Source organism: Strongylocentrotus purpuratus, unplaced genomic scaffold (assembly GCF_000002235.5).
Source record: "Strongylocentrotus purpuratus isolate Spur 01 unplaced genomic scaffold, Spur_5.0 spur5_scaffold_6, whole genome shotgun sequence".
NCBI lineage: Eukaryota > Metazoa > Echinodermata > Echinoidea > Camarodonta > Strongylocentrotidae > Strongylocentrotus > Strongylocentrotus purpuratus.
In genome coordinates, this window is record NW_022145612.1 from 13,120,165 (window position 1) to 13,177,139 (window position 56,975).

Consider the following 56,975-nt stretch of genomic DNA (forward strand, 5'->3'; position numbering starts at 1 on the left):
TGGCGGGGCTGGAGCAGACGCAAGTGCTGGCGATAGGGCTGCAGGTGGTGCCTACGCGCCTGGAGCCGGTGGAGCAGCTTACGCACCTGGAGCCGGTGGAGCAGCTTATGCACCTGGAGCTGGTGGAGCCGCAGCCGGTTTCGGGCATGGAGCAGCCTACGCTCCGGGTGGACCTGGCGCGGCTTACGCGCCTGGAGCCGGTGGAGCAGCTTATGCACCTGGTTGTGGACATGGAGACGCTTCCGGTTCTTGTGGGCATGGAGCCGCGTACGCTGGTGGACCTGGCGCGGCTTACGCGCCAGGTGGAGGAGCATCGGGTATGTGATTTATATTAATTCATTCATTAATTTATAAATTTATAATTTTGCATCCTTTTCATGAAATCGATTATTTTGTAAATGGATATCATTGTAGTTCTTACTAAATTAACAAAAATACTGATTTCACGTTATTGTAGTTGGAAGAAGAGTAATACTACTTCATACAACATCCATAGGCGTTTATTAATCAGTGGTTGAAAAAAATAATTGCTTTTGTTTATTTGATTAGGTAATGGAGGTGTTGCTGCTGGTTATGGTGGCGGATGTAATGACGGAGATTCTGGAGACTGTGATGGTAACTCTGGTGAGCATGGCACCGGATATGGGGTAGGAGCTGCAGCCCCTGCTCCAGGATATCCAGGTGCAGCTATGCCAGCGGCTGCTCCTCTACCCCCTGCAGCTGTACCTTCTCCTCCAGGATTCGCTCCACCCCCTGCCTTTGCTCCACACGCACCACTACCACCTGTGTACAGCCCATCAGTTCCAGCACCAAGGGCACCAGCACAAGCTCCAGCAGCACCAGCTCAAGCTCCAGCAGCACCAGCAGCACCAGCAGCACCAGCAGCACCAGCAGCACCTGCAACACCTGCAGCACCAGCACCAGCTCCAGCCCCAGCCCCGGCTCCAGCCCCTGCACCCGCACCCGCACCCGAAACCCCGACACCAGTGGAGAAAATGGTAACGGTGGTGACAATGGTGGTGATAACGGCGATAACGGTGATAACGGAGACAACGGTGATAACGGCGATAACGGCGATAACGGCGATAACGGTGATAATGGTGATAACGACAGCGGTGCTGATAACGGAAACGGGGGCGACAACGGTGGAGGATGTGATGCAAATGACAATGGCAATGGAAATGGGGCAAATACCTGCATCGCAGTTTAGGGTAGGTTGTAACTGTAATGACTCCCTTTGATCCACATGAAAACCCTTAAACAATACTGACTATACTATAAATTTCCTTTTTTTTTAAATAAAGAATTATCCTAAACCCTAAGGCACGTTTTTGTTAAGGGGAGAGGAGGGGGATGGCAATGACTTCCCGATATCTTCACAATGACATAATAAGGCAGAACAAAAATAATACCTCATTACTACTGAATACTGTGTAATGTTTGGAAACAAAAATATCATAAGTTTGATTTATTCTGATTATTCTAAAAAACCGACTCTTCAACTTTGTATGTTATTATTCGATCTTTTGACTTCTCTCGTACACTTCATAATGCATGAAGGTATTGTATGAACACGATTAGCATTTCCTTTCCGAAATGTTATCCTGCTGATCAGAGTCCCGCTCTCAATTGCAATTCATTTTTCATAGCATTGTGATTGTTCCTTTATTAAGAATCAAGATGATGGTCCAATTTATATAACTATTTTACATTCCAAAGAATTAACCTCTTTGTATTAATTATTTGTTTTGTTTCTTCTAATTTCCTCCTTTGTTTTATTTTTTCTTTGCATTTATACAGAGCTTCAAACTGGTTGTTCTGTGAGGAGGAACAAACAGGAATGATGATGGTATTTCTCACCCATTTAGCAGCGAAATGTGTATGTCAGTCTTGTTTAATATGTACTTATTTATTTTGTTATTTATTATAATCATATTTTAATGCCGTTCCATGGTCCGACGATGGAATGAAGAAACAGATGTTTCTGAGGTGGTAATTCACTTTAAAAAATGTTTTAAAATTATAACTTCTACTTTGTGTTTAATATTGTGGATTCAAAAATTCATCATGTATGAGAAGTTTTGTTTTGCCAATGGTAAACTTAACTCCAACACATGAATAAAACTATTTTGTTATTGCAAATATTCTTATCCAACATTAGTTCGCTTTACTTGAGTCATAATCTAATGGAGAGATGATATCATGGAAGTGTGAGGGTGAACACGCACGTTTATAGTGAAAAGTCAGACTTTTTGAGGATTCCGAAGTGGATATGAGTGATTGGCAGAGTAAGTGACAGAGAGAGACGGACTTAATGACGTACATGTAGTGGCATATTTGGTTGATGAAGTGAATATCAGTGCTAATGATCCAAAAGAGACCAATATCCTTTGTAAATAAATGATGACATGAAGTACGCTTTATGATACAAACAAAAGAAATCATTCAAACATTTTTTAGAAACATCAGATATTGTGAATGTTCACAATGGATAAAAATTATTATAAACTACATCGGATGGGTAGAAATAATGGACTGAGAGACAGACTATGGCGTAATAATTATGTGGGGGTTGAGCCTGTAACTATTGGGACCGAGGGATGAGAGAGAGAGAGAGAGAGAGGGGGGGGTAGTTATTCCAGCTAAACATATGAATAGACAGAGACAGAATGAGAAACAAATTTGTTTTTATATATCTGGACATTGTAGATTGGAGAGCGAGAAACAGCCATAGAGAGCCAGAGAGAGAGAGAGGGGGATACAAGGGTGCAAAGGAGAAGATACAAGGACATTAAAACATAAGTAATATAACATAGAAGCAAGATATACATAACAATATTTTCAATACTTTCATTTTTTATAAAATCTGAAAAATATGATTAACCGAATGGCGAAAATTGGAAATAAATCGGACCAATACTGAGAAAGTTATGAATGCTTCAAATTTGAGATCATTAAGTCTATGCCAATCTCAAATTTGCAGTTGGTCAATGGATTGTGACGTAGTCGCGGATAACTCCCGTTTGTCGTGTACAAAAATATAATACATTTCTGTTTTTCTTCAAAGTTCTTCCTCCCTTGGGACTCTACTAAAATGTATTATGAATATCATATTATTATAGCTCCTCTAAAGAGAATAGGCCCTCCGTAGTCATACATTTTGAAGGAAAACAAAGATTTTAGTCATTTTGTGGGTTGTAACAAGTAGAAAGTTGTCAACCATTACATTACAGAGACATAACCGATTCAGCCGATATGTCAAAAATTCATAACTTAAATTTGCTTGTCAGATTTTTCTGCTTTTCTCTAATAGAGACGTTTGCTGTCAAGTTTGGGTTTCCCTGTTATGACGTAGGTAAAACCTCTTGACCATACCCTACACAATATGAATGCGATAAGTTTAATATCTCTTTGTAAATTTACCATACACGCAACGTCCATAATTTTGCAGTTGACAAATGAGAAAACTCTTGATCTAAATGGCCATGACTCATTCTTGGATTAAAACAACAGTTCAAGTTAAATACAAGTAAATTGCCCACGATATTCGACCCTTGAAACACGTGTCTTCCCAGGCTATGCGAATAGCTGCTCAATGGGCGTGTTACATTTTGATTTACTCAAATAAGATAGCAGAGAAGGTCTTTATTTGCTATGAAAATGTATTGCTTTTCTTTTTGACCGCCGAACCGATCCCATGGTCATTTTGGAAATTTGCGTATAGATTAATCTCAATTTCTTGCATATGTCGTTTGATTGGAGCGAGATTGTACGGACTATCCACCCAAAATTCGTGTGATTAAGTGCAATCGAGTTTTTAAACCGAATTTTATTATAAATAGAGCAATACTCATGGAAGTTAGTATCATTCGCTCATTTGAGCTGTCTTGAAACACAGAAAAGTACGAGGAGAGGAACGCGATAATAAATTACTGGAATTGTATTGTTTAACAAGTAAGTATTTGTCAAAACGACATTCATTCTTATTCTCATACAGCAACGATGGACAGTATTTCTAACTTCAATAAAATTGTGGCATTTTGTGCGCCATTAATTGTGTGGATAGCGCTTCCTCAGGATGAACTAAAGTTTAATCCAAAATGCAATTCTTCAGAGTATTTGATCGAGATGGTGCCGACATTAAAAACCTGGAATAGAAAGGGATCTATGTTTGTTAAGCACCTTGATTTTCCAATGGAATAATTTTGTTATTTTGTTGTTGTTGTTGTTGTTGGGTTTCTTTTTATTTGTGTTATTTTATTTTTGTTTTCTGTTGTAGACACATACCAGCATGAAGCCGGTAACAGTGTTCGCTCTCCTGGCCTGTCTCGGGTTCATGATAAACACCGCCTTGGCATTTCCCACGATGACTAAGAGTAAGTATGGTCTCAAAAATGTGTATACCACAGGCGTTATATATAATTGGAATATTTATCAGCTTGACGTTCAGTGGCGTTCTTAGTGGTGACAATTTTTCTATTTCATGCCAATCGCAACCCGTTATATAGTTTTATTCTACTCTACATAAAGTCATCAAAACTTATGTTACCATATAAACTAATCAAAATTAACGTGCGCCTTTTCAGGAGACGGAGATTCGTGTGATGGGAGTATTGGAGACGGTTGTGATGGAGGAGATGGTGGAGGGGATGGTGGAGGAGACGGCGGAGGAGATGGGTGCGACGGTGGTACTGGGGGTGGATGTGATGGTGGTGACGGTGGCGGAGATGGTGGCGGAAACGGAGGAGGTGATGGTGATGGTGGAGGAGACGGTGGCGGAGACGGTGGCGGAGATGGAGGAGGAGATGGCGGAGGCGATGGCGGCGGCAATGGTGGCAGGGGTGGCGGAAATGGCGGCGGGGGTGGCAGAAATGGCGGCGGGGGTGGCGGAAATGGCGGCGGTGGTGGTAATGGAGGCGGAGGAGATGGAGGTGGAAGAGATGGAGGTGGTGGAGATGGAGGAGGTGGTGACGGTGGTGGTGGAGACGGAGGTGGAGACGGAGGTGGAGACGGAGGTGGAGATGGAGGTGGAGACGGAGGGGGAGACGGAGGTGGAGACGGTGGTGATGGCGGCGATGGCGGCGATGGTGGTGGTGGAGGTGGTAGCAGCAGCAGCAGCAGTGAGGAAGAAGGCGATGCTGAAGCAGACGCCGGTGATGGAGGAGGATGCGATGGTGGTGGTGGCGGAGATGGAGGATGCGACGGAGGAGGATGCGATGGTGGTGGCGGAGATGGGGGATGCGACGGAGGATGCGGCGGTGGAGACGGAGGATGTGATGGAGGAGGAGATGGGGGCAATGGTGGAGACGGAGGAGGAGATTGTAGCGGTAATAATTGTGATGGCGGAAATGGAGGTGATGGTGGTGGAGATTGTGGTGGCGGCGATTGCGGAGGCGATGGTGGTGATGCCGGCGGTGACTGTGGCGGCGGCGATTGTGGAGGAGGTGATGGTGGTGGAGATGGCGGATGTGGAGGTGATGGTGGCTGCGATGGAGGTGACGGTGGCGATGCTGGTGGAGTTTCAGGTAAGTTTTGAATGATTGATATATGGTGTGTTTAAAAAGAAATTAAAGTGCAGCTTTTATTCACAAATGAATATAGAATACACGTGGATTATGATATTTAATTTGGTTTTATGCGACATTAGAAGCAGTATACTGGTTTAATGAGAAAATATGATTGATATATATCTAACGTAATCATCTCACTTCTTTTCCTTTGTTATAGCTCCGGAAGTCGATGGCGGTTGCACAGGAGGAGGAAGTAGTAGCAGTAGTAGTGAAGAAGAGTGCGACGGGGGAGATGGAGGAGGCGACGGTGGTGGAGATGGTGGTGGAGATGGTGGTGGAGATGGTGGTGGAGACGGTGGTGGAGATGGTGGTGGAGACGGCGGTGGAGACGGCGGCGGTGGTTATGAAGAAAGCAGTGTGGATCCAGGTGGCAGTGTCAACAACGTGTTCCCTCCTTCCCGCCCGCAATACATCCCTATCTACGTTCCTAAATGGGTCGGTGGACAGAGTGGCGGAGACGGTGGAGACGGTGGTGGTGACGGAGGTGATGGTGGTGGTGATGGTGGAGACGGTGGTGGTGACGGTGGTGGTGGTGATGGGGGTGATGGTGGTTGCGATGGCAATGGAGGCGAAGGATGCGACGGTGGTGGCGGTGATGGAGGCGGTGGTGGTGGCGGCGATGGAGGCGATGGTGGGGATGGTGGTTGCAACCTTGCTGGTGGCGAACTATGTGAAACCGGTGGAAATGGAAATGGCGGAAACGGAGGAGGCAATGGCGGAGGAGGCAACGGTGGAGGAGGCAACGGTGGAGGTGGAAACGGTGGTAAGGAAGACACAGAGGTTATAAAAAAATTCTCAATATTACAAATACCAATGTCCGAAATCAATATGGTTTTAACCCAATGTTTAAAGGGACTGGTTGGTCCCCTTGTGGAGACTACCCTATGGCATAAGAGATTAATACCATCAAGTTGGAAATGCACTTCATGATAAAGCTTAAATAGATGGAATGCTTAATATAGGGTTGCATCCACATAATATCGCGACCCCCTCCCCCACTACTTCGTTGAACAAGGCGTGTTAGCCGTAGCTATGTATTATAATAATTTTAAAAAATCATACAAAATGCCATCTCATCGAAAATAATTGTAAATTATAAGCCTGTAATACACAATTTTATTTTCAATATTCACGCGTATGCTCTCGAAGAACAGCTGCCATAGAAATATATATATAATTTCTAAAGTGTGTTATCTTTTTGTCTGTTCATACAGGTTCAACCAAACGTGGATGCACAAAATGTCCAGCGAATATGGTGAAGCAATACAAGGTGTGTGGTTCAGACGGTAAAACGTATGCAAGCCCATGTCATCTAAGCTATGAAGCCTGTTCCAAAGAAAACAGGAAGCTTGCAATGATTAAAATTGGACGCTGTTAAAATACCGGTGAGTTGATATGTTAATTTGAAATAATTAGAATATATAGATTTGACTGTTTATTATGGTAAGTATGTAAATTTTACAATAATTATAAGAATTTAATATCATTAATATCATTAAAAAATATACAAATATATCCCATTAACGCTACGCTTTCATATGGGCAACAATTGAAGAAAGATGAATCGTGAATACGTAAACACCATTGTAATTCAATCGATTGTTATTTCGATTTAACTTAGATACTAGTCATACACGTGTCACGTACAAGGACTAACAATCGTTCGACAAAATAACTTCAGTTTCTTGGTAGAAATGTTTCGTTACCGATTTAAGAATTCAATGCGTTAATGTTTTGCATCAAATAATTGAATGGTGTTTGTTTCATTATCATTGTTTGATGTGTCACAGGTACATGTACTTTATGATAATCAAAATTTGTTCTACGATATAAATTGTCTATTCCGAGTGTTGGCTCAGTCACTAGAGCGTCCGCCTCACAACCGGGAGGTCGTGGGTTCGAACCCCGGCCGTGTCATACCAAAAGACGTTAAAAGATGGGAGTTTGTTGCTACTTTGTTTGGCGTTCATCAATAAGGGATAGAGCAACGTCGATCTGGCGCTGCTCAGTGGCTGCCGGGCTCACGATCAATTGGGCAAAATGAATTTCCGTTTCGGTTTAATACAATTTGGAGTGGACTATTAGGCTATTATTATTATTATTATATTTATTTTTCGCATTTTGTTTGTATCATTTCCTTCTGCAGGGAAATCGACGACATGCAACCAGTATTACACAAGCTGAAAGGGAGAATATACTGTTAAACTGTATGATGTACTAAGCCTCTTCAAAATGGAATCAGAATCATTTGTGAAACACATCATATTAAAAAACCCTAGATCTCATGAACATTCGTTTCAATCCTAAATTCAGTCTTTAAAACCTGATATCTGTGTAATTTGTATTGTTGATATATGTTTCATATATACACATTTATATAATTATTACGAAGACATTTTTTAGTTTGCCTTTATGTCATATGAGTTTCATTTTTTGTTTGTCCAACTTTGTACTCTGTTCTATTTCGCTTATTTTATTTTGTTTTGTTTTGTTTTGTTTTGTTGTATGATTTCATTACTAGTGTGTCTTATTTATTTGCATACATATGCATAGAAAATTAAAGTTGTTTGAAAATCATATGTCGTCTCATTCGATCATTCTAGTATACTTTGTACCTCGTTAGAAAGAAGAGAAGTTGATTGATGATGGAAGACGTATGTTTGTAAACTGTGAACTAGTTAGTCGTATGGCTACAGCCCAGAAGACCAACATCCACCAGATCTATCGTGCGGGCCTTATGGCAACTTTTCTGATATCCCAGTCACACGAACGAGACCGACACCAGACCGATAACATACCGAACAAAAGATTACATTACCACAAATGTCCAAAACTCAGTTGGTTTGGAGTGGGCTTGGCTGTGTGACTGGGGTATTAGGTTTCACAAGAGTAAAGATTGGTATTGTCGGTCTCGTGGGCTGTCGGTCTATTAAGCGAGTGATACAGGTATATGTGTTTATGATGATATTGTATTTAATGATGGTGTTAACTGTGATGATAAAGATGATGATGATGATGATGATGATGATGATGATGGTGGTGGTGGTGGTGGTGGTGGTGGTGTCGGTGGTAGTAGTGGTGGTGGTGGTGGTGGTGGTGGTGGTGGTGGTGATGATGACGCGGACACAAAGTTGTCTCGTGCAGTCATGGTATAACGAAAGTACACCAACAAAAATATACGACACTGTCAGATGAAAATCCCTGTCGTAAATATAGTCATTATTTATATAGTGTAAGCTGATATTTAAAAAAATATCATAATCCATCGAAATATTAACACAAATAGAGTATTTTTCATTTTCTAGTTGGTTTAATAATACTAAGAACATCTAAGCGCATAAGTAGAAGTATTTGGTTTCTTCTTCTTCCTCTTCTTCTTCATCTTGTTTTCCCCTTCCTTCCTTTTATATGTATATTTTTCTTGTTCTTCTTCCGTTTCTTCTTCTTCATATTGTTCTTGTTCTCCTTATTGTTGTTGTTGTTCTTCTTCTTTTTCTTCTTCTTCTTTTTCTTCTTCTTCTTCTTCTTCTTCTTCTTCTTCTTCTTCCTCTTCTTCTTCTTTATGTTTTTTTTAATTCTTCTTCCGTTTCTTATTCTTCATTTTGTTCTTCCTTTTCATCTTCTTCTGCTTCTTCTTCTTCTTCTCTTTCTTCTCCTTCTTGTTCGTCTTCCCCTTCTTCAAATTTTTCTTCTTGTTCTTGTTATTGTTGTTGTTCTTCTTCTCCCTCTTTTTTTCTTCTTCCTCTCCTTCTTCCTCTACTTTGTATTTTACTTCTTCTTCTTTTCGTTTCCTTCTTTGGTTGGCATAACAAACAAATCAAAATTCGAAAATGTTCTTAGTCTCAAATATAAAATCATTGTTTAACATACAATCATAAGAGAAAAAAAAAGGAAATGAAGATGATTTGGAACATATCATAGCATGTCCCAGTTCAACAAGAGACGTGATAACCAAAGAATTTTACATATCGATAAATAGGTCCCCCTCCCACTCTCCAAGCGAACAATTCGGTCTGTTCCGAATTAATCCAGTCACGTATCATCAAAGTCCTTCTAAAGTGCAAGCGGAATTTGCCAATCCAAGAAATGAGAATAAGAAATGTTTTCTCCCAAGGATATACTTCGCTTTGTCTCGGAGATCGATCTCCTAACAGTCATGCTCGCCCTTAAATGTCACATTTGATAATTATGAATCAATGCTGATATAGTGAAGAAAAGCTTCCAGTCATTTAACGTGAGACATCAGAGATTGGTAGATTGCGAAATTACGTAGAAACCGAAATCAATTTTTGAAACAGTATCATTGATATCTCACGGAGAGCTTCTTAATCGTAAAATTAAAAAAACAATATCGATACAAATAACTATAATATAATTTAATTAGATTGCAACATCATTCACAGTTACTATGGGTTCAGAGAGAGTTTTTTTTGTCACACATGATCTTAAATACAATTTCTGAAATCCTATAAATACAGAAAATATCAAGACGACATTAACCAGTTTCCCAGAGTTAGCAAGTCAACCAGGATAGGAGTCTCAGAAGGTCTAAGAAAACATATTTCGGGATCACAATAATCAGTTATTTCATTGTAAGTACAGTGTATATTTAAGTTCTTAACAGTAATTCATATAACACAACATCCACTACAAATTTTATATTGGTTTTTAATGCAAGTGAATTCTTCGAGAAGAACAATCCAAAAAGAGATTATCAAATTGCCTCCATTTGATTGTTTTGACCCTTCATGCCAATGCAACTACTAAAACTATAAAGGGATTGATTTGAGGCATCGAAAACATGCAATGAATTTGGTCGGAAGCTTCAACATGTTAAACGGGGACTATATTACATGAGATACAGGAGAGACTGTCTAACATTATGTTATTTTCATGTTATGTACAAACAGGAATAATTGTGAATTCGTCGAGATGAACTTTAAGACAGCTGTAGCTCTGCTGGCTTTGCTGGCAGTAGTAGCCGACCTCTCTGCCGCAGCACCGCGAGGTAAGAAAGGAAACATGGTTTTACTTCATTGAGACAGCAGATAAAAAGCGTTATAATAGTTAGGAAGTATCAACTGATGGCTGTATTCGTTTAGATGGTCAGACATGTAATTGCCGATATCATTAGATTAAATCGACAGTGTTACATGTATTTATAAGTCGACATTTGTGATTTCGCTTCTAGTGACCAATTTAACATTGTAGCATCTCGTTAACAATGTAAGAATGGTTTCATATACGAAATAAAGGGTGCTTTAAATTAATAGTAAGTGATACGCTGGAACAAAATTTACTTCATGACTAAAAGTTAATATCAACAGAAATTCATGTTTTTAAATCATCCAAAGGTCCTTCTTCGGATTAAAACAAAGAGAAAGCAAAACAATTTGTATGCAAACAAAATTATTCCAATCATATCGGTTTTATAAGAGAAATGATTATTCCAATAACATCATTTTTATTAGAAAAACGTGACGACAATGGGAACGGATGTGACAATGGTGGGTCTGATTGCGGTTCCTCAGATCCATGCTCAGCGGATCCTGGTGCTTGTGCCCCAGCAGCTCCTGCACCAGCCCCAGGCCCTGCCCCACGAGCCCCTGCTCCGCCAGCTCCTGTTCCACGAGCTCCAGCACCGCCTGCCCAAGCACCTCGTGCGCCGAGGCCACGCGCTCCAGCAGCTCCTAGAGCCCCCATGAGAGCCCCCTCAAGAGCTCCAGCAGCTCCTAGGGCCCCGATGAGAGCACCCGCAAGAGCTCCTGCTGCTCCCGCATTCGCTCCTTCAGCACCAGGAGAATATGCGGCGTATGGTGGAGCAGAGGGAGCTGACGGAGCTGATGGAGGTGATTACGAATATGGCTACGACTATGCGTATGGTGGAGACAGCAGCGGAGAAGGATACGGAGGTAGGTTAACATTTTAATTGAAAGAACTGCATAGTTCATTTTTAGTTCCAAATAATTATAATGTACACTGATACAACTGTATTATCTGTGTAATGATATACAAGCAACAATAGCTGGCATTACGTCCGTCTCAATTATGTGTTAAGGCACATCGACAATATAGGGATAGAAAAGAGAGATAATGGGGAGACTATAAACGATGGCACATGTCACAATTTGAAACTGATTGGCCGTTTCGCTCCCACTAGTGCCCCCCCCCCCTATGCCAATATGGTCCAACGCTACGTCATGCCAATTGTATACTTAATTAAGTTCAAGAGTTTACTAATGTCGTCAATCCATCAACATATTAAATATCTTACATTTATCAGGTGGTTGTGGTGACAGCAGTGAAGAATGTGGAGGATACGGAGACGGCGCCGGTGGTGCTTCAAGTGGAGGTGGTGGAGGTGGTGCTTCAGGTGGAGGCGCTGGAGGTGCTGATGGTGGTGATGGCGGAGATTATAGCGCAGCTGTAGGAGGTGGGGCAGCTGCAGCACCTGGAGGCTACCCTGCTGCTGCACCTGGAGGCTACCCTGCTGCAGCTCCTTCTCGTTACCCTGCTGCTGCCGCTCCACGTCCACGTGCTCCAGCTCGAGCACCCGCCCCTCAAGCTCCAGCTAGGGCACCCGCTCCTCAAGCCCCAGCACGTGCACCTGCGTATGTTCCCAGGGCGCCTGTCTATAGGGCCCCAGCACCATCAGTGCCACGGGCTCCAGCACCGTCAGCGCCAAGGGCTCCAGCACAAAGGCCAGTACCAAGGCCAGCAGCACCAGCACCTATACCTGCGCCAGCCCCGAGAGCTCCAGTTGCTCCACCCGCTCCTGCTCCTCCTGCTCCCCCTGCTCCTCCTGCTCCTCCTGCACCAGCTCCCGCACCAGAAGCCCCATCTGCACCCGAACCCGAGAGCCCTAGCGATGGAGATAATGGTGACAATGGATGCGGTGATAATGGAGATGGCGGCACCAGTAATGGTTGCGATACCACGACTGGCGACTATGGTATGACACTTTTGTTCATTTAATTGATTAGCACAAAACTCACGGTAATATTGGTGGTCTTCTTGAATACTGTTGCATAATGTTACATTATTTAAAAAATAAGTAGTTTTACAATAGTTTTGTGGGGGTTTCCATGAGGTAAACCATGAATCTCTATGGAGGAATATCAATCCTGATGCTTCCTTTACCATTATAGGGTGATATGTGACTAGTACATGCTGCATTAATACATGCGTGCGATTTTGAACTCTTACTAAATTTTCCTCAATTTAAGCGCGGTTACAGTGTTTGCTGTTTCGATTCCAATATATTCAAAACAAGTAGATACTCGATGCAATATGCGTTCTAATTCAAGGCACTCTGGATTTAGGAATTATGTTTATCTTTGTTCATTCTTTAATTTTTTTCTTAAAAGAGGAGACACATACAGTGTAATTATACCAGTTCAATTTAGTGGCAAAATGTGTGTCACAGTGTTGTGGAGTCCCAAACACATTATCTCGCCATTCCAGCGAATAGTTGATCACTATAATCCGACTTCCTTCCGAATCTCTAGAGGACCTGAGAAACCACTGCCTCCCTTGTCCCAACCACTTCGTGGGCCAAACCATGGGGGTGTGCGGTACAGACGGACAGACATACAGAAGTGCATGTGACCTCCGTTACTCAGCCTGCATCCGGGGTGATTTTCTACTGTCTAAGGCCAAAGATGGACCCTGTTAAAGGTAGGTTAGATCTTATAATGACATTACAAATGGTAACGGGTCAAGAAAGGGAAGCGGAAGGATTGATGTTCATTAGCAAACGTTTAGATTTTAAAGAAATGCTCCATAAACATACGACAGTTTTTGTAAGTTGACAAATGACGTTACAAAGGATGGTTTCCTTTGTATTTTCGAATGGTTATGCGTGTTGCTCTTTTAATATTTCTCTTCGCTAATCAATTGCATTTTGTGAATAGGCCCAAAGACATAGGCAAAAGTGTGTTCTTGATCATTTTCGAATGGCTCTTTATTACTACAGGTTGTTTTTCTTGTTTGTTTTATATATTTATTTTTATTTATTTCATATACACTGACAAACCCAGCGCACAACGTTCATGAATTATGAGCTGTGGTATTTTGTGTATCTTTATTTATTCACTAACTTTTGTATCTATTCATTCCATTTTTTTGTATTAACTTATCTATTCTTGTTCCTCTTCTTTTTCTTGACAGTTACCATCTTCAAGGATATGTACCTGAACAGACGGTCCTATATCCCTGCTTCATTATCGCGATACCCTACTTATTTATTTCCTTAAATTCATACTACTTAATGTACTTGTCATGTTGCATCACAATGTCTGAAACACGTTATGAGAATGAGCAGTAGACATTTAATGTTGATTGGATACGTGTAAATGGAGGATACTTCACTTTTTAAAGAGGGGCTTATACTGCATTGAATTTAAATTTGATTGACGATATAATCATGAGTGCTACATCAATATTACTGTATTAATTATTAATATTATAATGGAAGTAAGCGGTTACGAGAACAAATTACGTTTGTTCTTAATTTCATTCTTAAAGCACGCATATTTTGTCGCATGTTTTTACATTCCTTTATTGTATTATTTGTAATTTATTATTATTTATTTATCATTTATTGTAATGGTTATGCATAACAATTAAATGATCGAAAAATGAATGTTTAATGTTTGGATGCGTTTTTGTATGACAATGTTTCTTGAAGGGGGTTTGGACGAGGAGGTGCATTAAGCTAGGGTCTCATTTGCCCAGGGGAAAGAAAAACAAAAGTTAAAGAGGGAGAAAGCGAAACAAATGGTAAAAGACAAACAGCTTTCGAGATAAAGAAGTAGCGTGAAAACGCGGGGGAGAGAGAGAGAGAGAGAGAGAGAAGAAAACGAGAGAGAGAGAAGGCAATAGGGCGGAGATATAAAGTTAGAGAAGAGATTGATAAAGAGTAGAGGAGAAAAAGAGAGAGGAAAAAGAAAGAGAGAACGGGGATGGAAGGGGAATGAAATAGAGTGATAGAAACTGAAACTGAACTGCACTGAACTGAACGAGAGGATAGAAGGAGATTAAGATATATGATGAGAGAGAAAGACAGATACAGTATACAAATAATACGCAGCAATGAGGGCATTAGTAAGAACCCACACGAGGTACCTTTGTAACAGTCTAACTGTTTGGACTGTTTTGAAGGTACCAAGTGTGGGTAATTTTACTAATGCCCGAACAAAATGATGTGTATTATTTGTTTTATAAGATTATGTTTTATTTGTTTTATAAAATGATGTTTTATAACATGATTTTAAAATGACCGGCCATTACCATTGGATAATGACCAGTCATTTTCCAAATTACGCTTTAGGCAAAATAAATGCCTGGTCACGTGTACGTTTTCATCCAATCATTTGATTAGGATCCACGTGATCCTCTTATAAAGGGAGATATATAAGACAGGGGAGGATTGGAGTGGGGCAATGTATAGTCAGTTAGATCAGGGCTCTGTTATAGTCCTACGACAGAATGTCAATCCTTGATATATTTTTTTCGAGACTTATTCTGTTGGTGAAATATTCGTGTAGGTCTCTTGACAATATCAAACTTTATTATAATCAACAAAGCATTGAACCTGCAAGCTTAATACGAATGAAACAACCCATGCTTTGTTTAAATTTAAGTTCATATTTCAGTAAAGACTGCTGATATTTATATTATGTATTATGTCTATGAATTAAATCAAACTGTCCTTACATCACAGTGACGATTTACAATTATCTTAATGCTCAGTGATCTCGAATATTAAAGATGTTACCATTTCTCCATACCACCGTATAGGATATTTATAAAATTCTGTGTTTAAACAGAGGTGTCGACTTTTATTAATTTGCCAATTTAAACACTGTGAAAAAAAGATTTTTTTTAAATATATTGAACACATATTTCTATATATGCGTGGATACATAGTTATGAATTCAACAATGATTATAAAATCATTGGTTTATAAACGACATGCCCTTAGCGCATGCGCGTGTAGGTTGACTAATAATTTTGTTTTATTCGTCAAATTCTGAGAAAAGATAACATTATTCCATCAGCTATGACGTAAATCAATTCTTATATTCGTTACTACATGTATCTTCCCACATGTTGCAATTTAGTAACAGATGTGCCGTTATTTCATGTAATCATTCTGGAAAGGGTGCGGTCTTTTATAATCAAGCAGCGGTTCAGCCCTGCACTTGACCGTTGCTGTCATGTAAAATCACGGCCACAAGAGATGATCATATTGATGTGCTTTGGTTATAGGACATATACCTACTGGCAGTGCATTAGAGAGAAAAAACGATATGAGCTCATGGACATCGGAATTTTAATTTCCTCTTGTTTAAAGATTATCCTAAGATAATTGAAACATGTAGTTTCCGCCCAGTTTGGGTGAAGATGACCATTTATGAGCATCATCTTCCCTGGAGTTTGAAATCAAGTATATAAAGGGAAGAGTATTTGTCAAAGGCATCATTCACTCCCTCGAGCAGAGTAATCAAAGGAACAGGAAAGTAACAGAACAGTGGAACATTTTCTTTCCTGGTTATATGCCTTAAACCAGTAAGTATGATATAATTGTGGAGAGCCTCCAGACAGAATTTTTAAATTCTTTTAGGTGATCCTCAGGCATCAACTGGTGCTAAATATTATTATGTTTATGTTATATCATTTGTCAACCTTGTGATGTTTTGTATATTATAATCTTGTCTGGAAATAAAATAAATAAAATAAATAAATACAAATAAGTTGCCATTAGCTGCTTTAATTAGTTCCTATTATAATTGCTATTATAGTTGCTTTAATTATTTCAATTGTGTTCAATTCTTACTGACATGAATAAATAGTTTGGTGTGATTTGGACTGAATTATTTGAAATGCTGTTAAATTTGAAGAAAGTTACAGGTTTGTATATTGAAATTGTACTAACCAAGTAAATTGTATCTAATTTGGGATTACTTGAAAAAACTCTCCTGTAATCATTCATTGATGTTACATGTATTTTCTATTGATTTTTTTCTTTCTCCGTTTCCAGAAGCCATCATGATGAAGACTTTCACTGGGTTGGCTCTACTGACCTGCTTCTTCCTCTTATGTAGGGTAACTGAAGGAGCCCCAAGAGAAAAGAGTAAGTTTCCCATTTTGATATATCTGTTTTCATTTTTTAGTTCGATAACTGTATTTAACAATGATGCCAATCCATAACGAACTGTTACGTAGCCAACTGGAGGGTCACTTTGTTTTATGATAGTAATACATCCTTTGTACACAAAGATATGTACACGGAATGCTTTCTTGTACCATTTTAACCTGCTTTTGAATGTTATTCTAATTACTGCTTTTAAAATATGATAAACAACGAGTTCTACATTTGATTGAATAACATTGTTTAGGTCACCTTCCCCTTTCTTCGAATAAATACTTGAATGAACTTTTATATCCAGATTTTCAAATTGTGAATAAATATCTCCTGTGATGGGTACATTTTATTTGTTCAATATGTTAAAGGATATCTTTCATGGTCAGCTTTTTTAAGCCCCATTGCACTACATGTACTTGTAGCTTCTTGCTCCCTCTATATAGAAAACAATAGCTAAGCGGTGTCGGTTGGTCCTCCATGATCCTCTTTTTCTTATGTTAACTGAGAGTTGAGTTGATGAGATAACCACCTGTCAGTGACCACGATGGAAGGTCTAATCCCTTCTGGCCAAACTTGTGCAGACGGGCTTTAAGCCTAGTCACACTAGGCGTACGACCTAGCAGTGGTTATGGGGAGTCGGCGACCGGTCGTAGCTCTATTGTGATTTAGGCATTAATAACACGCATAATCGTAGTACGGTTTACATGTTGAGTACGTACTCTTTCATAACAGTTTCACACGAGCTGCAATTTGCTGGCGGTTGACTGCGTCAGCGACTGGCGCTGTCTTTGAAATCATAAAGGGACACCGTCTAAATTTGGGATAAAAAAGTACAGTTCAAAATTGCGTTGAATGTATTGGCTGGTGCACTAGTTTGCTTGATTAGCGGAGCTAAAAACGCAGTCGAAGTGACTCCTCGTGTCCAATGAGGAATAGTTCTCGGCAAAGTCAGATATATTCTCATTTAGTGTATTGTATAATGACATTTTTTTTTCTAATTAGGAGGAGGAGGTGGAGGCACGTGTGATGCCGGAACCGACGGATGTGGTGATGGAGGCGGTGACGGTGGTAGAGATGGCGGATGCGGCGGAGGCGGGTGCGGAGGAGGTGATGGAGGAGGTGACGGAGGCGGTGACGGTGGTGGAGATGGCGGATGCGGCGGAGGCGGGTGCGGAAGAGGTGATGGCAGTGCTGGCGGAGGTGGCGACGGAGGTGGTGACGGAGGATGTGGTGGTGGCGATGGAGGTGGTGACGGAGGCTGTGGTGGTGGAGACGCAAACGGAGGGGGTGCAGAGGGAGGTGTTAGTGGCGGTGGTGGTAGTAGCAGCAGCAGCTCCAGCAGTGAGGAGAGCACTGAAGGCGAGTCTGGAGGTGCGGAGGGATGTGAAGGTGGTGAGGGAGGAGAAGGAGGTGAAGGAGGAGGAGAAGGATGCGGTGGTGAAGGAGGAGACGGTGGGTGTGGTGAAGGTGGTTGCGAAGGTGGTGATGGTGGTGGAGATGCTGGTGGTAGTGGTGGAGATGCTGGTGGCACTTCAGGTGCCCGGTAATCTACATTCCTCACGATGGTCCTTAAAAACCTCCATATACATAAATTGATGATGAATCGCATTTTTTTAAACTGTGTAAAATGATAAGCAAAATCATGATGTATATAATGATGTATTAAATTATTTTAGAAATTCAAATGTAGCGGTAGTTCGCTTAAACGTTTTTTTCTCAATCCTTTTTCGATCAAAATAGGAATGTAGTTCTACTACTACTCTACTAGGCTATTTTGGGGTTGCATTTCATTTCCTTAATTAAAAAAAAATACTGTCTTTAGGATATCAAGACAAATATTTATCCGTAGTTATCCTCGTCTGCAAATCGCGGTTAGATTGTATGTATTTAAATATAGACTTCCACTTTCTGCTTTCAATCTGTTGTAGACAGTGTATGTTTTCAATGTTTGTCTATCTATTAAAAAAAAACACTTCCGATATGGATTTCATGGCTAGCTAGGGGAGACTTTTATTAGAAGAAGTCACTAATTTGAGTTTACATTTTTGTTGTACTTTTATTACTATTGAGTTGTTTGTACTTTATTTATTATTTATTTTGTTTTGAATATTTATGACATGAATAAAGTGAAGTGAATCACTAAATTCCTTTTTCGTTCGAATGTAATTTGTCTTTGTACTTCAATTAAAGGATTGTTTGGATGTGTGTTTTTGAACGATACTGCCTTCCGTGTTAAACGTTTAACACACCTGTATCACGACTTGTTCTCCCTCTCTGTAGGTGAGGGCACAGGTCATATGGGAGGCAGTACTCGAAAGAAAAGTGGAAATGCTGGCAGTCGGCCGAGAGGTCGGAGTAGGAGTGAAAAGAAGAACAACCATTCCGTCAAAGAAAGCGCAAACAAAGTTTCATCAGACAGTCATCGCCCAATTCTTCATTTTGTTCCCAAATTCGTTCCCGTTGTGGTCTTCCCTTCCAAATCTCCAAGCGGAGGGACCACTCTACAAGGCGGTGGTGGTGGTGGTGAGAAACCTGTTGCTGGTGGTAGTGAAGACAGTGGGAAGGGTGTTGCTGGTGGTAGTGAAGACAGTGGGAAGGGTGTTGCTGGTGGTAGCGAAGAAGGTGGGAAGGGTGTTGCTGGTGGTAGTGAAGATGTTGGGAAGGGTGTTGCTGGTGATAGTGAAGATGGTGGTGATGGTGGTAACGGTGCTGGTGGTGGAGACCGTGGTGATAAAGGTGGCGTTGGTGTTGGAGAGGGAGTATGTGAGGAAGGATGCGATACAACTGATGCATTCATATGTAAGCCTATACCATGTCCGGTTGAAATCTCACAGAATAGTGAAGTCTGTGGGTCAGATGGTAGAACTTACGCCAGTCTTTGTGATCTCAAGTATGCATCATGTATGAACGGCGGAATTAAACTCGAGGTTGTTAAATCTGGAAACTGTTAAAGTACTCATCTAATTTAAAGTAAAATTAGATCACCAATGATTGGGTAGTTTAATGATGTTTACGTCCTTGTCTTTATGCAACCTTATAAGGGAAAATCAATACTCTTAACATAATCCTAACACATTCGCATTGACTACAGGGTCATTAGCGTCTTAACATTAAGTTCGAATTTTCAGATGGGTTTTTAAATATCCAAGTCATTTTTATTAGTCCATTTGGAGGTTTCGTGGGCCCCGAGCCCCTTTTCTTCACAGGCTTATATCTTGTAAATAATATTGAGAAATCTGACTTGCTGCATTACAGTTTATATTTTTATGAAATTGCTTTGAAATCTGACATGACTTGTTTTGTTGTCGCTTTCACTATAATAAAAGGACATACCGATCCAATCAGAGCAAAATACAAATAATGTAACAAATGAGAAGAAAATGGGTTAATAAAGAAGAGAGAGAGAGAGAGAGAGAGAGAAAGAGATGGGTAAGAGAAGGAGAGAAAGGAGAAAGGGGATCGAGAAAGAGTGTGTGAAAAGGGAATGAGAGATGAAAAGAGAGAAAGGGGAGAAGGAGGGGAAGAAGAATGAGAGAAAAAGAGCTAAAGAGGGTTCACATAACATATAATAATATTAAGTGAGAATATTAATGACGTTTTTCTATAATAGGGAGCATTGCAATGAGGCACGATTTCCTGGCCCACAACATTAAAGTCAGAAGCAAACATTAGTTTACCAGTGTTCGCTGTGAAGGTCATCAGTGTCCCCATAGTTGAAAATCCTTTATATTATTATTAACATACCGAATTATCGTGGACCCTTAAATCAATTGTAGGATACACTTGCTTATTATTTGCATGGCATAATAGCAATGTTTGTTTTACGGAAAATATATATGAGTTTATAGCGGTTTCTCAGTAGAACACTTGATTTGTTTCCCAAATGTAAACAACACTAACATTGACATTTCAATATCATACTTGACTTTTTTATCCATCTTAGATTGACAGTGAGTCAGATATATTGTTTTTTGATCATACTCCTTCTTAAAAATGATAAAAACCAACATCTGTCATCAGTGACAATGAGGTAAAGGGCGTGACATTTACAACTAAATACAGCTTCTTATGTAATGTACTCCGTTATATCTTGCTTTCTGATAGCTTGTTGTCTCAGAGATACCGATTTTTATAATATTCAAAATGAATAGCCGTGACATAGTTTTTATATCCTGAATACAAGGTATCAGTGTTTATGAAGAATGGCAGAATGAAGGATGAATCACTACCTTTTTAAAGATTTCGATATGAGTGATAACAATAAGAAGAAGAATACTATAAGAAAAGAAGTGACCTCCTATTAAATACTGGTGACGTATTCTTAAATTGTGACTGTAAGAAGCAAAGTCGGAATGGCTGAAAAGGCTATTTCCAAAATGTGTATATAAAGGGGCATGAATTCATGATGTAGCATATATCTCAGAACTTGCGAAGGAATACATTACAATTTTAGAAGACATCTTTGAGGAGTTTGGATAGTAAACACAGCTTTCCAAAAATTAAGAAAAAACTTTGTTTCTGGAAACACTCGACTGTTGAACTAAAAGGTAAGTAGTAGAAAATAATATCAAATAAATGTTATGGGTATACCTTTAAAACTTTGATTCGTTAGACATCGCATTACAAATATACAGGAGTATCATTATAGAGACTAATTAATTAATGTATACATTATAAAGATCATTATTCATACAATATTCATCATTGTATTTCATTCTTTATGATGACTTTTAATTAATAAACTGTTCTCCTTCTCCTGTTGGCGTTTAATAAATAATCGGTCATTCTACTCATTTGTATCAACAGTAAAGACAGGATGCAGATATTGAACATATTGAAGGTTGGTGGCGTGCTAATGCTAGCATCGTTTGTATCTGCGGAACCAAGAGGTAGGAATTCCGGTGTCCATGATATTATTTACAATAAACATATCATTCTTAATGTTTTTGTCTCGAACAAAAAAAGTCAAATATTAATCAAATTTTAATAGATAAAAAGCTTATGATATAAATTGATAAGCTTTCATATGTGTAGTTTTATTGCTGCATCTTTATTAAACATTTTAGAGAACTTGCTGCAAAATATAGGTTGTTAATCTAACACAGTTTTAATCGTGTCTATACGTCGACACCACGAGGGTATCAAAACAGCACCATTATCGAACTTAGCTGTCTTAATAACACTGTTTTCGTTTTTACTTTGTTTAACTCTTTTGGTGTTTCAAACGATGGAATTATTTTTATAACTTCTGTGGTGCTGACAACCTCTTTGTTAGTGCTCGAAGTGGTGTTAAAATATTACTCCGGTTATTACAGTGTAGATGTGTGTACGATATTGTCATGTTCATTGTCTACAGTCAAACGAGATGACAACGGGGGTACCGGTGCTGAGTGTGGTTCCACTGGGTCATGTGGAGCGGACCCAACTCCCTGTTCCCCTGCAGCTCCTGCTCCTGCTCCTAAGCCACAAGCGCCTGCTCCGCCTGTTCCAGCTCCACGAGCACCTGTGTCATATCCTAAGGCCGCATCACCATCTCCTCGTGCCCCAAGACCTCGAGCCCCAGCCAGAGCACCCAAAGGTATGCCATTTTGTCTTATTCTGATTTCCAAAAGAAATGAATCTCTTATTTGTGAATTTATTGTCGGAATGTCAGGAACTACGTATACCATATTCTTCAGAAGAAAACAATCATTGTAATTAATATTATATTTTACTTCTTTTACTTTTCTCATTCAGCTTGATTATAGTTAATATTGTCGTACGAGTATTGTGCTTTTAAATGATTTTATGTGTTTTAGGGCTTGCTCATACACTTATTAACTACTTCGTTTGCAAAATTCTCTCTTCTTACTCCTGTCTGTGTCTTCCCACTATTCATCCCACACTCCTTGTGTGATTCCTTCCATGGGGTATCCAGCCCGTGCTCCTCCCGCGAGAGATCTCCCGGCCTTCGCTCCCTCGGCTCCAGCTTCCGTTCCCGCTCACGATGCCGTGGATGGGGTGGAAGGCACTGCCGACACAGCTGACTACGATGGAGGGTACGGTGGAGGTAGCATAGGAGAAGGATACGGAGGTTAGTTGTACACACTGTCGCTATTTAACTCTATCAGTGATGGATTTAATGGAAATAACCGGTCTGCTTTAGTTTTCATGAAATTTCTAACAGGCTCATGAAATGTGAATGAGTTTGATATCATGGAACAAAGTGAAAATGGAAAATGTTGAACCAGGTTTGATACATATTTGTGAACTTTTGTTATGATTTTAAAATAAACACATATGTAAAGTAGCAATTACATGTATCTGGATACTCCATGATAAGCGGAATTTAAAAGCGCCCTCTAAGTGCAGAAAAGCGCTGTAATTTAATATATATAAAACGTATCATATCACAATACTTAAAGTTTGAAAAATGTTATCACAACTGAATTAAAAATTGATTAAGACATTCCCTTTTGAATTAAAAAGAAAGAAATTCGGATTTGCGTCTTCGTACATAAAAAAATGAATACAAAGTTTATGAAATCATCACACAGGTTGTGGAAGCGATAGCAGCGAGGAATGTGACAGCTCTTCACCGGGAGGTGTGGAACAATCACAGGGTGGAAATGGCGGAGAAGTTGCCGAGGGAGGAATAGACTTTCACGTCGTGTCTGGTAGTAAACCCGCAGCAGCTCCAGCTGGATCCCCTGCGCAATCTCCACGTCATCGAGTCGCCAATGCTATTCCAAGAGCTCCGGCCCCTCCAGCTCCCCGTGCTCCAGCTCGTCGTCCAAAGATCCCATCACCTCCCCCACGCAGACCTGCTTCTTCACCTGCCGTCCCCAAAGCTCCTCAACCTAAAGCACCGGCTCCTCCGAAGCCATCAGCTCCAATGGCTCCAGCTCCTGAACCTAAAGCACCGGCTCCTCCAAAGCCATCAGCTCCTGAACCTGAGGCACCTAGTGGAGATAAAGGATGCGATGAAAATGGAGAGAACGGAGGAAGCAGTAACGGCTGCGATACTACAACTGGTGATAATGGTAAATTAGCCTAGGTAATAGAAACAATTTTGTATCATTTTTAACACCGTATATCAGATATTCTGTCACGTATTATCATAAATGTGCTGATTTTTTTACTAATGAATACCAGTAAACATTTAGTACATAATTATAATTACGCGAAAGGGTTGTCGAGAGAGATTATTTTCTTAATGAGGCCTACAATCAAGGGTGTCGATTATTTTGTATCCGTGGTTGGGGGGGGGGATGAAAGGTGCCAAAATATTTTCGGCAATGGATCAAAGCAATCAAGAGGTAGAAGCGTGTGGCAAGTTGCACCCCTCCCAAGCGCGTAGACAGGATTTCATTTTAGGGGGCGGTAGTGAGCACGCGAAGCGCGGTCCCTAGGGAGTTGCGTGCAGGGAGGGGGAGTTTCCACCCCGCGAAGCGCGGAAGCTTTGACGTTTCACTAAATTATTAGAGAAAGAAGACGATTCGTTGGACCGTTCTCGACTCTTAATCCTTGTTTGAATCAAGTTCCCCTTCCCCTTCTGACGTTTCATTAGATTATTAAAGAAAGAAGACGATCCTTTGTACCATTCTCGACTCTTAATCCTTGTCTGAATTTATTTTCGCCCATTCCTGAGCGAAGCGCGGAAGCTTTCACAATAGAGAAAGAAGACGATTTGTTGTATCGTGTCCTTCATGAATTCAGTTTCTCCCCTACCGCGCGAAGGAAGCTTTGACGTTTCACTAAATTATAAGAGAAAGAAGACGATTCGTTGGACCGTTCTCGACTCTTAATCCTTGTTTGAATCAAGTTCCCCTTCCTCCGCGCGTAGCGGGAAAGCTCCGACGTTTCATCAGATTATTAAAGAAAGAAGACGATTCGATGTACCATTCTCGACTCTTAATCCTTGTCTGAATTCATTTTCGCCCATTCCTGCGCGAAGCGCGGAAGCTTTCACATTAGTGAAAGAAGACGATTTGTTGTATCGTGTCCTTCATGAACTCAGTTTCCCCCCTACCGCGCGAAGCGCGGAAGCTTTAACGTTTTAATAAATTATTACTCTTAATCCTTGTCTGTATTCATTTTCGCCCATTCCGCGCTTAGCGCGGAAGCTTTCACGTTTCATTAAATTATTCGTTAAAGAAGACGCTTCGTTGTATCGTGTACTTTGACGTTTCATTTGATTATTACGCTCATCCATGTCTGAATTCAGTTGCCCCCTAACAGATTTGCCCTTTTCACTGAATTATTAGAGAAAGAAGACGATTCGTTGTACTGTTCTCTATTTTAATCCTTGTCTGAATTCAGTTTCCCCACTGAAAATAATTTTTGTTAGAAATAAGTTGTGACATAATAATCTTTCTCCAAAAATGAAAAATCTTTTAGGAAATATCAGGAAATAAAATGAGTGAAAAAAATATAGATATAATGACGTGAATTTTAAAAAGGGTGAACGGAAACAACATAACATCTAGAGAACTATTTTATAAGTCATACTAATGTCCGAAAATCTTTCTCCTTGTCTTCGATCTCATCACGAAATCGTCACAGAGTTCATCTATGTATTAACTGTCCAGGATTGTCTGATGTGCATTGCAGATTGCTACTTTTGCGCTTCGCGCTTAACATTTAGCTCGTTGCTTTTTGACGCTGCGTCATTTGGCGCACTGCATTTCTATGATTGAACAAATTGAATAAATTCATCAATTCCTGATGAAGCCGTATGAGCGAGAATTCAATTTATTCTTGTCTCATATACGGTTGTCTTATTTAATTCGTATATATGTATGTATTATGAAAATGAGATAGCAAAATGTGTTTATTGATGGTCATCCTGCGAGTAATAACCATTAACTACTCTCATAGGGCTCTCATCCTTAATTTTTCTCTTAATTTTTTTTATTTTTTGATGGTGAATTATTGGGGGGGGGGGGATGATTGTACAGGCCATCCCCCCCACCTGAAATATTGGGGGGGGATATATCCCCCCCCCCCCCATCCCCCCCGGGATCGACACCCATGCCTACAATAGCACTGCGGAAGAATAAACAATCAAGTAGATCTGCAATTGACTAAGCTCCAGCTTTTTTTTTAATGATAGTGCATTTTCCTTGTCTGTAGGCAATCAAGTTTACAGTGCCGCTGCGTAACATCCGTTGAAGTACAACATGTGTTAAATGAACATAAAAGAAATTAACATTATTTAAAATCCTCTTTTTACAACCATAATATGCAACTTACTTATTTGTTTATCTGAACTTGGTTCGTTGTCCATGCAGGAGACATCAATGGGCAGCCCTGCGAAATCTGTCCACGTTTGTTCATCGCTCAGCCTATGCAAGTGTGTGGGACAGACGGACAAACATACAGAAGTTCTTGTGACCTACGTTATTCTGCATGTACCAGGAGAGATAATCGTCTTAAACAACTTAAAAACGGACCTTGTTAGGAAGATTTGATAATTATTTCAAAGATAACACTTTTTATTTATTTATTATATATGAACTGATGCCTTTCAAAAGACAAGAAGTAATAATCAGAATTCGATGTTAGCAATTATGTGGTGTACGCTCATTTATTACGGCAAACAGTTTGAATGTAGTACATTTGTATTTCATTAGTTTTCTACAAACTATATAAGCTGGAATGTTGCTATTCGGCAAGAAACAAAAGCAAGAAAGACGAAATTCTGTCTGTACGCCTTTGCCTACATATTCATGCAGTCAACGTGAATGAATATTTGTGAAAAATTTGTGAATGAATCTTTAGGGTAACTTGGGTTAGCATATCGGCAAGTTGCCAGCAAAGTTACACGTATTTATTGTCTAAGAAGGGGATTTCGCCCCCCCCCCCCCCTCTTCCTCTATCACGGTTAGAATATTAGAGAAAGTGCGCAATTATCTATATCCCTTACCGTATCATCGACCTTTTATGTTTGAACAGCATGTTTTATTTATAGTCCAAATGTATGAGCTACCTCTGAATATTTTCGTTAAAATTTCTCAGGAATAATGTGTTCTTAAGCCTACCTCATAGAAAGAAAAACAAATCGTTAATTTCCATTTACATTTATGTTTGATGAGAGAAAGTATATACATAATATATGTAGCGTGAATGTATAAGTTATTTCTTTTTTTATTGGTTAATAAATATGTAAATAACTATGCAAATAATTAATCGAAGAGTGTCATTTATAGAGCATTTGAAAATGTGAAAATAAATTTCAGTAGGTAAAGTGAAGAAAAATTAAAAAGACAAAGGGCAAGGGCAAATACTAGAAAGAGAGTGAGAGAGAGAGAGATAGAAAGAAAGAAACAGACAAGCACGAAGAGACTGAAAGGGGAGGAGACAGAAACAGATGCGAGAGAGTATAATGAAAACGGGAATGAAATGAATAAGTATAATCATACAAATGATAATAATAATGATAATAATGATAATGATAATATTAATAATAATAATCATAATTATAATAATAATGATAAGATAATAAGAAATCTGTATTTATTCAGCGCAAAGTATGGAATTTGAATATGGGGGTAAGAAATCAAAACGAATTTTCTGTCAAAGGGTGTGTAAATGAATGAGAATTTCGAACGCACTGGGTCGAAAAGTGGATTACGTCACGTCACAAGAGACCAATGAAAACGGTGATTCAAAGTAGCATATGTTGACATAAGAATTAGGTCATGGGCTTTTGCTACTGTACGGATAAGTGATCGTCATGTATAGATGTAATACGTAGCAATGAACTATATTACAGTACTTAAAAATCTCTAGATCGTATAAGCCTTTCGAAAATTGTTTTTCTTCCTTTTAATCTGTGACTCATGCTCTGACTCCGATTATCCGTTCATATTTTTTATTTTTCATGTTATAATCGGTCATAATAGAGATGCTATCAAAAAGGGGGAAATAACAAAAAGTGGAGCAAAGACAAGAATTCTCTATTGTATGACTATAATATATTCAAATCATATTGATCTTTTTCTGCGACATTCAACAGAGTATCCTGGATAATGGTTATCTTTTCAGCTCTGATGTGACCATGGATTATGATTTAACAGCGGATGTTGCTACTGTCCGATATAGAGCAAGTTCGATTATTCCATGCAATATCCGTAGAGTATCTTTCTGAATTAATCCTGTTTTGTTTTTCTTTTTGTATTGTTTGTACAAAGTTTCACATCAGTGTGTCATCTCTGGTAGGCCTATGTTTTATGCCCTACTTAACCAAATCTCAAAACTGTATAAATAGAGGGTGCTGAGAGTGATGCAGCATCAATTGGATCTTCAGACATTTCAGCAGAGATAGAGGATTTACAAACTGACACTGTTTACTTGGTAAGTTTTTAACTATTCATTTTATGTAGAAATATATTGCTTTGAAAGAGAAATGTCGCAAATTAGTTTGTCGCAGTATTGGGTATTTTCAACTTAATTAACATAGCAATAATATCTTCTTCTTTTTAATGAAATAGTTTTAATCATAAATTAGTCTAGGTCTATTAACTGTGTTTAATTATTTATCATTAAAATGAATTTCTAATCAAGAACAATATTTTTTCTTTCATTTGTAAACTCTATCTGAAATCACTGAAAGAGAAGGAAACATTTTTTAAAGCACAATCTTCATCATATTTGATCGTTTGTAAATAATTGGCTACAAATGAGTTTTCTTTATTAAAGATTTTGTAAAATTACATATTTATTCAGATGAGATTTTTCTTTCTTTTTCTCCAGGTAAAACTAAAACGATGAATATTCTAAGGAGCGCGGTTATTTTAATGTTGGTGTTCTCGGCGTCCCTAGCAGCACCTAGATGTAAGTATTTAAGTACTACAATTCTTCTGTAGTATTTTCATTCACTATTGACCAGTGAGCCTATGTTTTTTTTTCTGGGTATAAACTACATTTGCGAAAACAAAATTATAAAATAGAGTTTTTGATATTCACAGGCCACAGTCCTCTTGCTTTAAAACCATTGGAGATATGTGCAAATCAATTACCAACTTTCCCTGATAAAAAGCATATATTTAAAGCTAATTTCTAGGCCAAATTTGACTGCAAACATGACAGACCCTATTTCACAGATGTCGATTCTTGCATACGCACACTTGCTCTCGCATGTCACGAACATTTCCACTTCGATGCTTGTACCAAACACATACTCTATACAAATCGACATCTATTTATCTAAACTAAAGGCGGCAATGAAATGGATGATTATGTTGGATGAAGTAGATTTGTCTTGGTTCCCATCTATTCAGATTGATTTATCTTTCAAATAGTCAGGGTTTGCTTTCGATCAAAAGAACAATGTATTGATCGACATGTAAAGAATGTGTTATTCACGAATTTGTGAACTCTAACTTTTCATCTTTCTTCCATTCTCTCATTTGTAGCACCAAGGGACTCATGTGACAGGGGTGTCTCGGGACCTGTTTGTGGCTCAAATGGCAAATTGTACAACGATAAATGTGACTTAGAAGAAGAAGATGCTTATACTCAACAGAATATAAGGGTTACCAACTACGAGTACTGCCGCTCGTCTGGTCGTGCCCCTCAAGCACCGAGTCGACCAGGCTACAACCCTCCCGCCAGAGCTCCCGCACCTTATCCTCCAGCGAGAGGTCCAGTTCCGCGACCGGCTCCTAGGGCCCCTGCTGCACCACCCCGGGCGCCAGGATTTGCACCAGCTCCAAATGCTCCTACACCACACAACCCGGATCAAAGATACGCTGGAGGATCGTCAGGTTCTGAGCACAATATCCCTGGCTATGCACCATCACCTGGAGCACCCGGAGCACCTGGTTACGCACCTCCACCACCAGCACCTAGGGCTCCTGGGTATGCCCCATTACCCCCACGACGTGCGGCTCCCGGATTTGCACCCCCAGGATTTGCACCACCAGCTCCTCGACAATTTGCTCCATCTGCGCCAGGAGTTGGATACGCTCCAAGCGCTCCAGCAGCTGGTGCCTTCGGTGTTTTCGCTGACGGTGGAGACGGTGCTGGCGGTGAAGGTGCAGAAGCTAGTACAGATGTCTCTGGTAGTGATGGAGATGACAGCGAGAGCAGCGAGGAGGGCTACGATTACGACGGTAGTGACGGAATAGATGGTGAAGAGGAAACAGAAGGTGCCGATGGTGTTAATGGTGCTGATGCAGGGACTGGCACTACTGGTGGAGTATCTGGTGCTCCAAGTGGGCCCGGTGTTGCCGGTGCCCCAAACGGACCAGGTGTTTTCCAGCGTGGTCCTAATGTACCTGGTGTTTCTCGTCCAGGTGGACCTCCTCGAGCACCTTCTGGCCCATATGTTCCCAATACGCCACGTCGCCCTTACACTCCTACATTCGGTCGTGCTGCTCCAGCTTTACCAAGAGCCCCTGGTGTAGCCCAGGCAGCCCCCCGTGCTCCAGGTGGCAGCTATGGTACAACTGGCTGCACTCAGAATGCCCCTGGCAATACGTGTACATCTTATGGTGCCAATGACAATGGTTAGTTTTTTTGGGCCTATATATTATTATTAAGAAAATTACTCACCCAAAATCTATCATTGAAGAAAGAATAAGGATGCTTAATCTGAATCATTTAACCAGACGACCGCTTACGATCCATTGTTATTATTATCATTTTCATCATTCATATTATTATCATCATTATATATATTATCATTATAATAATCATTCTTATTATTGATATAACTATCCTCTTTTCCTTTTTTTTGTTGGGGGGGGGGATAACTTCAACAAAAAAAATCATATTTTAGAAATTTCCAAAGTTTAGTACTTTTCTCTCTCCCCCTTATATCCCCCCCACCACCCCTTTCTCTCTCTCTCTCTCTCTCTCTCTCTCTCTCTCTATCCATCTCTCTCTCTCTCTCTATCCCTCTCTCTCTCCCTTCTATTTCTCTCACTCTCTTTTTGTGCTCGACACATTTTTGTCATTTACATGTATCTAGACCCTTTTTAATCAGAGCCCACAATTTTAATACAATGCTTCCAAGACAATATTATGTATATATTTCTAATTTTCTTTTTTATGCATTTTTTTTTATGCAGATGACTAGGCGATTCCAACACTGTATTAGAACAAAGGAAAACACTTTATTTATGAGTAAGTAAACACTTCATAGCATATTTCGTCTATCATCAATAAGTTGAACCCGCAAAACAAATATTTATTGTATTTTATTACGTATTTGACTAATTTAGAGACGTCGGAAATCGATTTACAGCAAAAAAAGCTACATACAAATAGGCAATTGTCGTAATGCAACCAAATGTATTGCACAAATCTTTGTCAAGTGCCTCGCTACAAACTGTTTCATTCACCTGTTACAAATAATTGTACTTCAATAGTCAGGATGCAGATTGCATATACATGCATTATGTGTTGCTAGGTAGGACAATCCATATTCTTTGTCCTACCCAACAAAAATTAATGTATGCAATTCGCATTCTGACTATAGAAATACAGTTATTCATAACAGGTGCATGAAATAATTTGTATCATGGCAGTTAAGAAAGATTGATGCATTACGTTTGATTACATTAAAACAATATTATATTGCGGAAGTGGAAATTGGTCCCTGTTCTATTTTCTTGTAATGGATTGTGTCAATACTGATTATATATAGAATCGGCGCGTAAATAAAATCACTTACAAATAGACAAGTATGATAATACAGTTAATTATTCCTTTCATTTAAACGAATAAGAAAAAATATGTTAAAGCATGAAAAAGTCAACTCTTAGATTTGACCACTTTATTAGTTATGCTTTGTTGTCCAGATCCTATTTCAAGATGTAATTATTTTGTTTTTATTTTATTTTCCAGGCTGCCCTCCGAATGATGGGATTGTTACTGCTGATATGATTGTGACATTTGTCTTTAATATACTATTTAATACTTTTATCTTCATTTTCATTTTTCGTATTTAGTCATTTGTTTTGTTTTGTTTAATTATCTCAGGTAACAATATTTTAGGCCAAATAACGCTGTAATTGATATATTTTCGTGGAATACAGAAACGAATATGATTCCTATATAAATTATTTATCGACATGTATAATTTGTTTACCTCCTGATTCTGTTTTAATAAATTAAAAGAAATGTGTTGTCTTAAAAAGGAAATACATATACACAATTATACATATATAGTCAACTGAATTTAAAGAGAGGTTCCCTTTTATCAGTTCCATGTATGTTTTAGGTTTACTAATGTTGGATTAACGTCTCTGAAGTCATGATCGATTATGACATATCATGAAGACTCGTAATCGGCATTTGGGCTTAATACAGTATGGATTTGGAAGAAGAAAACTGTGTTCAAATATTAGTTTTGCATAGTAAGCTCAATATTTTCTCAATATGTCTAGTTTTGGTTACATCATTTAATATATTTAACATTTATCCTTTGTTAGTACTTTTGTTTGTATTTATTTATTTATTTCAATTGATGGCTATGCTTCATCCCCATTAAATAGCTAATTTTTCTTCTGAATTTAACTGTTTTCCTCTTGTGTTTTTACTGTATATATTTGCAATGGTCCACAAATTAAGTGAAATGCGTGTGTTCTGCTTTTGGCCATTTACCGCAATTTGAAAGGGCATCATCATAAAGAAATAACTTAAAAATACTACACGGGCAATGGAAAGAGAGGAATGTATATAAACAGCGAGAATGAGGGGCGTTGGACAGAAGGGATTGAACATAGAGAGCGGTAGAGGCAAAGAAGTTGAAGAGAGTGAGATGTGAAAATAAACAATGGGAAAGGAGGGAAGTGAAAAGAAAAAGAAGGATGGAAAAAATATAAGGGTGTAAGAGCATGTCCATGGTAAGAGTGAGTAAAGAGAGAGAGAGCTTGTGTATGAGGTCACGGGTTCGACTCCCGGACAAGCACCCAATATGTTGGGTCGGGGCATTTAGCTTACATTATCCCCTACAAAAACTTATAATTAAATTAATACATTCAACAATCAAAACGAAATCGGACGATTTGTTACCTTTGATTCGTGGTTCATTAGCTCGATTATCTGACAACACGTCATCCCTTAAAATTAACATATTCCAATCCAATAATTTGCATATTCATTAAATATGTCATCATATCATTAACTAGCCAAACGCCGCAATTCCTTTAAAAAAAACATTGCTCTCTCTCTCTCTCTCTCTCTCTCTCTCTTCCCTCCCTTTCTAACTTCGAGCGGTGTCATTAGCAATGAAATCACAAATGTCATCATTATTAAAGAGGAGAAATTTCCAAAGAATTGTATTCTATAATCTGAATTTTATTTCATATTGGATAGATAGTTTTATATGTCTTTACAAAATTCAGTTGAGTGGTTTCATGGTGGGAATCATTAATCGTTATTTAATCATATTTGTTATTGTCCAGTCAGATATGCATTTAACAAAACTATGGTGAAAGGCTGGAAAACGAAATAGTTTAGAACCCGGAACCTATCGAAAACTAAAACCGTAATTCTCCCTCTTTTTCACAAGACAGATAAGATATTTTTCTAAATATTTATGTAATATAAACACTATTGGTGATAAGGGTGGAATAGTTTTTTTTTTTACCCCAATTTATGGAATGATTTTGACAATGACTTATTCCTAATAGATCGAAATGAAAGTATACATTCTCAGGTTTTATTGAATAATAATTGGCGAGTGTTTGTTTTGCGTGACTGCTGAGGCATGTGTATGCTACTATGATCATCAACTAGGGGACCTACGTCCTTACGTCATAACTGACAGTAATGAGAATTAATGCCTCACAAAAGGGCACTAATATAACACATCGACACAGTTTTGATCTTAAAGTTATGGGCTATTGCTTTGCCACAGAATCATGATTGAACACAGCGGGGGCTAGGGTAAAAAAATCCTCTGTGTGGCCATGCCTTAAACCATAATGCTTGGCAGTATACAGAATTTTCTCCTGTTGGGGACCGGGGGAAAATGCAATGAACTATTTAAAGATTATTGTATTTTCTTTGTTTTGTGTTAGTTGTAGGGGCTGCCCCCTACCCTAGCCCCCGCTATATACGTACATTCATGATCCAGTAGCAAAGCAATGTCCTCGTAACTGTGAGGCCCTAGGATCAAAACCGTATCGATCAGCTATACTGTATAAGTGCCCTTTTGTGAGGCATTAATCCTCATTACTGTCAGTTATGACTTAAGGAAGAAGGTCCCCTAGTTGATGAGCATAGTAGCATACACATGCTTTAGCAGTCACTCAAAACAAACACTCGCCAATTATTACCAACAGTGTATTATGTATCATTTAACTATGCACTCGCGACTATAGTTCATACACGCTGTTCAGAAAGAGAGATGTTTTTTTAATTTTACAATATTGAGATTTAAATTCTGTTTTCAACACCAAAAAACGGATTAGATTTTTGAAAAATGGTTTATCTTTATAAGTTAATACAAAACCATACATGACATCTTATCTCAGCATGTAGAAGCAGAGACAAAACACCCAGGATATAGGTCGTTTTGAAAGGATCGAGGATTAGTGGACTTCATTAACTTCCACCTTATTGTCTTTGTATCAATTCAAGTGAAAGTAAGTAGCCCTACTGAAAAAGGGTAATCCCCGTCGTAACACGGTTAAGCCACATACGGATTAACCCCAAGCACTTCGCACATTCTTTACATTATCATAAAAGCCAGGATAATGCCATTGATATACATGTATTGAAGCGTAGACTGGTTCGCCATGAAGTGAAACAGTCGACAACGAATATCTATCGACAGATTAATGATGTATGATGTGTCCGATATGAACTATTTAGTTCATTATGTGTAGAAGTTTTATAGAGAACTCAACAATAAAGACCTAATTTTTACTTACTGTAGGTACCTTTTTTAATCAAACAAAATGTTGTCGTACGCAGCTTGTACGTCATCAATGTTTATCGGACACACAAAAAGAAGTCATAAAAATTCATTCGAATAGATACATTCGAATAGGTACATTCGAATTCAAATTCACATTAGAGGGATTTTCGATTGTGAAAATCTGATAATTTCCATATTGGAGATACAGCTTCTTGCCATTGATAATGCTGTTTATCATATGCTGATTATGACAGATTTAGCGACCTCGATTTATGAATTGCTACTGTGACAAAAGGATTAAAATCTCTGAACATGTTGAAGAATATAGGGTACTGATATTCGCCGGCAAGCTATAGGGAGAAGGATAGGGGTAACCCCTCATATAACCTCGAAATTCCCCTTCAAAGAAATATATAGGGGAGAAAGTAATTTACCGTATTTCTGTTTTTAAAAATTGTTGTGAAGCAAAATAAATCTAAAAGTAAGTAAAAGCACAGAAACCATGTTTCTCACAACGGACAAAGCCAAGTTATAATACAGTCTGGGCAATAAAAAAATACATCGTTCATCAAAAGAAAGACTTATGTAAAAAGAAGCAACAAGACATAACATCAATCAGTCATTCGTATGACATGTTGAAGATAGGCCTAATGCATTAGAACTAGCATTTACCAGGGATGCACCAGTATTGGATCAATAGCAGACAACAAGAATATTACTCGCTCGAAGATGGCTATAAATTCATTGTGTAATAAGCACTGCTATATCTGACATTATGAATAGCAATTGTGATCTAAAAATAGAGGGTTATACCTTAAATTCGGTCAAGTTTTCGAGTGATTTATTGCATTGTCCCTTTTAGTGAACACCTCATTCACAAACTGAAAAGGATTAACGCCCCTTGCCCCTTTGCCCATTTAACATGATTCGTAAAGTGTGACTTCTTGTCTGAAAAAGAAACGGATCTTCAGCAAACCAGCTCTTCAGTTTACTCCCTCTCCCCTAAGGTCCTAGCTATGCCACTGTCTAAATCTGACGACAAGAATTGATAATCGTAAAACTCTACATAGACACTTTCAAGATTTGACAGATATCGCGAGAGAAATTCCGTCGCTCTATGACAAACTTATGACTCATGGATGAGCTAGGCCTTTTATATTTCACTGCTCTGTAACTTGCACAATACAGCTGCTGCCATTGAACATCCCAGCCATCCCCTCCGAAAAAAGACATTTTCTTCGAAGGAAGCTATGCATCATCACCGATAACATTTCTGTCTTTGTTGCCGAAAATGTTCCCTTTATCTTTGGAAGTACGACATTCTGGGGATCATCTGGGATAAAAATCACAGAATGTGCTTACAGAAATTCTTAATATTAATCATTGTCTCTACTTTGAGGTTGCTACTGTGGAGATATTAACAAAGACCGATTAACATTAGGATTAACTCAAGTACAAACATTCTTTCCTTGATGTGGTTGAGAAATTCATTAATGTTGGTTGATTAATTCCATGAATTCATGCAGGGTTAGAAAATGTATAAATATTGGAGGCAATCAGTGCTTCTGTACCATTTCTCTCTCAGCAAGCTCACAAAGAAGGAGTAACTTGAGCAAAAATCATATTTTAGTATTTGTAATATCTAAATATCGGTTCATCATGGAAATGTTAAAGCATCAAGCTTGTCTGGTTTTTCTCCTCTCATTCATCGCCGTCTCATTGAGTGCACCCAGACGTAAGTATACCATGCAAACTTTGTTTTCTCATTTACTAAAAGGGAGTGAAAGATGCACAAATGGAACTGCCTTTTTCGTAGTGGGCACGTACATGTATTTAAACTTGCAGGCCTAATGATTCGGAATAAAATTAACAAGATATATGTTTGTATTGTTATAATAACTCTCATGTCATTCTTGGTATGCATTGTCAATTTTACAATAAAAAAATGATGGAATCATTTTGACGTTTAGAAATACAAACAAAACAATTTAGTTTTTAATCACCCTGTTTAGTACTTTTACGTTAAAAATGATATTCAACGAAGTGTACTAAGTACATTTATATTTTTCAGTTCCTAGGGACTCTTGTGACGGAAGTGACACGAGAAACGTCTGTGGCTCTAATGGAAAATCATACAACAACGAATGTGAGCTAGAGGAAGAAGCCTCTCAAACTGGACAAGACGTATCAGTCTCTCACTACGGATCTTGCCAATCATCATCGGGGGGTACACAGTCTGCACCCTACGCTCCCGGTGGAGGTGGAGGCCAAATTCCAGCTAGAGCTCCTGGTGGAGGTGGAGGCCAAATTCCAGCTAGAGCTCCTGGTGGAGGTGGAGGCCAAATTCCAGCTAGAGCTCCTAGTGTCCCTGCTGTTCCACGTCCAAGAGCTCCAGCTCAAGGCCCCGTAGCCCCTGCCCCGCCTGCACACGCTCCTATTCCAGGACCAGCGGTTCCTGGATATCAACCTGGTGCTGCAGCCCCATCCGCTCCTCAATACGACCAAGCTGGAGGATCGTCCGGATCCCATGATTCAACATCACAATATGCACCTGCGCCAGCAGCTCCCTCAGCTCCGGGGTATGCTCCTTCTCCTGCCGCTCCGACTAGACCTGCCAGTGCACCAAGACCTGCCGCACCAAGACCTGCTGCACCGAGACCGGCTGCACCAAGACCTGCAGCACCAAGACCCGGACCTGCTGCTGCACCAAGACCTGCCGGTCCGTCATTTGCACCTAGTGCTCCGATTCCAGGTGTCGGTTTTGCCCCAGGCGCACCTGCTACCGGTGGCTTCGTCGCTGGGGATGCTGCTGGTGCGGCTGCTGGTGCGGCTGGTGCTGCTGGTGATGGAGCCGCCGGGGCTGCTGGCGCTGGAAGTGGAAGCGGTGAAGGAGATGGTAGCGACAGTAGTGAGGAGGCCTATGACTACGATGGATCTGATGGTGCAGAGGGTGCTGATGGCACGGAAGGAGCTGACGGTGCTGATGGTGTTGAAGGTGTTGATGGTGCTGATGGTGCTGGCGAAGGTGGTGGTACATCAGCTGCTGGTGTTCCTGGTACAGCGTCCGGTGTTCCCTCTACACGTGGTGGCGTAGGTGTTGCACGTGCTCCAGGCGGCGCTCGTGCTCCAGGTGGCGCTCGAGCTCCAAGCAGACCACGTGCTCCCTCTCCACCCTCTGGTGCCGCTGGTGCCTCTCGTCCCCGTGCTCCACCTCCTGCAGCTGCTCCTGGGTCTTTTGCTCCAAGTCCTGGATACTCTGCTCCTGCTGGTGGCCGTCGGCCCAGTGCTCCAAGTGTACCATATGCCCCTAGCGGTGGTCGTGCTTTGCCGAGAGCACCTGGAGGAACACCAGGAGGAGCGCCTGGATATGCCCCCGCCGGAGCGCCTGGATATGCCCCCGTTGGAGCCCCTGTAGCCCCTGGAGTAGCCACTGGCACTGGGACATGCAGTGAAGGCGTTTCTGCCGATTACGGTTGCACAGAAGAGGCTTTGTACGATCCAAACAATTCTGGTGATCAAGGTGAGGTCGCGATTCGTATACAAACAACTTAATTAATCAATACATTGCATTAACCCTAAAAAGGCCGGGGGCCATCATGCCCCCCCCCCCTCCACGATTTTTCTGATTGTTCGGGAACACATATGGATGGCGCCCCGCCTCTCGTTGACTTTTCTTTCGAGTCTTGCGCAACTTTTAAAATAATTTTTTTGAACATCGGACCTACGGTTACAAGGTCACGTCACCTTTTGTCTTTGCATGTCAGCCCGAAAATCGCTCATTTTCGTGATTTGTTTACAAAACATATGGAAAAGTCATTTTTCCTGAAAACAGATCAAACATGGGTTATTGGGTCTTGTTTAAAGTTTAGGTGGTTGTTTTGGGAGTCAAAGTAGTTGAATTGTAGTTAGAAATGAAATAAAACAACAAAAACAATGAAATACATAAGAAATTATCAAAACAAGGGATAACATAAGGAATAAGCTGGCTCTTTTTTTGTTCGTATTATTATTTAGAATGGTCTAATGAATATATGTAGTGAAAAAGAATGCTTAAATATGAATAATATATGATTATGGGTAAAAATGTGATTTGTATGACCTTATTTGCATAAATTACCATAAACATGCAAATAAGTGAATTTTTCAAAAAATTGAAATGATCATAGTATTCTATACACTTCACTTAACATGCGTGCAAATTTTCGCGGAGATCGGCCGCTTCGCGGCCGTGATCTTATGGGGGGGGGGGCATAATGGCCCCCCGGCCGTACTAAGACCTCAAATAGCCCGGCCTTTTTAGGGTTAAGAGATATGTGTTTATTGCTCAGGTGTTTCAATAGATTGCCCATCTGTATTAATGGCACCTATTTGAATACAAGCACATTTCGGTTTGCGAAGTTTACTTAAATACACCAAAATTATGATGCAGACAGAAATAGGAGTCATAGCACAGTATAATCCAACACGACCATTCTAATTTAAAAAGAAACACTTTGGCCATTAAGATGGAGGACAAATTATTTTCCGATAAATTCTTAGAATTATGTCAATCAAAAGTGATACATATGTATCAGTTTGAAATATGCATACTTATCCATGTAATTTAACACAGTTTGAAGTAAGTAGTTACTAGAAACTGTAGATCCCTCTATATTGAGAAGTTCAGAATCTATATCCCTGTAGGCGGAAAATCAAAGTTAAGCTTCATAGTTTGTACCGAAACTAAGAAATGTAATAACTACTAGTCGACCTTCTTTTTTGGCAAATATTACTTATTATTTTTAAAATTTACTTTTCTTTTAGTAGGTCATGGTAGTTTTCAAATAATATTCTTGAAATGCTGTATTTATCATTTACATTGCCTTTATTTCAGATGACTAGAGATTCGGTGAACAATCGAGATAATCAATGAGCAGAGACTTGAAGTGGTAAGCTATCATGCTGAAAGTCAGAAGGGCGTAACTCTTTTAAAAAAATTAACGTCGTTCTGACTTTCATCAGACGATATTTTGAAATAAAAATATTGTATCCAACACTATATTCTCATTGCATGCACATAAGATAACATGGAGAGCTTTTGCAGTAATGCGTCAACTACGTTTCGAATAGAATTTAATCTGGTATGTTTCTGCCAAAAATACACATTCGTTTTAGGAAAAACTAGGTTAAGTTGTACAACATTCTTTAAAAATGTATGAATAGCTCAAGTATTCTTTGGAGCAAATATGACATGTTTTACAACTTCAATGAAATAGGGTGACTATGTATATCGTATTGTTGTGGATCGGGTGAATTAGTTTTGTTACATATTGAAAAGAAGAAAACATATCCGTTTTCTTTAAACACAGTTTGCCACTCAACAGAGTACATGTTTACAGGAACGCTCTTTTAACGGGTCGAAACTGTTTATCGATTGGAGTTATACGCTATAACCATCTTCGTATTTCTTTTATTTTTCTTATCAGGTTAACCTAGCCCCTTATCAGCGAATTATGGGACCTCACCGACTATAAGAGTGTGTCTTATTATTACTGTGCATGAAAATAATGCACATTTGATTGATAAAGTAACTCATTAACATAGGGTAACTCATTAAATGTAGAAGAACTAAGCACTGAAAATTTAACTCGGTAAGTTGACATAGCGTTATATTCTTTTAATGTTCACCGTCAATACATTTTCTTAATATCAAAATTAAAATATGACAGAGATTCCCTGCACTATAGATAATATATCATTCCCCTTAGTGAAAAAAGTAGACTACGGTGGGATTATGGTTGGATTTTTACAAATTGAAGATTGAAAAGGACTTGACGGCATCGGTAAATATTTTTAAAAAAGATATGCATCTTTTCTAATCAATCTGATGGATTTTGTAAATTTAGACTTGGTAAATTAATATATTTATTTCCTTTTACGTGATTTTAACTCTCCTACCATGATCTCAGTGGTTATAATTATAATATTGGCAAATTCTCATACTTGATATATTTAATCCTTTTCAATAATGTTTGTCTTAATATATACATTTGTTATTTATCTTCTCATAATTATCTTGTCGGGCGCCATTGGGATGCATATGTGCGCATTATATGTTTACTATTATAATTTATTGTATGTTATTTTGAGTTCATATTTTGTTTGCATATTATTTATATTTGTTTATCTATCTCATTTATGTTGCATTAATTTGTTGTTTTAGTACTTTTATTTATGTGCATTTGTTTTCTTTCTTTTTTTATGTTGATTGTGTGAAATTAAATCGTTATTTCAATCTGACTTAAAATGTGCTGTAATCCATCTTTTGTCTCCCAAACGTCTGTTTAGAGAGGGTGAAGGATTTAACGGCTAAAACGAGAGCATGAATTGCATCTGTTAAAACTATATTTTAATGATTACTTTAACAAGATCAGGAGAGTTTATTGGAATCTTTGATACAAAAAAAATCAATAACTTGCATTATTAAATTAAACAATACACAAAAAGAATGATGGGGAGTAATAGGCCAAGAGAGAGAGAGAGAGAGATAGAACTAGAAAGAGAAGTGAGAGAGAGAGAGAGGGAGGGAGAGAGTGAGAGCTAACAAGAGAGAGGGAGAAGAGAGAGAGAGAGGTAGAAAGCTTAAAAAGAGAGACGGAGTGAGAGCTAGAGAGAGAGAGAGAGAGAGAGGGAGGAAGAGAGAGAGGGAGAGAGAGAGAGAGAGAGAAAGTTTATGTAGTTGTGTAAGGGTTAAAAATGGATAAGATACACATATTAAAAAGTGCCTTAAAGCTGATTGAGGCCTAATATAGCCATTTAGAACCCTAATTAAAAATGTGGCGATGCTCTAATTAGCTCTGCAAATCACAGTGATATCATACCAGTTGTTCGACCGGCCCCCGTAGATGATTTGGTAGCTGAGTTGCCCCTCTTTCTTTAAAACTGGAAGGCCTGAAATGCGATGCAGTTTTTAAAACATCTCAGTTCATCGAGCAGAGTCAAACAAGCAAAGGCTTTACTATCCAAATAAACATGATAGTGTTAGTCATATAAATGGTAACGTAAAAAAGGAATACTTTATGTCTGATCTGCATGTCTCTGATCGGACCATCTCAATGCCTCATTATCCAAAGTACACATATTTCACTGCCAAATCAAGTCATAATGGTGTAGAACGCGAATGAAAATAAGTACCGCACACACAAGAATAAATTGTGACTTTAATAAAGTGATCTTTTTATAGCGTTGCAATATGAAGAGTGGAAAACTCAGTAATCAAAATACATACGCTGCGGAAGAGAAGGGTCACATGATATCACACATACACGTATAGCCTATGATGTGGACGCCTGACAACATTAACCAATCAAGATGCAGTATCGCCACTCAGTCATTTGACTGGTTGTCTAGTAATTCTGGGTATGACAAACGACGATTATATTTACATCCTCGGGATCCCATCCTAAGCGCTTTCACCCTCGTAATGAACTGCAGTTGGCGTAAGACCTAGCGAAAAGATTAAAGTTTCCTACATTTTGCTTGCCATGTACGAAGACGCTTTACTCTTCAACCCAGCTCCTCAAAATGATCATATCGTATTTCTCAACTTACCAAAGCTTTCTTGTTCTGTTTTTCACATTTCTAGATCAGCTGCTTGAACGTGTTGTTGACTGATTTCAGTAATGTTCGGGTGAAAGATATTTATACTGAAATTTGAGAGAGCAGATGATGAAAAAACATCGAAGTTGGAGGAAGAGCAAATATTTTGTAGATAGAGAAAGAATGAGAGGGAAATAAAAATGGGTAGGAAGTGTTAGAGAAAGAGAAAGGGTTCAGCCATTTCCCTAGACATTGTTATAGTACGTAAGTAAGTTAATGACAATTTAATAAAACAATTTGTAATGAATTGAAGTAAAACGATCGGTGTGTGTATGTTTTTTTCCGGCATATGCTTTATTATAAAATTAAATACGTCATTATTACCTCTGAAGTTTGAGGATTCAATAATCATGCTAGAAAAATTTTATGAATTCTTGGGGTACATATATATTTTGTAAACATTTCTATCCATGTCTTTGATCCTCTACGCATTACGTTGCGGCCGATAATAAATTATTTACACTAACAAAAAATGAAATCAATTATCGGCTTTAAGTCCTGGTTCATCGAAAGAGGCATATTTCGGAAAACATGGTTCTTTACTACCTAATCATGTTCATAGACGACGATATAAAAACTGTTATTATGTATATTTTCAAAAATAATCCCAGCCTATACATATTCATTTAAACTTGTAATATTCAAGTTTATGTGCTGTAATCATTGGTAATAATGAAATACATATCGATAGGCAACAGATGAGCAAATGAAATATGATTTTTGATAATATCTGTACCATGAATATCAAGATGAATAATAATTTATAAAGATCAAGTGAGAAGCGTAATGCTATTATATAATTAACTATTCAAATTGAATGTGTTTATGACAGTATGCCTCTTGCTTTTAGGATAAGACGAATAAAATTGTTTGATTTATGTACATCAACACGATATAATGCTGAACAGGCCCATTGTGACTTTGCTCACCAAAGAAGCGCATCTGTTCCTTGCGCGATGATGATCTAAAAGGAAAAAACTTTAGATCATTAATTAGTAGATCATACGTGCATTGTAAAAATATCTTGCTATTTTCATGATTTTCACGGCATTGAAAAGATAAAGTCACTCAAGATGTCCACAAGATGTTAAAAATAAGTTGCAGGAAGCTGTTGCGATATTGACCGTGGACCTGCCAGCGAGGTTGCTTCTGTTCAGAGCTCAACATAGATTATCATAACAGTCCGCTTCTGCTTCAACACAGTTGTCTTCTTTCTCGATCTTGTTTTATTTTTCCTTTTTTCAAAATTCATTGCATCTTCTTTGTATATCTAAGTTTACTAATTAGCTTGTGTTCATTTCATGCAGTAATTGGCATTTCTGAGGGTATAAATACATTGGACTAGAATGGGAAAGACATCATTCCAAACTTCGAATTTCGGGAGGAACGAAGAAAAGAATAAGCAAGAGGGAAATTCGTTTCTTTTATCTTTAAAGTACGTCTAGTTTTCACAGTGTCATTTTTAAGTGCATGTCACTAAAATAATGTATAATGTTTTTCTAGTCTATGAAGAGGTGCTTACACAAGGCACGGAAACAATGTAGTATTTATCAAGAAAAAATGATATTAACTGTCTAACGTCTTCGGTGCCTTATTCGTCGGTCCATTGAAGAAAAAGAGTGTTTTGGGTAGTTATCTTAAAATATTCTCTTCCATAAGCTTCATTTACTTCAAAAAGTAGAATAAAGATTTGGTTTATCTCACTTATAATATTTGTTATTATGTTTTTTTTTTCTTTAGGCATTCATCAATTCACCATGGGGATTTCGACGACGAATACCGCTGTCTTTGTGTGTATATTATCACTGACTGTTTGCTCATTGGCGTCTCCTAGATGTAAGTTCTCGCAAAATCTCTAAGCAATTTTTTTGTTTTGTTGTTGTTTTGTTTGTGTTTTCTGTTTAGTTTAGTTCTGTATTTGTTCGTATCATTTGCTTGTCCATCAATGAGCGTTCAGACTTTAGTTTGTTGAAATGGGAACGCATTCTTTACCATGAAAGAATATGTACTTTGATTTCCATGACAGTACACAACTTATTTATGCTTTATTTTAGCGAATTTGGAGTTACAGACGAATACATTTCATTAGCAATGTATTTGTGGTTTGTCTTACAGATACAAGAGATTCATGCGACTTGGGAACACCAGGTGCCGCCTGTGGTTCCGATGGTCAATCATGGGGAGCAGGAGGGACTCCCGCTCGGGCTCCAGCTCCAGGACACTCACCGGGTTATCCTCCAGCTAGAGCTCCTACACCAGGACATCCAGGTTATCAACCACCAAGAGCTCCTGCTCCAGGACCTTATCCTGCTGCCCCTCATGCTCCTGGACCTCAACAGCCTTATGCTCCAATTGCACCTGCAAATGCACCCGGTGTACCTTACGCTCCTGGCAATCCACCTAATGCGCCTCCTCCATACTATCCACAGGCTCCCCAGGCGCCACCCCCATATCAACCAAATGCTCCGTCCCCTCCTAGCTATGCTCCAAATGCCCCAAGTATGCCTGGATTCGCACCTGGTCCTCCTGGAGCCGGTGTTCCATTTGGTCCTGACGGGAATGATGCTGGTGGTAGTTCTGATCAGCAATCAGCTGATCCAGCTCCAGCTCCTCGGGCACCCGCTCCCCCAATGCCACGTGCTCCGACTTTTGTCCCCGCTGCACCCAGACCAGCAGCTCCCAGACCTCCCGTGTATGCGCCAGCTGCTCCAAGGCCCGCCGCACCTGCACCAGCTGCACCAGCTGCACCAGCAGTTCCTGGAACGAGATTCGCACCGGCTGCCCCAGGTGAAGGTGGTGATGGTGGAGATGGAGTAGATGTCGGTGAATATGATGGTGAAGCTGGTGCTGACTACGGACATTACGAAAGTGAAGGTTCAAGCGGCAGTGACGAAAGCAGTGGAAGCAGTGAAGAATATTACGATTACGGTTCTGGTGGTATTGATGGTGGAGATGGTGCTGATGGTGCTGATGGAGGTGACGGCGCCGGTGGGGCTGGTGGGGGTGATGGGGGTGATGGAGCTGATGGAGTTGGTGGAGTCGGTGCTGGAACAGGGGCTGCTGGTGGTCGTGGAGGACTTCCACGCGCTCCTTCTCGTCCTGGCACTCCTAGAGCTCAAGGTGGTCCACGTGCTCCAGGCAGCCCTCGTGCACCAGGCGGCCCTCGTGCACCAGGCAATCCACGTGCTCCAGGTATTCCACGTGCACCAGGTATTCCACGTGCTCCAACCAGACCCGGTGTCCCTGTTCGACCTTATGCCCCAGGACCACGTCAGTCTGCTCCAAGAGCTCCAGGAGGTCCAGGAGCACCAGGAGCGCCAGGAGCGCCAGGAGCGCCAGGAGTGCCAGGAGCGCCAGGAGCGCCAGGAGGAGGGCCGGCCCATGCCCCAAGTGGAGGAAGCTGCAACAACAATGGTCCATCTGGTCAAGCTTGTTCCGGGGGAGTGTCTGGAAAACGTTAAATATTAATGGAATGCCTTACATGAATATAGATACAGATTTCTACAGAGACCATATATTTTTCAGATAATCTTAACCCAATCGGCCAGTATTGCTAAGTTTAGTTACTTAAATTTAATTATATGGTAGATTCGATCAATTTCCAAAATTTTCATTGAATTTCAGTGAGTAACTCATATTGTGACGGGGCCCTTTTTACACGGAGCAGTTGATGACATTCCAAGATTATCTTGGATATGTCTTTGTCCAACCTCTCTTCGAATACAAATGTTCTGTTTACAAAATGGCATTTAGGACGGACTAATCTGCTAAATGATATTTGTTGTGATAAATAATGTCAAGAATGTGATATTGATGTACAATCTCAGATACTTTATCTTGCTATTCCTATTTGTATAGAGGAAGTGAAAGGCTTGCCCCATTATCTTATTCTCTTATTTATTTATTTTTTAGAGACCTAAACAGAATTAATATCCGTCTTTACACCGCTAAAACTAAAGCTCATAATGATAACTTACATGTAACTTATAATTTAGTAAATAACGTTCTTCGAATCAGGCCCCTCCTACATAACCAATCGATTGGTTCTTCTAAAATTCATATGTTCGGAATCATATAGCGTTATCTGCCTCATATTGTGAACTGCACTATTTGCATCCCAAATTGTTATGTTTTCGAAAAATTAATTTCGTCTAACACTACGGTCTTATTTTATTTCTTTCAACATATCAAATCATTTTCCTGCTCATGTTCTTGATTATTTATATTTATTTGTATGATTTTGCTGTGTTTGTTTTGTACCTCATTTTGTTTTCTTTGATTTCAAATAAATGTGTTTTTTAACTTGACATTCATTGTATTGTATGGCTTATCTTTTATTGATTTCAGTATTTTTTATTCAAAGCATAAAAACAATCTAAACCGAATTTTAAGCACGATAAATAGAAAGAAAGACAAGAAATCAAGCACGTGGTTCGTATCGCGTGTCACATGGTGACATATGTTAAAATGAATTTAACAATTACCAAGTTTTCGTCAGTTTCTTGGATTTTGCTTGCCCACACAGTCAATCCACTGCACGACCATTTTTTTCTTCAAAATTAGGTCAAGCCAGATCTAAGATTCTTATATAAAAGGAGGGGCATAAGGAATATTATTCAAAACATGAGAGACTGAAGAATATTAATCGTACATAACTCATTATGTGGGATAGATGATTTTTAAAGAGAATATTTCTTACGGTTATGCAATTAGGCAACATAAGAGGTGGAGAAATTAAAAGTGTATTGATATGACGATTGACAATGAAATAGAGAGAGAGAGAGAGAGAGAAGGGGAGGAGGAAGGAGCAAGAGGAGGAGAGAGAGAAAGGGGAGAGCGGAAAGAGAGGAAGGATGAAGTAGGAGGAGGAGGAGGAGGAGAGAGAGAGAGAGAGAGAAAGAGAGCTTCTGATATTGGAAGAGAGATAGTGGAAAAGAAGGAGAAGAACAAGATTCAGATATTGAGAGAAAAGAGGAGTTGAGAAAGAAAGAGAAGATAAAGTAAAAGAAAAAATCCCGGAAAAAAACCTATATTTTTCTCTTGAATGGCATGAATGTGATAAATATAATGCGCCGTCATCTTAAGTTATTAATCTAAATAGCTTTGTAGTATGCGACTATGTCAAACCTAAAACATCGATGTGTTATCACAGCCTTAGGAGCTCATCACACATGCACATGCATGCCCTGTTCGCGTTTATTTTGCCAACCAATTTAAGGATACCCAAATGCGTCCGATTCCAACAAGCCTAAAGTACATATTAAAACAACAAACATCAAAATAATTATCTTGCATTTTTTGTTTGTGTCTAACGTCTTCGGTGCCTAGTTTGTCAGGCCCTATTGAAGAGAAAGAGTGATTTTTTGCAAAAAGTGTCATCAACATAACGTCTTGTTTGAGGAATAAACACATGGAGTATAAGATGTTGAGCTTTTCTACGCCAAAAAATGGTTACTGAAGATGTAAATTAATAAATGTTCTCACTGAGTCGTTATAGTTTAATGGTCGATTCCCTAAATCGATCCTTTTCGTTTTGGATAGTTAAAGATTATTGAAACTGCAATCGCACAGCGAATTTTAAGTCAACATTTGAACGTGCATATCTCATCAATCAACGTCTAGAAATCTATAGCATTAACGATCAATCCTTGAAGTACGATATCTATCCTAGTAGATCCCATCGGCTTAAGCTAACGGCAAAGCTCTAAGGATACACAAAATACGAGGGCCTCGCTACTGTTCGAACAAATCAGATAACAGGAATACACTGTCACCACGATGCTATGAATGCTATGAATATGTACAATACCCCCCCCCCTCCCGCGCCTCCGATACTTTTCGCTGTCCACTCTAACATACCGATGAGTTTATATTTATTCCTTTTTATATCCCTTCTCTCTTTTTCTTCTTCTTCATTTATGATCACACTCTCGTCCTTTTGTAGTTGTTTAAAAATAACGAAACAAAAACATAACGTGTATCACACCTTATTATAAGCCGAACCTTTTTAGCTCATTATTTGTATTGTGATGCGCAGGTTATTGCTTAAAACACATTTCATAACTGAAGCATTGTCGTAATAATCATAATCATAGTCTGTAATCATTCATATCACATATGTTTGGGGGGATACAGACTTCAACAGTGCAAGAAACCTCGAGAATTCGAGACTGGTGTGATCTTATCAACGTATTGTAGCCAGTCTTCCTTCCAACAATCTTGAAGTAAACCAATATTTGTGTTTACTCATGCTCAATGAGATTAATGTGTCTATCCGTTCAGCAGGCTTGCTCAATAATACTTATCCGATGCCTATCAATAAGGGCCAATGAAAGACCTGTATTAGTCATTCGGGGTAAGGGGATAAACAGGGTACAACAATTTTTACACAGAAAAAAAAAACATATAATGAAACTGACCATGATCGTCAGGAAATATTTTAGCAATTGAGGCGAGAGATGTCTCTATCTTCGCTAGATTAACAAAACAAAGCTAATCGCAACATCCGTAATATTGGCGCTAGTGAAGTCATTCAGGGTTACGATATCATCCGATCACGAGCTTTACTTTGAATTTAATCGAAAGAAATATGTCTTTCACCCTGACTCTGCACATTTTTTGAAGATAATAATACGGCTTCACAATAAGTATAAATATTGGACTTGTTCGAGGGATAGCATCATTCGAGAGCTTCTGCATCTCAAGAAAGCATTCAACATTTTCAAGATACTGAAATTACTTCGCCAGATTGGAACTGAAGTCTCTTTTTATATTGGATTTTAAACAAAGGTACGTAAAACATAACTTCCAGCTTATAACATAAGACCTTAATTATTTTGAAATTTAGTTTGTAGCCTACCAGACAGTTATTATATATTCCTTTCTCATATCGTCGTTATTTTGCTCGTAATGTAAAATGATGAAAATCAAAGATAACAAATAGATTTCTGATTTAATTTTTCATTCAATAACAAATGTTAGAAGATTTATTTATTATACCCTATTATACCATTGATGTCGTATAATGCAACATGCATGGTCTGCACTAGATGCAGTTTGCTATCACTCTTTTTAGGACGGAATTTTCTTCATGGAGAACACACCTTCAAACACCAATGTTACATAAACTCTTTATAACAGGTCTTGTATATCGCCATGAAGCTGATAACATCAGCAATATGTCTCCTGTCACTGGCTATCCTCACACAGGCAATGCCAAGGGGTAAGTGATCAACAGTCTACTAGTATAATGTTACTTCTTTCTTATGCCTGTATCTTGAAAGTTGTGGCAAAAGTGACAGCATTACTCGCAGGAATTTGTATGATAGAAATACTCATATTTACCAACGCTTTGAAGAATTTTAATCATGCTAATCTTAACCAGAAAACAAAGGCATAACATTACGTTATTTGTTATATCTATGAAAAGATTGCTCTTAAAATTGTTTCACTCTTCTTTCTTTTTTTATTTGATTGATTCTGAATTTATAAATCTTTGTCAAATATAACATCTTTCTAAAGTCACTTTGAAGTTTTGAAACATGTAATTTGGTATTATCTATACAATGTAATAAGCTAATTAAAGCATATTTCACTATCGAAATACAGTTCAACCCGCTATTTACAGTTTGATAATTCGTCTTTAATATAATAATGAATTACTCAATTTTTTTTCTTCTTCACAGCTCGAAGGGATTCTTGTGACAGCAGTTCCGGAACGGTTTGTGGTTCGAATGGACGAACGTACCACAACGAATGCGATGTCGAGGACGATTCTTCGAGGTCAGGAGTTTCCATCTCCGTGAATCATAAGGGATCATGTCATAAAACTACTTTCCAAGTACCACGAGCTCCCAGTCGTCCCGCACCAAGAGCACCATATGCTCCACGTGTTCCTGTAGCACCAAGAGCACCTTATGCTCCGCCTGTTCCTGCTGCACCCAGAGCGCCATATGCTCCAAGGGTTCCTGTCGTACCACGTGCTCCCCTTCCCCCTGCCCGAGCTCCCGTTGTACCTCCACGTGCTCCTCTTCCCCCTGCCCGAGCTCCTGTTGTACCACCACGTGCTCCGCTTCCTCGGGCCCCTGGATTTGCACCTGCTGCCCCTGTACCAGGTGTCGACGCTGATGTCGATGTAACGGTCACCGAATACGATCTGGATAACTCAGCAGATGGAGGCAATAGCGACAGTGGCAGCAGCGAGGAGTACGAATATGAAAGTACCGGCGGTGACACTACCGACGGAACCGATGGTACAGATGGAACAGATGGAGTCACGAATGGATTAAATGTCGTATTTCCTGTTGCCCCCGCCAATGCACCCGTTCCGGATGTGGATGTTACCACTACTGAATATGAAAACGCAGCTGATGGAGAATACGAATATGGTAGTGATGAGGACAGCAGTGAGGAGGAATATGGCACTAGTATAGTTGTTGGTGGTACTGACGGGACAGATGGGAACACAGAAAGTGAAGCATCAACTGGTGGTGTCGTTGTACCAGGCACTTCTGCTGGTATACCAGGCTTTCCAGGAGTTTCTTCCCCATCACGTCCACGTGCTCCAACATTTGGCTCACCTGCCGTTCCCCGTGTTCCGTTCCCTGCTCCAAGAGCTCCTGTTGTAGCGCCTCCACTTATTCCTCGGGCACCAGCTCCTCCTACCGCTCCTGGTGCCCCGTATGCTCCGAGCGCCCCACTACCCCCACAAACACCATACGCCCCACCTGCCCCCCGTGTCCCGCAGGCCCCACAAACGCCATATACACCTCAGGCTCCACGTGCCCCACAAACGCCATATGCACCCCAGGCTCCACGTGCCCCACAAACGCCATATGCACCACAGGCTCCTAGTGCCCCACAAACGCCATATGCACCCCAGGCTCCTAGTGCCCCACAAACGCCATATGCACCCCAGGCTCCTAGTGCCCCACAAACGCCATATGCACCACAGGCTCCATATGCCCCACAGACGCCATATGCACCACAGGTTCCTGAGGTTCCATATTCCCCACATGCCCCTTACACCCCAAATGCTCCGCCATCCGGACCTTACGCTCCATCTTCTCCAGGGTATGGCAATGATGACTCTTACCACCAAGGCTCTCCATATGCTCCAGCAGCCCCTGCATACCCACGTGCCCCGGGAGTCTATCCAACTGATGAGGGAACCTGCTCTCAACGCGATGCCAGTGGCCGTTGTGCCCAGTATGCTCCAACAGGTGGATGTGCCCAGCGTGATGCTAGCGGACGTTGTGTCCAAAATGCACCTACAGGTGGATGTGCCCAGCGTGATGCTAGCGGACGATGTGTCCAAAACGCACCTACAGGAGGGTGTACCCAGCGTGATGCTAGCGGACGTTGTGTCCAAAATGCACCTACAGGAGGGTGTACCCAGCGTGATGCCAGCGGACGTTGTACTCAGCATGGTACCAGTGGTTCTCAAACGTCTACCGGATGCGTGCAGCGTGACGCCGCTGGACGATGCACACAGTATGGTGCTGCAAGGGGCTGCACTGGCTTTGGATGCAACGAAGGAGTTTATAACGGTATGTAGCGTTTTCAAATAATTTTCTCCTACTATTCTTTATAAACGTTGTTGAAATGATGTAGATGATTCATGTTAGGACTGGGAGAAAGGGGGAAGTGGTATATGAGACAGGGTAATATTCTGGGGGAAAAGGGTTACAGAGTATTGCATACACTTTGCCGTTTTTTTTTTTTTACCTTGTAAGTAATAATACTTTTTTTTTCTCCTTTCTTCTGCACAGACGATTTGACACTCGGTGCGTTCGCCTAACTTTGTATTCTCTTTACCAGCGTGAGGATGTGAGCATATTTGAGTAGGCCATGGATCATGCATCGGTAACCAGATGATTAGGTCTTGATATTCGATCTATTTATATATTTATTGTTTGTTTTTATGTAATTGAACATGTTTTTCCAATTCGAGTGTGTAAATAATACATAATAACCATATGAGATTCAATTAAAATTGACCACATTTTAATTGAATAAAACATGTACCACCCCATTCACTTACTAGCTGTTTGAGAATATTATTATCAATAATAATGTTGAGCTTGCTTATTTCAATTTTTTGCCATAGAATGATATTAAATAAAAGTATTCTATTTCAGAAAGCTTTCCGTTATTGCAATAGAAACATGTGAACAAACAAAGAATCCTGTATACCTCACTTTGAAAGTTGGCAAAATGTGTTTGTAACTCATGTTTTTATTTAAATGAATAAAGTTAATACGATAACTCGACATTCCTGTAAATGAATGCATATCTTTTGTTCAGTTTAGCGGTAAATCTATTTTGGAGAGATGAAGAAAAAATAATATAATGTGAATTTATATTTTCTGATGACAAAAAAGGAGGTTTGTTCGATTGAGTGCAATTATATAGATCAATATATTTATGTATTGATTGATTGATTGATTGAATGAATGAATGACTGATTGAATGATTGAGTGATTAATTGATGGGTCGATCGATTGAATGATTGATTGATTTTGTAATTAACTGTGTTTGAAGATTTCGAGAGAACTGTGTCGCATCAATTTATGCAAAACGCTAATGAGCAGAAAGGCAAATGAGTTTATGCCCCAATTTAAAACATTCAAACATCCTCAGGAAGTTTTGGGAACGTCCCCAGAACGATCTTTGTTTGATGCAATATATTCCATTGTTTCAAAGCTCTTATTTCAAATGGGTCAAGCTCGCTATCCGTAAGGACCGCTATTCATAATGACCGCTATCCATAACGCGTGACAAAATGAATAGCGATCCTTATAAATAGCGATCCTTATAAATAGCGAGCAGACCCCTTTCAAATGTACCATAATAGGCTTCAATCCTCTTTTGGCAAAGAAGGAGGGAGATAGATAGAGAGAGAGAGAGAGACAGAGACAGAGACAGAGAGAGACAGAGACAGAGAGAGAGAGAGAGAGACAGACAGAGAGAGAGACAAGAGACGAGATAGAGGGAGAAAAAGAGTACCGTTCAAATCCTTCCGATTGAGATAATTGTGATCAATCAATCAGTTAGCATGTTCTCTTTCTATTACGAACAATAAAACAATCAAACTCGATATACCCACCTGTAATACATGACTGTATGAAGATACTATTGGTCTACCTACTAAAATTCAAATTAAACATTATTACTTTACAAAAGAAGATTAACATATTCAAATACAAAACGCCATTATCCGTGTATATAGCCCATAGCTACTATTGCCATCCAAATATGAAATTAAAAAGTGATATTGAAAGCGTAGGACAATTACCCCGATATAATACACCGAACAGCCCCACCCCCACCATCCACAAAAAAAAGAATCCTTAAAGATAAGGTTCATTGATTTAAAAAAAACTAACTTTAATGTCATTATTGCAAAGGTGACACTTTGATTGGCCAAGATTATCAAACGCAAATGCTTGGAAACATTCGAAGTAATGATTATTAACATTTACAAAACACTTAGATACAGTCCCGACATAGCACCTGAAAAGGCTCCCCGGTCGCTGCTGAGATATGACGTCACATGTTGAACATGATGTGAACAAGCAGACGATGTTCCATGACATCTCACACAATTTCAGTGCCTGTTTTGTCATCTTTTCTTCAGTTATTTCTGTTACTTCAATACCCTCAGACGAAATGTGTAATCTATTGCCTCACTCTAAACCCCGTACTTGGTATTATTTTGATGAAAAATGAAATGATAAAAGAAAGGAAATCCGTCGCTTGTAAACAAAATAAGACGCCATTGTATTTGCAGCTGCATACACCGCCGCATGTTCGGCGTTTCAAGAGGAAACAAATGACGTTCATGCTAAATCAAATGTGGTTTCTTTGATTGTTCATTAACCCCTATCCTGAGTATTTTCAAACAAAAGAATTTAGTTATCAGAATGGGGGTCATATCCCTTTTTGAATGGTGTAAAATTCCATCACATTTATATACACTAAACTCATTATAATTTAAGAAATAAAAGCATTGCAATTATGTTCATTCTTTATGGGATGTCGTCTGCTTGGGCAGGGTTGGTTCATATTGTGACGGCATTAAAACATCGTTATTTTTTCGGCGAATCTCTCGCATATCCCAGATGCTATGGAGGTTGTTTTATTTGTAAATTTTATTAATCACCCGATATGTAGTTGACCTAAAACTTGCATGATGGTCATCTGTTAGCTTACCAGTTTCTAGTAATATTTGCCATATTTGTGATTTTCTATAAACCCGCACTTTAATTTCCCCTCAGCCCATTTACCAATGGGATATTTGACTATGGAAATAACTATTCGAGATATACCTTTCCAAGGTAGCAATTTTCGGGGTGGGGGCATTATACCTTGCTGGGTAATAGTTATAGGCCGAGATCGTGTCTCGAAATAGTTAATTCAATTAGATTTAATTGATCAAAAGTCCACCCATTATATTGGCAGGCGACTTTAGTCATTCACAAAGTCGGCAGGCTGAGCACCTGCGTCGGACGGTTTCACCCACATGACCCAAACTGTGGCAAAAGTTCGCAAAAATACGAAATATGGAAGAAAGGTCCATTGCGAAATATAAGTCTTTTCCATTTGATTCCGTTGATTACATTTTTTCAGAAGGAAGAGGTTATACTTTACGCAAAAATACTAATAATGATCTGAGTATTTTAAAGGAAAAATGTTTTTTTTTTAATAATTCAATTCATTCAATTCAATTCAATGTATTTATTTTGTCCAATGTCATTCACCATGGATATTTGTATCGCTCACAAGTCATGTACAATAAAGGCTGAGACAAGGTTTACCAAGAACAGAAGTGTGATACAGAACATGGATACAATGTTTGTAAATCTAGTACTTTACTAACACCAAGGTGTTTAACCTGTTTAATCTAATATAGGTTTTTAATGTATTCATTTTTTGTCGGTTGTTATACGGGGCCAAAAATGATTTATAATCATCATATGCAGTATGCTTTTTTTTGTATATTGCATTTATTTGTATCAATCGTGTTTTCTATTTTGAAAGTATTGTGGAAGCGAAATCCGCAATGTCTTAATTGTCATCATATCGATGTTTTGATTTGCTTGTTTCAGTATAATGAACGAAATGTCAAGCTTTCACCATGATTACTATAAAGTGTAATACGTTTACACTTCATATTCTGCATGTTCTACTTTCCGACTGTCTGTTGTAAAATAATTTTGTTTTCGTTGCTTTTGATATCTTCATAATTATGCTCGTTCCTTTTTCCTACAAGGCTTGATGTTTCCAAAGTTTTCCGAAGCTGTTAGTGCAAACAGTTTTAATCCAGGATAATGAATGTTCTTCTATACGAATAAATATTCAACAACAAAAAATAGATTAAGTTTCACGAAGGAGCTAAATGACTACCCATCGCAACTCGGAAGTTGGCGGATTATGATCAGTGAAGATTGAAGTGGTTAAACTCATTCAGGAAATCCACACTTTACAGTGAAGCTGAAAGATGTCTTGATTTACTGGATTCAAACTCGATTAGTATGGTTTAATTTGAATAGAATCTAGTCTCTAAGATTAAACATTTAAATTTTGGATTTCTAATGAAACAAAAGCAGCACGTACGGAGTCAGCATTGAATTATACACTGGTTGCAGGGGCGTCGCTAGACCTTTTTCAGTTGGGGGGGGGGTGTAGAGGCTAACGATTACCGACAAAACTTAGACGTTTCCTTAAAATATTAGGAAAAGAAGACGATTTATTGTACCGATCTCAATTGTTAATCCTTGTCTGAATGAAGTTCCCCCCCCCCCTCCCCAAAGCGCGAGAGCTTTGACGTTTCATTAAATTATTATAAAAAGTAAACGATTTGCTGCACCGTTCTCGGTGTTAATAATTGTCTGAATTCAGTTTCTCCCTCCCGCGCGAAGCGCGGAAGCTTTGACGTTTCATAAATTATAAGAGAATGTAGACAATTCGTTGAACAGTGCTCGACTCTTAATCCTTATCTGAATTCAGTTCAAGTTTTGACGTTTCATTAAATTATTAGAAAAAGTAGACGATTCGTTGAACCGTGCTCGAGTCTTAATCCTTGTGTGAATAAAGTTTCCCCCTCCCGCGCGAAGCGCGGAAGTTTTGACGTTTCATTAAATTATTAGAGAAAGCAGACAATTCGTTGTACCGTTTTCGACTCTTAATAAGCCCTAATAGTCCTAATTCAGTTTCCCCCTTTAGCGCAAAGCGCGGAAGCTTTGACGTTTCCTTAAATTATTAGAGAAAGCAGACAATTCGTTATACCGTTTTTGACTCTTAATAAGCCCTCTTTATATGAATTCAGTTTTTCCCTTTAGCGCGAAGCGCGGAGGCTTTGAAGGTTCCTTAAATTATTAGAGAAAGAGGACGATTCGTTGTACAGTTTTCGACTCTTAATCCTTGTCTAAATTCAGTTTTCCCCCCCCCCCTTGCGCGAAGCGCGGAAGCTTTGACGTTTCCTTAAATTATTAGAGAAAGCAGACAATTCGTTGTACCGTTTTTGACTCTTAATAAGCCCTCTTTATATGAATTCAGTTTTTCCTTTTAGCGCGAAGCGCGGAAGCTTTGACGGTCCCTTAAATTATTAGAGAAAGCGGACGATTCATTGTACCGTTTTCGACTCTTAATCCTTGTCTAAATTCAGTTCCCCCCTTGCGCGAAGCGCGGAAGCTTTGACGTTTCCTTAAATTATTAGAGAAAGCAGACAATTCGTTGTACCGTTTTTGACTCTTAATAA

General features: G+C 39.3%; 9 protein-coding genes and 1 long non-coding RNA gene across 10 annotated transcripts in view; 8 read left to right on the forward strand and 2 right to left on the reverse strand.

The window, feature by feature from the left end:
- LOC105446714 (loricrin-like) overlaps nucleotides 1-1,210 on the forward strand; it is a 2,033-nt gene extending 823 nt beyond the window's left edge. Inside the window, exons 2-4 of the mRNA XM_030973090.1 lie at nucleotides 1-317; nucleotides 550-761; nucleotides 794-1,210. The exon at nucleotides 1-317 is cut by the window's left edge and continues 193 nt beyond it. Of these exons, the coding sequence (XP_030828950.1) occupies nucleotides 1-317; nucleotides 550-761; nucleotides 794-1,210 (946 nt within the window). The remainder of the gene's footprint in view (nucleotides 318-549; nucleotides 762-793) is intronic.
- Nucleotides 1,211-3,889: 2,679 nt separating this feature from the next.
- On the forward strand, nucleotides 3,890-4,651 carry LOC105446706. The gene is made up of 3 exons (XR_973833.1): nucleotides 3,890-3,954; nucleotides 4,280-4,376; nucleotides 4,587-4,651. It is a non-coding gene; the product is annotated as an uncharacterized LOC105446706 (long non-coding RNA).
- Nucleotides 4,652-4,873: 222 nt separating this feature from the next.
- LOC115919405 (putative GPI-anchored protein pfl2) lies at nucleotides 4,874-9,728 on the reverse strand (the record flags this gene model as incomplete). The annotated part of the gene is made up of 4 exons (XM_030973091.1): nucleotides 9,692-9,728; nucleotides 6,273-6,364; nucleotides 5,709-6,221; nucleotides 4,874-5,521 (listed from the first exon to the last, which is right to left on the reverse strand). Coding segments are annotated over exons 1-4 (1,290 nt in total), but the record flags the coding sequence as incomplete, so codon positions are not given.
- A 761-nt stretch (nucleotides 9,729-10,489) lies between these two features.
- On the forward strand, nucleotides 10,490-12,545 carry LOC105446707 (vegetative cell wall protein gp1-like). Its single transcript, XM_030973099.1, has 3 exons — nucleotides 10,490-10,578; nucleotides 11,042-11,482; nucleotides 11,854-12,545. Exons 1-3 carry the CDS (start codon nucleotides 10,503-10,505, stop codon nucleotides 12,543-12,545), a joined length of 1,209 nt encoding a protein of 402 aa, XP_030828959.1. The 5' UTR covers nucleotides 10,490-10,502.
- A 5,172-nt stretch (nucleotides 12,546-17,717) lies between these two features.
- LOC115919410 (cell wall integrity and stress response component 4-like) lies at nucleotides 17,718-19,016 on the reverse strand. The gene is made up of 2 exons (XM_030973100.1): nucleotides 18,967-19,016; nucleotides 17,718-18,240 (listed from the first exon to the last, which is right to left on the reverse strand). The coding sequence occupies exons 1-2, from the start codon at nucleotides 19,014-19,016 to the stop codon at nucleotides 17,718-17,720; spliced, it is 573 nt and encodes a 190-aa protein (XP_030828960.1).
- On the forward strand, nucleotides 19,017-23,755 carry LOC105446715 (translation initiation factor IF-2-like). Its single transcript, XM_030973102.1, has 4 exons — nucleotides 19,017-19,518; nucleotides 22,076-22,297; nucleotides 22,637-22,792; nucleotides 23,256-23,755. The coding sequence occupies exons 1-4, from the start codon at nucleotides 19,017-19,019 to the stop codon at nucleotides 23,753-23,755; spliced, it is 1,380 nt and encodes a 459-aa protein (XP_030828962.1).
- Nucleotides 23,756-27,973: 4,218 nt separating this feature from the next.
- On the forward strand, nucleotides 27,974-30,812 carry LOC575627 (collagen alpha-1(I) chain). The gene is made up of 4 exons (XM_011683860.2): nucleotides 27,974-28,056; nucleotides 28,456-28,536; nucleotides 29,118-30,212; nucleotides 30,777-30,812. The coding sequence occupies exons 2-4, from the start codon at nucleotides 28,470-28,472 to the stop codon at nucleotides 30,782-30,784; spliced, it is 1,170 nt and encodes a 389-aa protein (XP_011682162.2). The 5' UTR covers nucleotides 27,974-28,056; nucleotides 28,456-28,469; the 3' UTR covers nucleotides 30,785-30,812.
- Nucleotides 30,813-35,700: 4,888 nt separating this feature from the next.
- LOC100888382 (collagen alpha-1(I) chain) lies at nucleotides 35,701-40,724 on the forward strand. The gene is made up of 4 exons (XM_011683861.2): nucleotides 35,701-36,311; nucleotides 36,648-38,096; nucleotides 39,450-39,504; nucleotides 40,042-40,724. Exons 1-3 carry the CDS (start codon nucleotides 36,089-36,091, stop codon nucleotides 39,455-39,457), a joined length of 1,680 nt encoding a protein of 559 aa, XP_011682163.1. The 5' UTR covers nucleotides 35,701-36,088; the 3' UTR covers nucleotides 39,458-39,504; nucleotides 40,042-40,724.
- A 3,247-nt stretch (nucleotides 40,725-43,971) lies between these two features.
- On the forward strand, nucleotides 43,972-46,466 carry LOC100888444 (collagen alpha-1(I) chain). The gene is made up of 2 exons (XM_011683863.2): nucleotides 43,972-44,050; nucleotides 44,330-46,466. The coding sequence occupies exons 1-2, from the start codon at nucleotides 43,972-43,974 to the stop codon at nucleotides 45,673-45,675; spliced, it is 1,425 nt and encodes a 474-aa protein (XP_011682165.1). The 3' UTR covers nucleotides 45,676-46,466.
- Nucleotides 46,467-48,912: 2,446 nt separating this feature from the next.
- LOC100893973 (leucine-rich repeat extensin-like protein 5) lies at nucleotides 48,913-52,485 on the forward strand. The gene is made up of 4 exons (XM_011683875.2): nucleotides 48,913-49,003; nucleotides 49,355-49,436; nucleotides 49,900-51,762; nucleotides 51,985-52,485. Exons 2-4 carry the CDS (start codon nucleotides 49,370-49,372, stop codon nucleotides 52,011-52,013), a joined length of 1,959 nt encoding a protein of 652 aa, XP_011682177.2. The 5' UTR covers nucleotides 48,913-49,003; nucleotides 49,355-49,369; the 3' UTR covers nucleotides 52,014-52,485.
- The last annotated feature ends 4,490 nt before the right edge of the window (nucleotides 52,486-56,975 follow it).

Bases quoted from the DNA above. Each gene is read 5' to 3' on its own strand.
- LOC100888382 (XM_011683861.2), top strand. From the start codon at position 36,089: ATGAATTCATGCAGGGTTAGAAAATGTATAAATATTGGAGGCAATCAG. The intron at 36,312-36,647 runs GTAAGTATACCA...TATATTTTTCAG, and splicing joins CTCATTGAGTGCACCCAGAC to TTCCTAGGGACTCTTGTGAC.
- LOC100893973 (XM_011683875.2), top strand. From the start codon at position 49,370: ATGAAGCTGATAACATCAGCAATATGTCTCCTGTCACTGGCTATCCTC. The intron at 49,437-49,899 runs GTAAGTGATCAA...TCTTCTTCACAG, and splicing joins CACACAGGCAATGCCAAGGG to CTCGAAGGGATTCTTGTGAC. The intron at 51,763-51,984 runs GTATGTAGCGTT...TCTTCTGCACAG, and splicing joins CAACGAAGGAGTTTATAACG to ACGATTTGACACTCGGTGCG.
- LOC105446707 (XM_030973099.1), top strand. From the start codon at position 10,503: ATGAACTTTAAGACAGCTGTAGCTCTGCTGGCTTTGCTGGCAGTAGTA. The intron at 10,579-11,041 runs GTAAGAAAGGAA...CATTTTTATTAG, and splicing joins CTCTGCCGCAGCACCGCGAG to AAAAACGTGACGACAATGGG. The intron at 11,483-11,853 runs GTAGGTTAACAT...TACATTTATCAG, and splicing joins CAGCGGAGAAGGATACGGAG to GTGGTTGTGGTGACAGCAGT.
- LOC115919410 (XM_030973100.1), bottom strand. From the start codon at position 19,016: ATGACCTGTGCCCTCACCTACAGAGAGGGAGAACAAGTCGTGATACAG. The intron at 18,241-18,966 runs GTGTTAAACGTT...AAGTGCCACCAG, and splicing joins GAACAAGTCGTGATACAGGT to CATCTCCACCACTACCACCA.
- LOC100888444 (XM_011683863.2), top strand. From the start codon at position 43,972: ATGGGGATTTCGACGACGAATACCGCTGTCTTTGTGTGTATATTATCA. The intron at 44,051-44,329 runs GTAAGTTCTCGC...TTTGTCTTACAG, and splicing joins CTCATTGGCGTCTCCTAGAT to ATACAAGAGATTCATGCGAC.
- LOC105446715 (XM_030973102.1), top strand. From the start codon at position 19,017: ATGGGAGGCAGTACTCGAAAGAAAAGTGGAAATGCTGGCAGTCGGCCG. The intron at 19,519-22,075 runs GTAAGCCTATAC...CATTGTCTACAG, and splicing joins TACAACTGATGCATTCATAT to TCAAACGAGATGACAACGGG. The intron at 22,793-23,255 runs GTTAGTTGTACA...ATCATCACACAG, and splicing joins CATAGGAGAAGGATACGGAG to GTTGTGGAAGCGATAGCAGC.
- LOC575627 (XM_011683860.2), top strand. From the start codon at position 28,470: ATGAATATTCTAAGGAGCGCGGTTATTTTAATGTTGGTGTTCTCGGCG. The intron at 28,537-29,117 runs GTAAGTATTTAA...TCTCATTTGTAG, and splicing joins GTCCCTAGCAGCACCTAGAT to CACCAAGGGACTCATGTGAC.